This window comes from Nelumbo lutea, chromosome 3 (assembly GCF_056320005.1).
Source record: "Nelumbo lutea isolate HS-2025 chromosome 3, American lotus-T2T, whole genome shotgun sequence".
Classification (NCBI taxonomy): domain Eukaryota; kingdom Viridiplantae; phylum Streptophyta; class Magnoliopsida; order Proteales; family Nelumbonaceae; genus Nelumbo; species Nelumbo lutea.
Window position 1 is genome coordinate 7,091,602 of NC_142686.1, and position 58,026 is coordinate 7,149,627.

The 58,026-nt window shown below is 36.8% G+C and overlaps 5 protein-coding genes and 1 pseudogene across 8 annotated transcripts in view; 2 read left to right on the forward strand and 4 right to left on the reverse strand.

Annotated features, from left to right (window-relative positions):
* Window positions 1–269: 269 nt before the first annotated feature.
* Window positions 270–6,768, reverse strand: LOC148862648 (28 kDa ribonucleoprotein, chloroplastic-like). Its single transcript, XM_088975636.1, has 4 exons — window positions 6,161–6,768; window positions 5,958–6,059; window positions 1,519–1,800; window positions 270–584 (listed from the first exon to the last, which is right to left on the reverse strand). Exons 1-4 carry the CDS (start codon window positions 6,701–6,703, stop codon window positions 519–521), a joined length of 993 nt encoding a protein of 330 aa, XP_088831762.1. The 5' UTR covers window positions 6,704–6,768; the 3' UTR covers window positions 270–518.
* A 1,274-nt stretch (window positions 6,769–8,042) lies between these two features.
* On the reverse strand, window positions 8,043–12,839 carry LOC148862649 (putative galactinol--sucrose galactosyltransferase 2). Its single transcript, XM_088974870.1, has 14 exons — window positions 12,280–12,839; window positions 11,522–11,781; window positions 11,309–11,399; window positions 11,144–11,192; window positions 10,931–11,022; window positions 10,695–10,802; window positions 10,462–10,581; window positions 9,966–10,376; window positions 9,742–9,883; window positions 9,313–9,380; window positions 9,082–9,216; window positions 8,754–8,980; window positions 8,584–8,672; window positions 8,043–8,464 (listed from the first exon to the last, which is right to left on the reverse strand). The coding sequence occupies exons 1-14, from the start codon at window positions 12,573–12,575 to the stop codon at window positions 8,177–8,179; spliced, it is 2,376 nt and encodes a 791-aa protein (XP_088830996.1). The 5' UTR covers window positions 12,576–12,839; the 3' UTR covers window positions 8,043–8,176.
* A 9,669-nt stretch (window positions 12,840–22,508) lies between these two features.
* LOC148862650 (proteasome subunit beta type-7-A-like) lies at window positions 22,509–29,656 on the forward strand. 2 transcript variants are annotated; one of them, XM_088980827.1, is made up of 9 exons: window positions 22,509–22,917; window positions 23,374–23,550; window positions 26,449–26,590; window positions 26,756–26,852; window positions 27,010–27,079; window positions 27,164–27,268; window positions 27,641–27,739; window positions 27,837–27,927; window positions 29,377–29,656. In XM_088980827.1, the coding sequence occupies exons 2-9, from the start codon at window positions 23,407–23,409 to the stop codon at window positions 29,451–29,453; spliced, it is 825 nt and encodes a 274-aa protein (XP_088836953.1). In that variant the 5' UTR covers window positions 22,509–22,917; window positions 23,374–23,406; the 3' UTR covers window positions 29,454–29,656. The 2 variants fall into 2 exon arrangements, with proteins under 2 accessions (XP_088836953.1, XP_088836954.1); XM_088980828.1 differs by having other exon boundaries at window positions 22,539–22,917; window positions 23,389–23,550.
* Window positions 29,657–36,219: 6,563 nt separating this feature from the next.
* On the forward strand, window positions 36,220–45,828 carry LOC148862651 (ras-related protein RABB1b). Of its 2 annotated transcripts, XM_088980830.1 has the most exons (7): window positions 36,475–36,621; window positions 36,719–36,956; window positions 37,123–37,262; window positions 40,825–40,907; window positions 41,067–41,271; window positions 41,423–41,491; window positions 44,617–44,871. In XM_088980830.1, exons 2-7 carry the CDS (start codon window positions 36,911–36,913, stop codon window positions 44,707–44,709), a joined length of 636 nt encoding a protein of 211 aa, XP_088836956.1. In that variant the 5' UTR covers window positions 36,475–36,621; window positions 36,719–36,910; the 3' UTR covers window positions 44,710–44,871. The 2 variants fall into 2 exon arrangements, with proteins under 2 accessions (XP_088836957.1, XP_088836956.1); XM_088980831.1 differs by lacking the exon at window positions 44,617–44,871 and adding an exon at window positions 45,464–45,828 and having other exon boundaries at window positions 36,220–36,956.
* On the reverse strand, window positions 44,471–48,911 carry LOC148862652 (glycosyl hydrolase 5 family protein-like). Its single transcript, XM_088980829.1, has 5 exons — window positions 48,195–48,911; window positions 47,784–48,031; window positions 45,994–46,514; window positions 45,390–45,838; window positions 44,471–44,895 (listed from the first exon to the last, which is right to left on the reverse strand). Exons 1-4 carry the CDS (start codon window positions 48,606–48,608, stop codon window positions 45,417–45,419), a joined length of 1,605 nt encoding a protein of 534 aa, XP_088836955.1. The 5' UTR covers window positions 48,609–48,911; the 3' UTR covers window positions 44,471–44,895; window positions 45,390–45,416.
* Window positions 48,912–52,902: 3,991 nt separating this feature from the next.
* The window catches only part of LOC148862653 (glycosyl hydrolase 5 family protein-like), a 6,315-nt pseudogene continuing 1,191 nt past the window's right edge, over window positions 52,903–58,026 (reverse strand). Inside the window, exons 2-4 of the transcript XR_016110707.1 lie at window positions 57,125–57,372; window positions 53,706–54,210; window positions 52,903–53,611 (exon numbers count right to left, since the gene is read on the reverse strand). The product of XR_016110707.1 is annotated as a glycosyl hydrolase 5 family protein-like (transcript). The remainder of the gene's footprint in view (window positions 53,612–53,705; window positions 54,211–57,124; window positions 57,373–58,026) is intronic.

Sequence of the window (58,026 nt, forward strand, 5' to 3'; positions counted from 1 at the left end):
AGATTTTGTAAAAATGCAAGTTAATGTAATCTTCCTGTACATACAGAATTTTTGAGATGCACAAACTGTAGCAAAGATCAGTCATGCGATTAGGGGTTGCTAAGTGGAATATTTTTCTCTATCAAAATTCAAACACAAAGCTGAATCCATCTGCCATGGCAAGCATGATTTCCACGAAGTTTGTATATCACAATAACAGCATTCGTGGAGTTATACATTTAATTTTATGCATGGCCTGCAACTACAAGCTTCTACATAAATCCTTCAAATATGGGAAACTTGGTAATTGCATTGAATGCTTAGTGATTACAACCAATATTATATCTTTAACAACTCAACAAAATAAAGGGAAAAGGAAACAATAAACAAGTGAAGAGGCACGTCAAAGAAATGATCTCCAAACGAAAAACCTTGCTATCACTAGCTGATAAAATTAAACAAAACCAATTGACTATTGAAAGGTAACCTATCACAGTTACAAGAGAGCCAAAATACTCCTGAATATCCATCTATTTAAATCAGAAGGAACCGCGCCTTGGTCTTTCTTCTGCAACATTCACTCTAATGGCCCTCCCGTCCAAATTCTGCACCAAGAATAACACACAATCAAGTTATATGTTTTATATAAATATCAACCAGAAAGATAGGCCCATTAGTGTGACACAGTTGGTGAAACAATTAAATAATTAATATCTGAGTCTTGGCTACCAGAAAGGAATGGCAAAACAGGATTCATGCAACAGACCCTATATAGTTGGAAGAAGGCTTATAATTAGCAAGAGAAATTATAAGCCTTGATTATATGATGATGATGATGATAAGTCTTGACTACCAAATTCTTTCCTTTCATGTTGCATTCCCATGAATATAATTAGCAAGAGAAATTACTCAATGATATAACAAATGTATCAAATAGATCAAGTTTTGGGACCATAACCTATTTCTATCGCATTCAAAAGGAAGCCAACAACTACTCTGCCAGTGAAGGCAAGGATGATGTTATTAAATCCCAGAATGGCATGGTTGATGTCCAAACCAAAATTTAGTCCACAAATGTTCTCAAAAATGTTCCAATGCATTGAATTCATGGTTGAAACTTAAAGATATACAAAATTAGATGGAAACTTTCATCTATGTCCCACTTGTGTATGCATGATGATGTATAATGCAGGGAAGACCACAGTCACTACAGTGACTAACAAGTTCTACTCAGAAATCTTCAAGGTTGAATCTGAACCCCAGAGAGGACCATCATGACTCAGAAGCCTTCACCCTAGATTTAGTAACTAGGAAAGGTGAAAGGTGTCATGTATAAATCCCAGCACCCTTTTATGGTGCCATGTGTAAGAAAGTGCAATTCTAATAGAATTGATACAGTGGTATCCTTGTGGCTCATTATTCCACTTCAATACTAGATTTATAACTAGGTAAGGTATGGATAAATATTACCCCACCCCAACCCTGGTCTACAACTATCCTAATGGAATCACAGAATTAAAGGAAAGAAATGCATCTTACCTGTCCATCAAGAGCAGCAATGGCATCATCCAACTCAGTTTGTGAGGACATAGTTACAAAGCCAAACCCACGTGAGCGTCCAGTCTCCCTGTCATAAACAACCCTGGCATCCACAACCTTACCATGTTCACTGAATACTTGCTCCAGACGAGCATTATCAACTTGCCATGGCAGATTTCCAACATAGATTCTGAAAGAAGGTTCAAACACTCGAGGGGGACGCTCTGGCCTGGATCCTCTTGGAGCAGCTTTGTTCACAGTCAAAAGCCTGCCATTTAAATCCTGTACCAAATGCACAAAGCAATAGTTAATTACTAAGAACCAATCAATCCACTATGGTTTCTGCACAGACTTTAAGCAAGTAAATGCAACAGAACAGAAACTGGTGTAGCATGATTACAAATGGTTGGCATGCTCAGAAGTGGAACATATCATGAGCACCCTTTTTTAGGAGGCCCTATTTGTACTAAATCCATTATACAATTGTTCAGTGATATTCTGCCATTACTGGTTTAAAAAATCAGCATGGGTGAAGGAGAATATGCAGGATTAAATAAATTAAGACTGCCTATATTTGTTACAAGCACCTATGGGACACCAAGAAGGTTAAGCTGCTTTTCATCAAAGATGTCATTGCTATTGTAATTGTCATGGTATACACTGCAAGTGCACTTTTGTCTTTTTATTGTTAATTGTCCTGCCACCCTAATATAAATAATATTCTGGGCGCCACCAGCCTAGTTTTTTGGCTCTCAAATCTCTCTTTCTCTTTTCTCTTCTCCTCCTCTCTATTCTCTTTTCTCTTTTCTTCATTCTCCCTTGAATTCTTGTTGGATAGTAATTGCAATAATGAGTGCTTCATTCTTCCCAGGTAAGCCAACACAGCAGGCAAGTCTATTATTTCATAGACCAACTTGACCTAGTTCACTAGTTGCAGTTTCGGGTCCAGCATCACAGTAGTCTAAAGAGATATCTATCCCATCAAAGCAATGGTTATCACAATAAAATTACTCAATTTTCCCTAGTTTATCTGAAAGTAGCAATAGCAAAAGCTGTTTCATCCAAAAGCAACTCCACAGAGTTCTACCCCTTTTACTAAGCTTTTTAATATGCAATGCTTCAAGTGCATGCTGGAAGGATTGTGGAAAACATTATCTTACTCCCAAGATTTAAAAAAAAAATGATTCAGAGTAGACAGCTAAATTTATAATGGTAATATTGGATAACTGATGGATTGGTTCACACTAACATAAAACAACACAAGGGGAAGATCCTGGATATCCAAGCCTCTGGCAAATAATTTATCTTTGATTAAGACATTTAAGTACTTGACTGAAATGGCCATCCACATCATAAAAGCAATTTTGGAAGGGATTTTGAGTCCCATATTTGGGCACTAGGAAAATCTGGCTGCTTTTTTTCAATTGGAAAAGGTAACTTCTTTACTGTAAAATTAATATACAATTGTCAACCCCCAAGATAGTTGTTGATCCCAAGTAATTTGAATTACAGAACTGCCCAGAGCAAACTTTCCCTCACTGTCCCTTGTTTGGCTAAGGTATCAGCCAGACCATTAGCTGATCTTCTTATCCACTTGAAGCCTGCATCAAGCTCCCTTGTTATATTGAGAATTTCCCGTATGGGCTGTCAATACAAATATGCTCCTAACTTGCCTGATTGCAGCCAGTCCATTAACAATTTAGAATCTCCTTTTATCTCAACTTGGTGTAACCCCAATTGCTTGGCATATTTTACACCTTGAAGCAGAGCCATCACTTCTGCTCCCAGTGAGTCTCCCACCCTTATTCTCTGAATACTTTCCCTATACCTGAAGGCCCTGGGTTACCTCTAGAGCTCCCATCAAAGTTCAACTTTATTCTTTGTTGTATTGGAGGGGACCACATTTCCTGCACAACAGGTTTTATAGATGTTGTAGCTGCCACCACTACCCAATTCCTAAATATGTCCTCAGCTGGGAAATCTTTAAACAAATCTGGCTTCAATAGACTATGCAGCCTTCTAAAACAGGATTTAGTTTTTAAGACATGAGAGGAGTCACAGAGCCATACCCCAGAGTTTACAAAATCTGTTCATAGGGATTTATTTTCCAGTTCCAATATAAGTGATGACATATCATCATCCTCCCAATCATTTAAATTTTGTAACAGGTCCAGAGACCAGTATACTCAATGGGGACCAACCGACCAAGCACATAACATTCACTTATAAAAGTTTCTTTATTTCTGGAAATGGCAAGGATACAAGAGAAGAGCTCTTTGAGAGAATAGTTGTCACATCATGGGTCACTCCGGAGACCAGTCTAAACCTTTCTGCACTGCACAACCTACAAAACTCTAACCATTTTTTTATTCCCAACCTGTACAGCTGTGTTTCAACATCCATATTTTCAAGCAACTACTTAAATACAAAAAAGAAAAAAAAAAAAAGGCTTGATTCCTGACCAAATTTCCACCACCGCTTCCCTAATAATGACAAGTTGTCATAACCGCCATAAAACCAAGCCACCCTCCTTTTTTTAGAGATTTTTCCCCACTCTACCAAGTTAAACTTAAACTTGTTCTGCCATCCTTTCCATAGACAATTTCTATGGAACTTTTCCAATCTCATAGCCATTTCAGTGGGAATGGGGAGCAAAGATAGAAGGCAAATTGGCAAAGCACTTTCTAACTTTAATATTGCCACCCTTCAATAAATACCTGACATTACATGATGCCAACCCTCTTTCAAAGTATTCTATTATCAGTTCCCATATTGTCCCCTCCTCTCCTAACATCATGGGAGGTTGGGTTCTGTCTTTACTTATTTTAATAAATTGCTGCTTCATTGTTGGCTTGTTGCTGATAAAAAAAATTACAAGGATAGAAATATAAGAGCAGCGTTGCCCCAGTATTTTTAAACTTTAAAGTGACCCTATTTAATGCTCACTTTTAATTATTCCTCTCTAGGATCGCCAAGCAAGACTAAGTTGTATGTACACAATATATACCACAAGATGTCCTGTATATGTAAGCATGATTAAAAAGAGAAAATAAAGATTAGAAATAGATGTATAAGTCAGTCAAACAATGCTAAGAAAACAAAGATTTCTTATAAGTATCACAAGTTTACTATTCATGTCCAAATTTTACGAAACAACTTGAGGTTATCTGTCGTAAATTACAGATATGACAAATAGGACAGTCCCCTCAAGTGTCACATCAGTATCAGTCTCTGCACATTGAGCACAGGTAATGGCACCTATTTTGAAGTGCATATGTAACGTAGGAGAAAACTGAATAAAAGTTAACCTTTTTTCCCAGGTTTGAGTTTGTAAGATTAGGTATAACACATAAGTTTAAGGAAATCCCAGCCCTTTTGCAGCCCTAGGCCCCTAGCTTGGGGGTTGGGATATTTGAGCTATAGCATTGTAAGGGAAACTTTGCGAGTGTGAGCTTGTCTTACATTGCCGATCACAAGCCCAGATAAAGGAGGAGCAGAATGGAGTGTAGAAACAGGATTTCATGTAGCCAACCCCATATAAATGGGACAAGTCTTAGCTGATGGTGATGATGAGTATTGTAAGGGCAAAAATGGATCATGGTGATGATGAGCATTGTACATGAAGCCAATGCAAGTATCTGCACTATAATAATAACAAAGATATGTTACAAAGAAGATGAGATGTTTTTGAGGCTGCCCTCGAATGAACCCCCCCCCCCCCCCGGGCAACTACTCGTCTATGGGATAGGAGTTCTGCAAGGCCTCTTCACCCTTCAAAAACAAGTCATCTACATAGCAGACCGTAGAAGAGATTAAAAAATAGTACAAAACAGAATATCAAGGAGAACATAGAAACATATTGGAATTGCCATATACAAAACAATCAGATGCTGCAAGCAGAGAAGAACATTCATCAAAATGATATAGTAAGGCTGCGTTTGGAAACGATGCAAATAAGTGTGAATGCAAATATGTAGAGTGTAAAATGGTTCATATAAATTGCAAAATTGGGTTAGTTTTGCACTGACAAACTTACCTTCTTACCAAATAGACTTTTAGCTGTAATGGATGCAAACACGAATTCCAATAAAGCATGTGTTTTTTTTTTATCAAAAGCCCACTTGAAAGCAAATTTACTTCTTTTTTATTGATGTACTTTTACATCTTATTGTCAATGCATAAATGTAATCTTGCCAAACATGAACAAAAGTGAACCAGAGTGCAAATTTACCCTGAACTGGGATTTGCACTCTATTTGCATCGTTTCCAAACGCAGCCTAAGGGAAAAGTTCCCTTCACACGCATATCCATGTATAACAACATTTTCACACAAATAAGCACTTCTCTACAAACCAGCTACAACAAAATACTTGGAAAAAGAAGCAGTATGAAGATTTGTTAAATAGATGAATGGATTAAAAGGAATGACAAATACTTACGTAACGGTTGAACATTTCCACGGCTTTCTCCGCTTCTTCCACAGTTCTCATTGTGACGAACCCGAACCCACGACTCTGATCTGTTTCCCGATTGTAAATTACCTATAAATAAAACAAAAGAATAAAGTCGGTACTAAAAAATTCCAATCTTCTAACAATTGCATAAGTGCAGAAACGAAACATCAGTAGTATAAAACAGTTACCTCGGCAACCTCAACAATTCCAGCCTGATCGAAAAGCTGCGCCAACTTCTCACTGTCCAAGTCATAAGGTAAATTGCCAACAAAGAGTTTTGCCTCTTCCGGTGGCTCCGGATAAGAGACAGTCTCTTCGACGAACCCATCCACGCCGCTCTCAGCTCCATCTTCAACACCGCTTTCTTCTGTAGCCGAGTCGTCTGCCTCCCCTTCCCAGTCCGAGAGAAGAGCTTCAGTCTCCTCACCCTCTTGATTCTCCCAATTCAACCCCTCTTCTTCAATTTCGTTCTCTTCCTCTTGCTGAGCCCAGTCGGAAGTCTGAGCGACTAAAGCAATTACGTTTGACGAAGAAAACTTCTTTCTCAAAGATACACATGAAGGAAGTGGAAGAGAAGAAGAGGAACAGGATAGGTGAAGAAATTTAATCGGTTTAGAAGGAAGAGAGAGAAAGTGATGTGAAGCTTTGGGGATGAAGAGGGTCGAGATAGAGGATAGGCATCCGTCCGCCATTGATAGAGGCTTGACGAGAGATGTAGTTACAGAGGCCATGATGGCTGAGAGAGAGAGGGGTTTGGGAGGGAAGAGGATAAGGAGCAGAATGGAGGGGTTTAGAGGGGGTGGAGCAAAAAGGGCGATGGGTTTATTAGGCTTGTGAAGTGGGTGGACCGTGGATGGTCCAAAGCCCGCCAGAAGGAGGAGGCATTGTTTCTGGATAGAGTAATAGACATGTGATTGAATCCTTGTGTGGAGAGGGGGGAAGAGAGATATTTTCTTTTTATGTTGAAAAGTAAAAAAAGAAAAATTGATAAAAGTACTTTTAAAGTTTAAAGTTTTGTGATTTTTTTCTCTTCTCTTACATCTATCCACGGAGAATGTTGTTCTAACACATTGAATCGCGAGATATGAGAAATGGTTATTTTACAATCTTACACTTGTGGTTGAGAATTTTGTTTAATAATTTAATAAATTGATTAAAAAGTAATGAAATGATAAAAGATTTATAAAGTAATAAAAAAATAATAATTAATCAAAGAATTATAAAGAATTTAATTATTAATTAAAAACTAGCTAAAATAATTTAATAATTAAAATTTCTTAATTATTTAATAATTAATAACTAGATATTATTTCTATTAATTAATTAATAATTTTAGTAATTATCATAATTTCTTAATCCAATGTTTAAATAATATTAATGTTTTATTATGAATCATTTGTTTATTATATTATATTTTTAATTATTTAAGTTAATAATATATGATTAATTATTAACAAAGTATTACTTATTTATTAATTTATTGATAATTATTTAGTAGTTAACTATTAATTAATTAATTAATAAGTATTTATTAATTATTATGAAATCACTAATTATTTAATATTAATATTATCAAATATTTAATAATAATTATGAAACCATTAACTATTAAATAATATTATATTAATAAAATGATTATTAGATAGATTATCTTAGACTCATAGTTAATAGTATATACATAATTAGTAAATAATATTATGTTTAATATCAAATAAATGTTAAAGAATTATTAAATAATATTATATATGAACACTAACTATCATAACTATTAATTAATTATGCAATTAATACTATTAATAATTATTATGTACTATAATTAACTGCTGATCAGGATAAGGTAAATGGGAATAAGAAGTAACAAATGGAAATATTTTATAATGCTTTGGATAAATTATTTTAATATGAATGGAATCTGCAAAAGTAGCCTTCGAGGATCTTATGATTTTTCAATTCTAGTATAAATAATAGAGGTGAGACTTATTGTATGAAAATATTCGTCGTTCATTGCAAAATGCTTGCTTGATGGTGTGTGTGACTGATATTTCATGACCCACGATTAATAAAATGTCATGTTTGCAACTGGAACACATTAAGATTTAAGATTGATCCTCGTTTTAATTACAAGGAATGTTGCATCCTGTTGTAATCAAACCATGTTAAGGAACCTCAAATCATAAAAATGATTGCATCTGTCTGTGCATACATCAATACATAATTTCTATTTCTCTCAAATTGCTTTCATTCTGAAGACCAAGCTTTAAGGTCAAGAATGAATTGCTGGCATCATACTTGAATTCCTCCTCCTTTGTATCCACCAAACAACATCTCGGTTTTGAGCTTGAATATGCTCCAAAACGACCACATCCTCTGGCCTTGATCTGTATCGTGCATCGTGAATGATCCTTTATGCATTTTAGTGCTTCAATAGCTCCTCCAGAGTTGTACATGTCCACTAACCCAATTGGTGCAAATTGAACCTTTTCATCATATTCCTGAGAGAATGATTTCTATTAACATTCAACCCATTTGTAAAGACAAAATTCAACGCATGGAATTGAGATGGAACCAGAATAGAAATTGGCATGAAATTAGATGTTAACAACTGTCTCACCCTTATTGGAGATACAGTATAGATTTCACATTGTAGAACATCCAGAGTAACCCCAAAACTTCCTTCTCTTGGTAACCTCAAAAGGTGTCCTGAATTTATGAGATTGTAAAAACTAAGGCATTGTGGTTAATCAAGGAATAGTTGGTTAGGATGTGACAACAGAAACATACCTGAATTGAAGGCATATACTGCACAATCTCCAATCCAATTTTCATCTGCAACCTGTTCTAGAAATTCCACGTTGTTGGGACTGACATGGCCTGAGATTTGTGAAAGCTTAGATTCTGATAGGGGTTCATTGTTAGCTATCTCCTTACATGACCAATTTCCTGCTCCTTGGCAGTTAAAAACACCTATAACTCCAGATAGTTTGTTCAAATTCCATATCTTCAGCAGGCTGCAAGAGTTTATGCATATAATGATTAGGGTAGACGAACAATATTGAATTGATTAACTTGATTTTTGCTAGTTCAAAAGGTGGTATCAAATACAACTTACCTTTTCCCATCCATGACTGGGTCCTCAAATAGGCAATCTCGAGTTGGCCGGCCAGCATATCTAGCTCTCAGAACAGATCCATCTGGTAGCACCAGCTTTTTAAGGATTTTGAAATCATGGGTTCCTGGCTTGTCACTAAACAAAGTATGTAGATTAGTAAAGAACTTTCCACCATGCATCCTTGATGCTTTAGTAGGATAATCAAAGCTGTTGTCATGACTCATGAGTTACCTTACATATACCCCACACCCACCTAACGCTCTTGCTGCACCATGGAACTCAGCTGTGGCATGGTTGCTCTAAAATAAAGAAAGAAATTCTCATAATTTCTGCATTGCTGAGGACTGAATACTGAAATTTTACAAGTAGTTGAACACAAAAAAAGTGCAAACACAGAGGTCCTTACTCCTCACAACATAGCTATATTTTGATTAAATAATGATGAACTGTAGAATAAAACAAATTGCAATGCTCTTTAACTGAACATATAGTATTTTAAGAGTTGAAAACCATTATGATTTGAGATTCTAGTCTCATAGTTTACTCTGTGGAATACCCACCAAAATAATTGATTTGACCAAAGCATTTAAACCTCGCAATATGAGCTTTTGGTGTAAAGAAGAAGAAAGGCAGTGAATTTTTTTATGGAACTAATCTTACATGGAACATGTCCCAGTCGGGAACAACGATCTCTCCTAGAAGAAGACTGTTGAAAGAAACAGAAGCAATATGTAAAGTCTGTAAGGTAGGCTCTCTTGGCATGAAATCTTCTGATGCTCTTGCAACTGCACTTCTCCTTGAACTGCAAGAGGGACACAGTAATTACAAGATGACACTAAACTCTAAAAGCTTATATTGCACCAATAGAAATATAAGGTTGTCACCTGTAAATGCAATCTGAGTTGTGACTCATGCAGCAAATTAAGTTATTGTCTTTAAAGTTCTTATCAATTGATTCTTCAAGGGCATGCTGGTATTGTCTAGTCAATGAGACCCGACCACCATATCCAGTACCTAGTGTTTCTACTAGGTTCTGTACATCCACCTTCACTCCATCTACTCCACTATTAGAAAGGTAACTATGAAGATCATTGTAGAAGTCATATATTTTTGTTGGGTCAATTATTCCAACTCCATATTTCTCCAAGCTGTCCATGGCAATATCTCTGATGTTCCCCACATTACCAGGAGACTGGACTGGATATGCAATCTTGGGATTGTATTTCTTCATTGATTTGGATGTTGGGAGAAGCCCTCCCCAATAACCAACCAAAGCATGCCACACATAAACGAATCTGTAACATCAGGTAAACCTTTAAGATCCAGAAATTTTTGTAAGTCTTTAAAAAGGAAATTTAGAGACTGGATTAGAAGCATTACTTCAGGCCATATCTATCCTTAATGTCTTTGATGAACTCTTGGAAACTCTGACGTGAACTGTCAGAGTCCACATCCTTGAATTTATTGTTCTCCTTGATGTCAACCAATCGGGTAGCAAATCTGGCCAACAGAAGAAGTGAGTGAGAGAAGTATAATTTTAATGCATGTATGAAGACCACAAAGCAAAGGATTCCTGAAAAAGGACAAGCATGGAAAAAAATGGATGAACTTACTGTGTCCCTTCAATGTGAGGTTCACCTTCTCTATGGAATTCATTTATCGTTTCTTGCCACCCATCATCAATGATAAGGAACCTTGGTGGACAACCTCCTTGTGCCAAACTGTAATGTAGGAGGAAAGATTTTAATTCTGAACTTAATAATTTGAACCTTGTTAGAGAATTCTGTAGTGATCACTTTCAATAAAAGTTGAAGTATCAAGGTTGTATTATGCATTATCTTACGAATACCTCTCTAGACCCTCTTTGATTCCCTTTGGGTTGACTGCAGTGTAGAAAGCATCCCAAGTGCACCATCCAAACCAATCTAAGTTTGCAGGAATCTGGCCATAATCACAATATATAAATTCAAATAGAACCCCAGTCACCCCTTTAATAACCACAGATAGAGGAATGTCGAATCGCCTATAAACTGTGGGGTTATGAATTTGGGTTTCTACTTACTTTCTTGTTCTCAATGTGACTGAAGGTACCCTTGTGCTTCTCCAATATCCTACACATTCACAGTAGGAATTTTAAGACTTCAACATCCATCACCTGATGGTGATATAAACTGCATGCAGTGTACTATTGATTAAGCAATTCAATCTTAGTTTGAGTTGAACGCACTTGATAGAATGCTTCAAAAGCTCGAACGGATTATCCCCAGAATTGATGAAAACAGCTTCCAGAGTTTGAGAACATTGAACATCGGGATCCCCTGGAGCAATTAATCATCATTTGAGAATCAAAAACTGTGATATGTTGGAACTCCAGAAACTGAAAATAGGAAAACATTTCTAGATTTGAAACTAGTAAAAATGGAAAAAAAGACCAACTGACCACTTTCAATGCAAAACTGGAGCTGATTATTAGAATTCCCCTGCAAACATGTTCGGAATTGGCCATCCAACACGGGTAGTATTAGTATATAGAAGTTTTCAGCAGTTGGTTTAATAGTTTCGTCATCATGGAGGACAGAATCTTCTCTGGCTTCCAAAAGTAACATCTGAGTTTCGAGGGGAACATCACTCCCAGATTTTCCAACACGTGGTATCATCCACCAGATCTTGAATCTGAAGAGACTTAAAAATCTGTATCCCCTGCAATGCTCATTAGAAAACCAAATCATACCTTCGGAATTTGTATTAGAAAGAAGAGGTGCCTACGTTTTTACCTAACTTAAGAGACATGTGCCGCTATAGAATGGCTAACTGGTTTTGCTGTTTTTCTGTTTGTTCAATAAATTTTCCGTTCTCTTTACAAAATTAGCTCGAGTAACCGTTAAAAGAAATAAAAATCCAAAACACGATTCGAATTGAGTGGACTATATAAAAACATCTCCTCCTGCTCTTTCAATTCATTTCTTCATAACTCATTTTTCTAATATCCCTCCAACTAAAAAAGAAAAAATAATAGATTCATACGAAATAAGTAAGCCCAGCAGAACCCCTTAAACTGTTATGGTCATTTGATTTATTAGACATATAAGAACGACAGAACGCATCTAATTTTATCTTAAGCCAGATACAAATACGCAAATGACAAACCGGAAATCTCTATAGGAAAACATTTATTTATAAAACAAAGGAGGAGCTTACTCGAAAACTCCAAGATTAAAAACGTGGCGAGAACTTGCAGCGTTTGAAGTTGCACCCACGAAAGCTGAACCACAACCCGCCGGAGAAGTGATAATGTTCGGCGGAACTCCATTCAGGACCACCTTACCGCGCACAGTAAGACACCCATCTCTAATGCTCGGTGTGGCTGTGATTGCCATCTTGTCAGTGGTTGTTTTCTTACACCAAAACCTACACAACTGCCTTGATCGGTTGAGACCAGCAAAGAGAGTTGAAGATCTTAAACTGTATGACGACGAACTCCAGATGGACAACATTCTCGACGAGGTAGGTATAAGGGTATTTATATATAATTTTTTGAACTGTATGCCTCTGCCTCTGTTCCGTTATGAAATAGTGAAATTAGACCGTGGCCTCTAGAAATCAGGAAAGAGATTTAACTCAAACTGGTGGCTTATGCATCGACGGACAAAAGTTTCCCTGTTTTGAGATCGACAGTGAATACAAGGCCCTGCACTGGTCAAAGCACAAATTACAATCTACTCTTTTATTTTGATTCAAAGTTTCGTAATCTGGAAAGTTCGGGGGTTGGACCTGCCTGGAGTTTGATAATCTCAAGTGATGACATGCGGCAGACTGACTCGGTGATGACTAGGATTGATGGTCAAGCTTAGCGGTCACGTTGAGTCGTTGACTTTCCTAATACGTTTGCTCAACTATTTGATGGTCAAAAGTGCCATTCACTGTTTGTTAAATTTTCAAAATATGACACTCGAGCGAAACATCTTCCTTGTTTTACAGACGAACTAGGACTCAGAAAGTGGAGGCAATTTCAGTTTTCTGAGTTCTAAGAATTGAACAGCCCATTCATTGATGCCTGGAACGAGTCGCGTCTTTCGTTTAAAGCGGTATCGGGTTCCGTTACAGTGTTCGAAGAAACAAAGAACGGCTTGGCACCTTGTGATCGTCAACGAAGTTGCCACCCGTTTAGGTTTAGCAATTGAGCGCGCTGTAGTGCGATCGTCTGGCGACCTATACCGGAGGTCCGGACTTCAACCAAACAAAGAAAAATTCCGGTTACCCCACCCATCAAGGATTTTAGCGTGCCCAACTCGAATCACAGTGTTAAAAGATTATCTCACAAGAAGATGTACGAATTCCAATTCTGGTTGATGGCGGCAGTTACCGACGACCCACAAGCGCAAAGTGGAAGTTGAGACAGACACTCACTCTGAAGGAGATGTACGAATCGGACTACATTCTTAATAGAGGAGGAGAATATCAACCCAGATGATGAGATATATTATGGCTGAATTGAAGTATCTCATTCGAAGCTAATTTTTGTTAAAGTGGTAATCATGGCAACCAAGATTGTGTGCTGGATCCGCAATGGAAAGATGAGACTGAAATCTTAAATCAAACCCATAACAGGCTAACGGCTTTTATAGAACCCAGTGTCCTTTACTTTACATATATGATGAGAATATGAGATGAGACTGGCTAACAAGAACTTCAGGCTAGATCAGAGAACTCGAATATTTGGCCTTTTTAAGTTAAGGACATTTTTGTCCTTTAACCACAGAAAAAATTCCAACCGATTGGTTTATGACCATTTGATCTGTACATCTTTAAAAATAAAAAAGAGGACATTTCAGATTAAATAAATTTGTTATATGGCACTGCGTTCTATCTGGTTGATAGTTAGACTGATGATCATAACAGTCGATTTTCATCTACCACCATTAAATTAAAAAAAAAACGTGTTATTAATTTATCACGACATGGAACCTTGTCACTCACACCTCACACGTGGAGTCAAAAATAATGCCACCAGATATAAGGATCTCCTGGACTCTCGACGCCTGGGGTGTCAATGGACCGATTTTGGATCCAAATCAAAATTCATTTGGATAGATTGGATAGGTCAAGAAGTCATTGAATTTGGATGGATTGGACGAACCAATATGACATATTGGATTAGACCTGATCCGTTCATGATAAATTTATATTGGATTGAGTCAATATCTGGTCTATTGATAAAAGATAAGAACATAATTGTTAATGGACTAAGTTTGAGTTGAAACCAATCTAAAATTAACAGGAACTTGAACAGATTAAACAAGTCTCTGAATCAGATCCAAAATGGTCCAAAATATTTATTGGACTGAATTAAACCAGATCCATTTGTAATGGACTCACATTGGACTAGACCGAATTAGACCAAATCCAATCCAATTGACACCCCTACTTAGACGGCCGCTTGGTGGGGGGATTCAATGAATAGAACAACTTTTATACCATTAACTTGGGTAATGGTCATTGTAGTATTCAAATTTTCAAAAACTGTGTCAAGTTGGTTCAAAATCAATATTGCCTTTATTGTTGAGAACATCAACCGCAGCTTCTCAAATACCAAGAAGCCGTTTGATGGCTTTCTGGACAAAACCAGCGCAAGGGGAACACGTCATTCCCAAATCTGCATTGAATCGGAGATGTCTAATCTCCTCCGGTTGCACCTGCTTTGGCATATTGTTGTTCTTTCTAACGAAGATAAATATACAATGAAAGGGTTAAGATGTAATTCCAGTTGCACTTGCTTTGGCATATTGTTCTTTCCAAGGAAGATAAATATACAAAGAAAGGGTTAAGACGTAATTCCAGTTGAACTTGCTTTGGCTATGCCCAATCGCAGATGTCTAATCTCTTCCCGTTGGTTACTATCTTCATCATCAAACCAAATCATATGTCAGTATGCCACATAATTATGGCTCGGTTGCTGCTTTGAAATCACTTTTTTTATTGGGAAATTGTCTAAAATTCATCATCAGTTTTTAATATTTTTCTTAAATTCATCACAACTTTTCAAAATGTTTAAAATTCACCATGTTAGTAAGTTTTTAATTTTCAAAACTCACCTTCCCCTAGTGCACTATTAATGCTTCTTAACAGAGGTGTTCATGTCAGCATAAATAACAATTTTCATGACCAAATTACCCTTGAATGGTGAGTTAGAGGAAAAATGGTCTTTTTCAGTTTTCAATTTTCTTTATTTTTTTTTTTGCATTTTGAGTGTTTTGTTATAATTTCTAATGTTTTTTTATAATTTCTGTTTTTTAACATTTTTCTATTTTCTACAATTTATAAATTTTCCTGTATTTGTTGTTATTTATTTACAATTTCTGTGTTTTTATATAATTTTTGGTGTTTTTTCTACAATTTTTATTTTCTAATTTTGTTTTTCAATTTCTATAGTTTCTATAATTTAAAAATATTTTTTTGTTTGCAATTTCTATATTTTTTGTAATTTTTATGTTTTATGTATTTTATATTTGAAATATTTTTTGAACTTTCTCTATTTTTCATGTCTAAATATTAAAATGTTATATATTTTATATATTTTTATGAAGGTTAAAATGATATTATATTAACACCCGTTAGTCTGTTTAACGTCGAGTTAATAGCATGGTAAGTTTTAAACATTTTAAAAAGTTGTAATGAATTTAAGAGAAATGTTGTCTCCTTGTGTCTACAGCGTTCAAGTCTCCAACAACATTCTCGACGATATCCGACCAAGATAAGACCAGATCCATGATCATCGAATAAAGGTGATTATCTTTTTCACATTTTTGGCATCATCGATCTCCTCATGTCGTTGGAAAGACGTGGTAGATAGTCAGCTAAAAGCCATTGTTTCCGGCGGTATAAAGGTAGATGTTTTACAAATCTGCACTTTTCCACTTGTTCCCGTTAAAATGCGTCAAGGTGTTTATGCATTTTTGTGGGTTCAAACCTTCCCGTTAAAACGCATCAAGGTAAGAGTTTTTTTCCCTTAGATATGTTTTTCCAATGAGATATGTTTCTCTTCCCTCAGATTTGTTAAAACAGGTCCCAATTATTCTTTTTACTTTTTTTATTTTTATATGCTTTCTCGTTGGGGGTGAAGAACTCCAGATATTGCGTCTCCCTTGTGTCCTGATGAAAACCCTTCCTACATGCTCCTACTTTTCGATTTTTGCTGAGGTATTTGATTTATAAATATATTATTATTTGTTAATTTTTTTCTTGGCATTCTTCTTTTACTAATAGAAAATTGTTGATCACTAAACGTATATATTACAAAGACGTCTATGTAAAACACCTTACAACTTAGTTTCCCCCTTTCTACTCAAATAAGTCAAGTGTTTAATAGATAGGAAATAATCCCAAAAAAAAGTTTGGTAGATATGATATATGTTAATGAATGAAACCCCAAGCTAAAAGATTTGATTCATAATACAGAAATTCACTCTTTAATAGAGTTCTAAAATCTTACGTACTTAGACAAATATTGATGGTTTGCAATTTGGATGCTCTTAGCCGAAGGGCAGTTTGGACGACAGTCCGCTTTGCTAGCCGGTCAAACTGCAAAAGAAGAAGGCTTAGAGGACCTGGGGTGACTTATCCGGTCTGAGTGTTCCGATGCTTAAGTTAGTACTTTGTGTGCGAGTTGGAAACTTGAATGCTAGAAGGCTAGTGAGCAAATAATCGTGTCTACCTTCTGAGGTTGAAGGTAAGGCCTTTATATAGGCATTGTTTGGCATGGGCTTCACGCACTGCTTTTGAGATCTTCGGGAAGACATGCCTAACCGGTCCAAAGTCCTCGAAGGTAGTCGTGCACGTAGACCAGTCTTTGTGCTTTATTCGGTTTCCTCTGAAACATTCGGTGTGGGAGCCAACTTCCAAGAGACCCAGGAGTGATAGGATGCATGCAGAATTTGTCAGCGAGCATGTCTCACAGGTTGTGACCTAGACCTCAGTCAGGTTAGCAAGCCCTCAAGGGAGGTCGCTCCTCATGTTGAGGTCACTTTCGACCGGTACTGACGAGGTACCACAGGTCGGCCCTGGATGAAGTGCTGCTAACCGCCTTGAGTTATGGATGAGGTCACCAACTAGGTTTCCACCAGGCCTGTGGAGGTAGGTCGCCAGGTCGGTGGAGGTAGATCGCCAGGTGGGCGGAGGCAGGTCACCAACTAGGTTTCCACCATGTCGGTGGAGGTAGGTCACCAGGTGGGCGGAGGCAGGTCACCAGGTCGACAACGGAGGTAGGTCGCCAAGTCGGCAACGACAAGTTGCCAGGTTGGCGGCGGAGGCATGTCTTTGGAGGTAGGTTGCCAGATAGGACTCCATCATTTTGGCTAAGGCAAGTCATCGCCTAAGTGGTGTCAGGGTGTCATCCAACTGTTATGAGATGCCATGTGCCATGATGCTAGTGGAGGGCCAAATCTGCCTTCATTAAATACCATGCCCATCGACTTGAACTAGTGGAAGATGTAGCATGGAAAATTCAATATTTTCAATGTTCATGATTTTTTTAATATCACCATGTCAGCATGTCACATGGCAAAATTCACTTATTACTATGCCATGTCACCTCATAAATAAGGGTTGTGTTGTGGAGTTGGAGAATGCGTGTATTTATCGAAATGGAATGAAACCAAGCATCATGCAAATTTTTCTCATCAAGTAAACACTTGAAAGCATATTATATAGGATAATGGCTCTAGCAAACAAACATGGTGTGCCAAAAATGAGAAAAAAAATATTTTCTCATCCCATCCTTTCTCAACAACCAAACAAACCAACTTCAGGAATTTCCTGACCCTACTCATTCTCCACCCTACTTGTCGAGCTGGATTCGAGCTCTATATCAACTGTGACTAAAACCCATTAGAGTCCCACGAAAAGCAAAAGAAGATAAATCATTCACTCTTTCTATTATATATAAGAGAGTGCCAAAGAATTTAATGAAGAATACCAGGAAGCCGTTTGGTGGCTTTCTTGACAAAAATGCATTCCGGCTCCAATACTTCCATCTTTTCCTGAACAAGAACACCCTTTGGGTGCTTGGGCATCGAAGGGTAATGCAGCGCAAGGTAAAAGACAATGAACATTATCTTAATTTGAATGGTAGTTTTGACATTTTTCAAAAATTTCAAGTTGCATATGTCATCACGTGATCAAATAATTGACGGTTGGTTATCAAAAGGGACTGTAATGACACTTTTTGAAAGTTTAGGTACTGTAGTGACACATTTGAAAGCTCGGGTACTAACTTGACACTACCCCCAAAGTTTAGGGTACTAAAGTGGAAATTTTCCCTTCAATGAATTTTGGTCGCACCAACGTATCAATTTTTTTATGAGTAAAATATAAAAACCTCTCCCAAAGGTTCTCACAACCCATCATAACCTCCAATGAGATTTGACTTATTGCAGTGGAAAAATCTTCAATCTAAAAATCACATGATAATTTCAATCTACCGGTTTAAAATTTCAATCAATGTACTATTGAGAGACTTTTTATCTAAGTGATTTACGATAAAAAAAAAAAAAAAGAATAGTCTACATTGATTTTTACATTGGAAACAAGCGATTGGAAAAGTGCACCGTTGTAGAGTTAACAAACACGTATAAATGTAGTTTTACATCGATTTGCATTTACACTACAATCAAACCTCTTTCTAGTCTTGTAGTTTTATAAAAGCTTGCAGATACCTCTCTTTCATCATTGTTTTAGTAATGAAGTATCTTTTAATATAATTCAAAATGATAAGTTTGTTATTCTAAAGTCTAAACTTCATTTGACCTATGTATTTATAGAATAAAATTACCGTTATTATTTTTAATCTAATTCAGGTATTTTCTTAAATCATAAGAGAAAAAAAGTTCTTTTGGAGTTATTTTAGTAATTTTTTACTGAATTGATAGATATAAAGGTAAAATGGATGCTTTCAAAAAATGAATGCATTACACTAAGGTTATTATACATTCAGAACTAATAATAAAAGGAAGATAACTACAAGTTTCTTCAATATTACAGGGGAGGTTTTTGTGAAATGCAACGTTAGGAGAGGTTTTATGATTGTCAACAACCTTAGAGAAGGTTTTTATATTTTACGAGTTTTACATTAGACGACAAAGAGAGTTTCAACTGATGACGTGGAATAATAACTAAATCTGTTATTTGCTCCACTTTACCAGCTCATCTATTTTCTTATCAATTGTTGATTGATGATTTTATTATGCACATAATTTTAGTCACTCCTGGGTCCTGACTCATCCAAGGACCAAGGGAAATCCTCTTCGTGCAAGGGGAAATTATTAACAGATGAATACACAAAGTACTCTTTGGTTTTCAAAAAATAAAGTACCCCGGTGATATCGACCTAATGTGAACCTTTAATAATTTTTATGTGATATAATTTGGCCGACCAATCATAATGAAATGCGTGGCCAATCTAAACCTTCTAAAGACACCTCGACGTCATTTAGGAATAGGTCAGATTGAGCCAGGTCAGCCTAAATCGGCATGTTGCCCTTTCAGCTAGGCAAAGCATGTCACTTTGGGAGAACAAGCTGAGGACTTCAGGTCCCGGCTTGATCTCCCCAATCTGGCCAACCAACGGACTGAGTAGCCAGCTGACCTCTGGGGTACCGACCTACGTGGTGGGCTGTTCATATCCGGTTAGCACACCTATCAGTTTCAAAATCAACGTTGACATGTTGCCCACCGAATAGGGATAACCCCAATACTTGAAGGATTCAGAGAGATTGAATGAGGATCGTCATTGGGGCTGGTGTGCTCTAAGGATAATGGGCCAATAAGGCCTACCGCTCCTATATATCTTGGACATGGCTCTTGGACCCTAAGGCATATAAATAGGCATATTCATACATTCACAAGGTATGCACGATTAAGTGCAATCAAGCCTCTTGCTCACACTCCCCTTTTCTGCTTTCTACTTTCTAAACAATTTTCATAAGTTTGATTAACTTAAGCATTGGAGTACTCGACCCAGGTCCAAACCCTAGGTAATTTGATCTTTTGCTCTTCCAGATTCATCTATCAACCTTGTCCATCAATCATCCGAGCTATCCTCTGGTAGGGAAGTCATGTGATTCGTGCTTCATCATCACCTAAGCATTATGATGGTGCTTGGTTCTATTGTTGTTTATTAAAAAAAATGGAGTCAGCTCATTGCCACATAGGTGTTTTTTTAGGGTTCAACTATGATACCGGAAATACATTATACTCGGAAAACTTATAGCCAATCAATCACAGGGGTGCTCTAATTGGTCAAATCTCTTTAAAAGCCAAAAATTGGGGGAATCTTCATTTTAATGTTTTCCCTAACACCAAGGCGTTTATTTATAATATATTCAGCTTATGTGGATCCTAATGGTGTCTAGTGGCACCTAGCTGTAAAACAAGAACAAAAAACGTTTATACACCACTTTTCTCATTTTTCAAGATAAATCATGTACAAAACATCTATTAAATAAACTGTCAATTTTTGCCCTTTGATAAAATCAAATAAATAACTCTAGTGCCATGAGCTCAAACTCTTACATTGGCTTTTGCATCTAAAGTGATGTTCTAACTTTTAACGATTCCATGGCATAGAGACAAAAACAAGGGTGAGATGTGGGTATGATTTTTTACCACCAAGGCTCAGTTTGGAAAGAGTACAAGTATGTAGAGTGAAAAAACATATATTTTGTATTATTTTGTATGCATTTACAATGTACATATTTGTATTTGTACTCTTTTCGAATTGCATCCAAAGAAAAAAAATGTTATTGAGCTGCAATGGAATACATGCATCCACTTTTTTTACCCTGCTTAAGTGCATAACTACATATGGAGTTTGATGCATTAAATAGCTCAACCTTAGAATAATGCAAGTGTAAATAAAAATTATTTGCACTATACATAATTGTATTTGCACTCTCTTCTCAAACTTAACCTAAAAATAAAGATTATTAAAAATAAGTCGAACGTTATGGAGATAAGAAATTCATCATCAAAGCCAAGCCTTTCGTTAAGGATTGGCGTAGTTTGAAAACAAATCATGATTAGAAAAAAGTTTCAAAGAAAATGACTAAAGCCGGAAAACATGAAGAACAATTCTTCCGTGAATAGTTAAGGAAAAAATCAACAAAACCTCCGTAGCTTTGGTCCAACTGCTCTTTATATAGATTTCTTTACACTCTTATGCCTTGTATAAGAAAGTTTCATAATCCAATTGAACTCTCCTTGTTAGAATTATACTAAATCTCATCAAGAAAGAAGGTCCTAATTAAAGACAAATTTAAAATCCTGTTATTATGCTAACCTGATAAATGTGAACCAATATAGATTAGACACAAAAATCCTAAATGAAGCTATCTTGGTAAATGCGAATTGAGGTGAGTCATTGAAATCCACCTAATAAATGTTTACTTGGTTGGGGTGAATCTTGTGCTGCATTAATGGGCATGTGACAATAGTTTTTCAACTTACAGAAGAATGGGAAAAAAAGGGATCATATTAATACATAAATTGCAAAGAAGGTGTCATATACTCCCATTTGCAGCAAATGCCTCCTGAACTTTCATCTTGCAACAAATATAATTGTGTTAATTTCGAAAAGGATTTTCATTTAGTTGTGTTCTTTTAATTCCCAAACTTTTCTTATTTATTTTAATGATTTATGATTTTATTAATTTTTTAAATATAATATTGAAGTCCTCTTAGTTATTCTAATAGATATGAATTTTAGTTAGATTTAATATTTAGATAAAATGGCAGAGCTTTCTTTATGATAGATATAAATTTAATGTTTCCTTTGACTTGTATTGATTTATTGGAGAAAGGAGTGGATAACTTTTATATTTTAAGATAAGGAGATACATTATGAAACAAGAATTTAAACTTTTTTTTTTTTTTTTTTACATAGTGTCTTTGTAATTTACCTTTTTTCTTTTTCCAACTTACTATTGTTTTGGCCTTTTGGGTATTGCTAGGAACTTTGCTTATAGGGGTGCAACTTGGGCAAGCCCAACTTGAGCTCCAACAAACTCAGTCAACAAATTTACATGAGTTAAATTTGGATTTTAGGGCATCGGGCTCGTCTTTGGCCCAAAAATTTGGACTTATTTACGTATATATATATATATTTAATAAACCATATATAAATGCATATATATACGTTTACATGCATCCATATTTTTGTATATTAAACTTTAACGTAGGCTGATTGACCAATCCGAACCCAACCTAAATACATTTCGGATTGGGCTCGGATTAGACAGTTCGGACTTAACCTCAACCTCCACCCTTGTACCCAATATTAGGGTTGAGCCTGCATTGTTCGGCCCAGTCCGCCGGCTTGCACCACTGCGCGCTCGCTTTCACGTTTATTAGTTGTTTTAAAATTCAGATTGGCTAATGATAAAGTTACACGCCAGGGTCATTGTCTCGTTGATTCCACAGCCCGCTAAACAGCTAAACCTTGCTCTTTTTTTATAAAATACGCACGGTAGGAATAGCATATATACTCTCACAGTAGGATGTTAACACTGTGATGCGTGATGATGGGTCCTGATCATGTTTTGAAAGTGTTAATCTACGGTTCTGATTTCGAGATAAGAGTTCAAGGTCTGTAATAGTAGGTACACGAGCAGGTCTATTTTAAAGGAAAGTTGAAAAACCGGAAGAAAAATCGCAAAATAAGTGTAGAACCCTCCCTTTCTTCTGCTCCAAGTCTGTAACTATTGTCCTCGCTCTGTGCTCTAAGCATCTTGAGCTGAGTCTGGTTGAACTATTTCTCGGGCAATCTATTTGCGTCTCCAATTTCTTGTAAGTTTCGGCTTGGTTGATTATTATAGGGTTTTGAGGGGAAAAAGAAAGGATTGTCGATATTTAGTTTAATCGATCCTGTAATTGAAAGCTTAAAACCTAGGGCTTCGTCAATGCAGACGCTATAATGGGTTCTTTCAATTTCGTATAAATTGTACCATTATTTCTGTAATTTTATTCTCCGCTAATTCATTTTCTTTTCTCTTAACCATGCAAGTCACGATGTATATGTTCTTTCAATTTTCCCAAATCTAGAATCTGGATTTCTCGCTCCTGTTCTCCTTTGTGGTTAATAACCATGTTTAGTTTAAGGTTACTTATTTTGATGTAGTTGTCTTAATTTCTTTAATCACATATTCTCGTCTCGTCGCCTTTCACACTCTATTTTTATGTGCATTTTACTGAGGGTCTGACACTAAACCATGTTATGATCACTTATACATGGTTGTTGTTAAGCGCTTTGTTTTGCAGGTTCATCGGAAATCAGATATGTCTAAAGCAGTTGTTGATCTTCCTCCCAAGGGTGGGTTTAGTTTTGATCTCTGCAGAAGAAATGAGATGCTCATTTCAAAGGGTGTTCACCCACCATCTTTTCGGAAGACTGGAACTACCATTGTTGGTCTAGTTTTCAAGGTATGTGATTTACAATACCGTTTGTCTAAAGAGTGCCATTTATTGCTCATTCTTTCCGTCTGAAGGTTTCCTTGGCATTGTAACGAATGCTGCATTCTAAAATTGAAATTTACCATAGATGATACTTTATAATTAATAATTTACAATTAGAACAATGCTTTAAGCTAGTAGGCTGTTTAGCGTTTTATGTTTCTATTAAAGAAGGAAATACAACAGGATTAGATAATCTAATGCCTGTCTTCCCTGTATAAAACAGGTTCAGATTCGGATGGCAGATTCAATTAGATATTGACAAGTGCAGCTGTGCTTATTGAATTTTAACTAATATTCCTTCCATCCAAGAGTAATTATAACAGGACATGTAGAGGGATAAGATGCAATTTGCAATATGTAAAATTCAAACCAATGGGAATTTGGTCTAAGAAGGTTCTTTAAAGAACTTGGTATAGTGCTTTATGGTGTGCATGTTTCTGAGTGTATATTCGACTTCAGTATTGGGGATTGTGCATGAAGTGGTCATTGCCTCATTGGGTAAGGTGGAGTGTTATAGGGTAGCTAGATCTTTGCTTGGGTTGTAGAACCTATTGATGCCCAGATACAGATAGCAACATGAACACATATACAGGAGATGGTGACATAGCTCTCCATTTCCTAAAATCCCAGATGAGATATGGTCCATATGGACATAAATATGTATATTTCCATATAATGTAGATATATCATGCTTCTCTGTCTAGTTTTTGAAGCTAAGTATCATTTCTCAAGACTTATGTCCTTCCAAATTCTATTAAATTTCTAATGTATACAGTTTCTTATGGTATAATTTTCTAAATCATACCATTTTACATACCTTAAAAGCATTAATTCTATAGAGTTCACCTAGAATTGTCTATGCAGTTTCTAGTCTCATATGCATTGTTCCAACACTGGTATGCTAGGCATATACAGGAAATCTAGGCATCAAAGTGTAAATACAGGTATCTAGGTTACAGTTTTTGGAAGGAATGTTAGCATCCTGGACGAACAGCTATTTATCCAATAGGAAGGTCATTTATTTATTGGGAGAATGACCGGTCAGCCCAGGGTCAGAATTTGTAGGCTCAAAGTACTGCCAGGGTAGGCGCCAGCTCGGAATTGATGCCAATTCACGGGCGGGCGTTGGTGCATAGAGTGTGGGTCGTTGATCTTTTGAATGTTTATAGCTCTGCAGTGGAAATCAGAAATTTGTAGGGTCAAAGTATTTGGCTCATGTTATCCACCTTTGCCACCTACTGCTTACATCTTTGTTTTATTGGTAAATTGAAATTTAAGCTGCTTTGGAAGTGCATGGATTAATTTGTAGATACCACATAGAAAGGCACCTTCTTTCGGAATATGAGAATTCCTGATGGATGAAAAATAATACTTGATTGGAGGTGGGAATGTGTCTTAGACTGGGTTTTGGGAGGAATATGCTGTCCTCTGGTAGATCTGGCATGGTTAAGAACGTAAATACGCAATCATGGCTAATTGCTTTAAAAGAAAGTATGCGAAGTTGTGATCTAGCCCCACTTTCTGCAAATCCTTTGGTTGGCAAACAGAGATAAAAAAATACTTATGAAGGGACCATTATTTTCATTGAAATTTGGAGAGTTTTATATCAAACATTTTAAAAAAGTTGATCATCATGGGTTCCACTTAATTTGTCTCCCAGTTTTTCTTGTTTTCTAATTAGGTTTTAAGCTTCCTTTGGTTGCCAAGAAAATAAGAGAGTGAAAAAATTACTGAAATTTTTTAGGAAAATAGAAAGTGCACTTTGCACATAAAAAACAACAACAATACAAAGTGCATTTGGTTGCACTGGATGTGTTTTCTAGCGGCAGAAGGTGTCCTCTATATTTGTCCCTCCTTGAGAAGTTGCTATGGTGTTTCAGGCAGGGGAATGATAGGCTATGGAAGAGGGCTTCGAAAGTAAATATTGATGCAGCAATCTAAGGTTGCAATGATGGGTAATTGAAAGGCAGCTAAGGGCCTTTAGTTGGAACTGTGTAGTGAAGAAATTTCCAAGAATTTTACAAGCACATTGCACTTCAGGTGGGAGTAGAAGGATCACATCAGTCAATAGAAGGATGTATTGCATGGTCCAACAGACCTATACCGAGATTTTTTAGGTTTGTCTCATGGAAACAAATGGAGAGAAAGTAGCAACTAGCAAGTGATCGCTGAGAATCTAGCTTGGCACTGTGTGAGTAGCAATCTCCTTGGAGGGCTCTTCAATAATTAGGAGTAGACTAGTTGGTGCTACTGCTACTGCTAGAATGAATGGAATAGTTCATTTCCTCCATGTTTTAAGGAGATTAAAGATATGATCAGAACAACCAATAGGGGCCTTGTCGATTGAATCCTTTTTTATTTGCTCCTGCAAGGTGGAATAGATGTTACCTTCTCTTTTTTTTTTGGAAATATGTGGTTTTGACATTTTGTTTCTTCGCTTTTCCATCAGTTATTACATTATTTGTAAAGGGGAAGACAAGGATACGTATTTGAACACTAAAATCTAAATATTAAAGTATATACATACGTACATATAGTGCCCAACTTCTATTTCTGATGCCTCTTATCTCCCTCCAGTTAACATAGATTGTCATTAGAACAACAATGCAAATTTTTTCTGTGATTTTTTTCAATAAAGAAAGTTTTTTCCAGCATGAGTGTTATTGGCATCAAAATTGATAATTCTTGATCTTCTTGGTATAAATACAAGAAGGATTGTTCATGCATCTTTTATTTTATCATAATCCTCATCTTCATCATCTGAGCCTTAATCATATTTGATGTCTTCTTATTTCATTAGATATAGGTTCTAATTCTTGGATCACAGGGTTTTCTTTGGGTTTATTAATTTGAAATTATCGTCAGGATGGTGTCATTCTTGGAGCAGATACAAGAGCCACCGAAGGGCCCATAGTTTGTGACAAGAACTGTGAGAAAATCCATTACATTGCACCTAATATTTATTGTTGTGGAGCAGGGACTGCTGCTGATACTGAAGCAGTAACAGGTATTTTTCAAGATTTATTATGGTTTGCATCATAACATGCATTTGGTTTTACAATAGTTACACTGCCGTGGAACAATATCCTTTCATATCTTATTGTCATGTGGGTTTTTTTTTTTATCAGTATATTGTCATGTGGATTCTTCATTTATATTTGTCTTTTGTTAGACATGGTTAGCTCCCAGCTGCAGCTACATCGTTATCATACTGGTCGAGAATCAAGGGTTATTACAGCTCTTACCCTTCTAAAGTCTCATCTTTTCAGGTAAATATTTGTCACTTGAGTACTGATAAGATAAAAAAACTAAATTAAGCAACGAATAAAAAAAAAGAAAAATCCGGCATGCTGTCATAGCAATATTTGAGTTTTACGTAGTGGAAGCATATCCTACTTGTGTCTAACTGCTTCATCTTTTGTCTAGTTACCAAGGATATGTCAGTGCTGCTTTGGTACTTGGTGGAGTTGACATCACTGGACCACATTTGCACACAGTAAGTTTAGGCATCCAAAACACCCCATCTTTTCTGGTTCTAACAATGTGTTGACCTTTATAACAAGAATGCCTTGTGATGCAGATATACCCTCATGGCTCAACTGACACTCTGCCATTTGCTACAATGGGTTCGGGTTCTTTGGCTGCAATGGCTGTCTTTGAGTCAAAGTACAGAGAAGGCCTGACTGTAAGTCGGTCTGCTATTAGTTCAATTAAATAGTTGTAATGCACTTGTGATGTATAATCCTATTTATAAACAATCCAGCATGGAGGACTTACATGCCCTCAACAATTCAATCTCGAATTTTCAACATGAACCTTCCGGAATTTTGGTGGATATTGGATCCACATCGTAAGTGATAGCATGGTGGTGGTTTGCTATAGAATGTTCATCTTTGTTTTTTCTATCAAATAGATTGAACAACTAGTACTTTCCTTGTGATCTTTAGCAGGGAAAAGAAGTTGCTTTTCATTTTAATGCTGGATCCCAAGGTTCTAGAGAATTAATGACACTAGTTCATGATTCTGGAAATTTAGGTTTTTGGGTGTTTCTTTGCAGAGAGAAGAGGGAATAGAGCTTGTATGTGAGGCTATATGCTCTGGTATTTTCAATGACTTGGGCAGTGGAAGCAATGTTGATGTCTGCGTAATAACCAAGGTTTGTTTATCCTCATTGTACCCCACATTTGGAAAGTAGTTCTTGACTTGTTATCTTATTTAGCTATATAGTTCTTTTGTTAATGCTGGTAATGCAGGGGCACAAAGAGTACCTGAGGAACCACCAGATGCCAAACCCTAGGACCTATGTCAGTTCTAAAGGCTACACTTTCCCCAAGGGTCTGACTGGTTAGTAATTACCTTCACTGATATATCACGTGGAATTGCTTATTTATTTGTCAAGCATAAGTGGTAATGTTTGAAGTTCAAATTAAAATGTCTATATTAGTTTATTCACTTGTTTTTATTTTTACACCCAACTTGGTTCGATTTTGAAAAAAAAAAAAAAAACTGCTGGAAATCTTGTGTCATGTCTAGGGGTGTGTTGCATGAAGTAAATAAATAATTTGTTCTTGCAGTCAACTAATACATCATCTGAAAAGTCATGACAGTATGATATGTGATCTTCCAATAACTATAAACTAGCTGATTCTGACTGATCAGTTGATTTTGGTTGGTCGTAAAATTCGTCAATCGAGAAGGGGTGTGGTCTAAGCAAATGTTTTCAACTTGTCATTGACCTGGATGATTACAACATTTGACCTGTCACCTGGGGAGAAAACTGGTTGGCAAACTGTTGAGCTGGATGTCCTAGCACAAGTGAGTAAACTGAAAACCTATAGCCCTAGGGTTTACTGTTGACTCACTTGTGCCACCATCAACATCTTGCAGCCCTCTACAGCTGAAACTGGATCTTAGATTGTTCAATGGGCAAAGGTTCATACCTTGATGTAAATTTTATGAGTCCGGAGTCCCCCAACATGTCCCCATTACATAAGAACTGAAAACATAGCTGTAGTTCCCTATTTCACATTCTGGAGAGAGGGATAGATGTCAATGACAACTAGTAAATCAGATCTAGGTTTACTGTTGACTTGCTTGTTACTTGTGCCACCATTAACATCCTAACAGCCCTCTCCAGCTGAAACCAGTTGCAATTCAATCACTTAAAACTCCAAACTCTTGTCTCAGGAATTCTTATTTCTCTTTGGTTCTGGCCAGTGATTTCTTCTTCCCTGCTTCGGCAATCACTCCAAACTCCAAGGTCTTTTCATGTATGGAAGACTGAAAACCAGTCTTTTTCCGTTTGGTAATCAAAAGCTGGTAAGACCAAAAGATGTATGCATGGAAAGGCCCAAAAAGACCAAAAACACCAATTTCGGGAGGCTTCAAATGAAGTATTTTTTTGGTCTTTCAAGTTTCAACGTGATAAATAGCTTCTAAATGCGTTTTTAAATGCCTGGTAGACCTAATCACTTGTCAAACGATCTTTGTCTTTAAAAACAATACCCCCAAAGCTGAATAATTAAATATGTTTTTCGGCCATCTTGGCTGCTGGAAAATCTTTCTAAAAAGACTTCACCCAAGAGTTTTATGTGGACGTGCTTGGATTTACGACAATCTACATAATCGTGTGATTTATGACAAGTGTGCGTAACATGTCTATCAGACTATCAATTTCTTGTTCCCTTTTGGTGTTGATATCGTTAAATCCCATCTTCCTCCGTATTATTACAATATGTTATTGAATGCCAAGCTAACATGCTCTATTTCTGTTGACCTTTTTTGTGGTGACAGAGGTTTTGACAACAAAGATTACTCCGTTGAAGGAGAAAGTGGAAGTTATCGAAGGAAATGATGCAATGGAAGAGTGAAATGGCCCAACCACGACCCGTATTTCATAGTGGAAGTTTGTTTTTACCTTTCTCAGTTTGTTTTCAGAGCCTATCTATAAAGATTGCAATGGTAACAATGTACTTAAGAACTCAAATTAAACCAACGTTAAGTACTGTATTTTCGTTACTTTTCGATTTCATCACCCTTCTCGGTCAATACTAGCGTAGAATTTTAACACCCAGATCCATTTCCTTTCTATTTTGGGTTTTGTTTTTTTAGAATTTATATTGCATTTTCATATAAACATTTATTGCTAAAGTAGTTTCATAATTCTATGGATTCGTGATTGAACTGAAAAATAAGAACGTAATGTGAGTATGTGACAATAATTATTCTTTTCTAAACTACTATTTTAATCATTATTTTCAATTTTTACGGGAACATCTTGAATCTGGGGTTGTCTTTGATTGGGTCTGGCCGTCTGGGGCCCCATACGGCCATACCCTTTCACCTTTATAGTGAGTGAGTCAATCGGGACTCACCGTTAGATGGGGCTCAAGCCCCAAGCCCCAAGGAAAACATTGGGCATGTAAGGCCAGCATAATAAGATGATTTTAAGGTTATGCTGGTAATGCACTGTTTATGTTGTTTTTTTTTTTTTTGACGAATTTCCTTTTATTACAATAGTCTAGTTCATTTGGCAGTTAAGTTAATTTATTCGGGACCTTTGGGTAAATGCATTTAATTGGGTCGTATTACCCGAGAAAAAAATATTATCCCGTTAAGTACATAAATTCATGTTGTTTTGCTAGATGAGAAGTGAGAGAATTTCTTGAAGAATCTTTAATTTATTTTTCATGGTGAGAGCATTTTACTTCTACATAGTCTGGCCAATGCCCTCTTTCCATGGCCATTTTAGTCTTATTTACCTAATCCCCAGGTGAGTAAATATTTTTCAGGTAAATTGCTAAAAATTTATTTAGGAGAAATTTTATTTTCATGGGAATTGCACTTTACCCATAAAAAAACATGGGAAAATTGATCAATTTTAATATTGGCCATGGGATGGCTAGTAAGAACTATTGAGGAAGAGAAGACAAGATAGGTTGTCTTTTCTATGGATAGAGTTAAGGCTTTAGGGCCAGATGGTTTTACAATGTCATTTTACCAAGATTGTTGTGACATTCAAAGAAAATTTAATAGGGGTTATTAGAGAATTTGAGGATAAATATATGGTGAGTCCTGTATTCAATGCTACATTCTTAGCTCTTGTTCCCCAAAAGATTGGTGCTAAACATCCTAAGGATTTTAGGCCAATCAATTTGGTGACTATCATTTGTAAGATATTGACAAATGAAAGTATGGAGGAAATGAGGAAATCAAATAGTTAAGGGTTTGTGTGTAAATTGGATGTAGAAAAAGGTTTATGATTTAGTGGATTGGAGTTTTTTATTGGTGTTAAGAAGGTAAGGATTTGAAGACAAATGGTGTCATTGGATAAGTAGTTGCCTAACTTCCTGTCATTACTCTTAGTGAATGGAGTGATCAAGGACCTCTTCTTAGCCAGTAGAGGCTTAAGACAATGTGACCCACTCTCCCTTCCTCTTCACACTTGTTGATGCGTTTAGTAGATTGATCTCAAGAAACAAATGAACGGGAGCTAATTAGGGGTTGGGGATTAGGAAGGAGAAGTGTTATGGTGATCAACCTTCAGTTTGCATATGATATTATTATTTTTTGCGAGAGAGTGATTTAAGAAAGGTGGACAATCTTAAGAATCTAATAAGGTCTTTGAGATTGCTTCCAATATTAGGATAAACCTTGAAAAAAGTTGTGTTGTTGGAATAAATTTGGAGGATAGGGAGGTAGAGTCCATTGCATCTCGCTTAGGTTGTGCCACCTCATATTGGCCTTTGACTTACTTAGGGCTTTCCTTAGGTGCAAATCTTAAAAAGAGTATAGCTTATGGTCCCTATTGTGGAGAAATTTGGGAAATATTTGGCAGCCTAAAAAAAGAACTACATCTCTATGGGGGTAGAGTGACTTTGATTAGGGAACACTTGTCAACCTTCCAACCTACTTCCTTTCGGTCTTTAGGATTCCCCCAAAGGAGGCTAAGGAATTGGAAAAGGTAACATGGGATTTCTTATGGTAACCAGGAGAGGTGAAGAAAGATCATCTAATTAGATGGGAGATGGTTAATAAAAGTAGGGAATAAAGAGGTTTGGGGTTAGGAAATATAGTTTAAAAGAATGAAGCTTTATTAAAGAAGTGACTATGGAGATGGCCTCTGGATAGGGAGAGATTATGGCATGAGGTGGTGTTAAGCATTCATGGTTGCTCAAAGAATGGTTGGGATGTCAAAATATCTTGTCGGGTTACTCTCAAAACTCCTTGGAAGATGATACATGGTATTCTCCATTGCTTCCGCAAGTTTATCAGGTATGAAACTTGCTCTAGTACTTCTATTCGGTTCTAGGAGGATGTTTGGGTGGGTAGCCAACCCCTCAAGGATCTTTTTCCCTCTCTCTATTCTCTCTATCTCTTTACAAAAATGGCCTATTTCAAAGTTTTTTCTGTAGTCCGGTACTTCCCTTGTCTTTAAATTGGAACTTTGGTTTTCGTAGGGGATTAAGGGATGCTGAATTGACTAGTATTTCTAAGTTGCTTCAAAATCTGATCAAAGAGTTTGGACCCCTCTTCCAAAAGGGACCTTGTGCTTTCTTTCTAAAATCCCTCATTGCTAACCCTAACCCCTTGGTCATCCTAGTTAAAGAAGTCCGGGTAAGACCTATTCCCCCCAAAATTGTTGTTTTTTGCTGGGAAGTATTCCATGAGAAAATCAACACTTTAGAAAACTTGCAAAAGAAGAGACATTATCTTTGCCTTTCCCCTAATTATTGCTTCATATGTAAGGCCCAAAATGAGAACTATTACCATCTACTGATCTCATGCTCCTTTGTTGCAACCTTATGGAGTTGGAGCTTTAGTTTATTTGGATTTAGATGGAACTTGCCGTCTGATGTAAGCATGTTGTTTAATCCATCTATTTTTGGGTGACGCACAGAAAGAGGTAAAATCATGTGGAAATGCATCAAGGCAGTTATATTATGGACTTTTTGGGAGGAAATGAATGCTAGGACTTTCCTTGAGAAGGAAAGAAGTTTTTCTGAAGTGAAGGAATGTATCTTAACTAGAGTAATCCTTTGGTTGAAGATATTGGCCTTATTTGCTGAATTCTCCTTCGATGATCTTTGGAGGAATTGGCTAGAAGTAACTAATACCTCTACTAAGAAGAATGGAAGGGTGGTAGAGTGGAAACCTCCTCCAGAAGGTGTCATTAAACTGAACTTCGATAGGAGCAGCCAAGGTAACCTTAGGCCTTCGGGTGTAGGGGTGTGGAGACTCTACAAGAGTTGAGTTGCTAGTTGCTAGTTGCTATTTAGGGGATCCAACTCTTGCTAACCAACTTGGTAGTAGGATGGTTGTTAAACCCATCTACTACTATTTGAGGCTATAGAGACCTCTTCAAAAAAGTGAAGTGGCTAACCAACAATATGAGAGTTGATGTTAAATGGGTAAGCTGGTTAACAAATACTATGACTGATTCCTTGGCCAAGCAAGGGGTATTCAAGAAAAGTCTTCTTTTGCTAGTTTGTAACTTGTTTTAGTAAGTCTGGAAATGAGGTTGCATCTCATGCCTCTCCTTGGGATGCTTGTACTCCTTTTCTTCGGTGCTTAAAATTCATTCATTTATAAAAGGAAAGTACAAAACCTTGTATTCTGTATTATTTTGTATGTATTTGCATTGTACATGTTTATATTTGTACTCTTTCCAAATTGAGCCTTAAAATCAAAATGGTTAGTCTTTGGTTATCCTTGCTCAAATAATCTACTAGTTAGCACTTAGGACCCTTCCAATGCCAATGGTGATGGGGAAGTTTGGTGTTTGAAAAAAACAGCTTGGGCTGGTATTTGAAGCCTCATGTGTATGACGCATTAGCATGGTTGTGGGTTAAAAAGAACTATATATAAAAGTGTAAATGCAATGTGAAACTTTTTTGGACTAAAATTACCCTCTAATTCTTTGTTTGAGAAAGGGTATAAAAGTTATTTTATTACATCTTTAATGTCGGTTTTAATGGCTATTAAAATACCGTGTATTTAGCCCACATCTAGTAGGCTTTTAAGTGATACTTGAAACTTTACAACTCGATCTAATTATCATGTATTTGGATAATGTGTTTATGTAATCATATTTGGATTTTCAATCCACATATGGTTAATAATAAAAACAAATATATATATATATATATATATATATATATATATATATATATATATATATATATATATATATATATATATATATATATATATATATATATAAACAAAAAATAAAAATACATAAAATTTATAGAAAAAATTGGATATATTATTACTATAATTATCATCATTTAGAAATACCACATACAAAGCACATGCATATTTACTATTTTTTTATTTTCAAGAGTTGGGCAATGATATTGTAAAAGACATGATACATGCAAAAACTTGTAATCATTCAATGAGTATATTATGGTAGTGGACTAGTGGTAAACAATTAGGTGGTACATATCAAAATTCATGTTGCGATGGGTCTCTTGAAAGCAAAAACTAGAGGTGTAAAATTTTTGCATGTGTATATAATTTTATTTTATTATTTCATATATAAATAATTATATACATCAAAATTCATATAAAATAAAATTTTAAGGCTTTTTCAAATTTCTATCAATATCTTATTAATTTTTTTTTAATTTTCTTAAAATATCGTATTGGCCCGAAGCCCAGCCTTGGCCACGGCCCGCTGGGCCCAGATCTTGGGCTGTGCTGGCCTTCTCTCTTTGGGAATTCGTGCCAAGCAGGCATGGTTCGCTACAGTATGGGTGATCCAACCTGGCTCACATTACACCTCTATTAAAAGTTTTGATTATCTTCCGTACGTGTACGTTAAATTCGTGGGGGTGTTGATTTTGTTTGATCAAAACTCTTACTCTATCATCATAACAGATTACAAACCGGGTCCTAATCCAACTCAAACCTATATGGCTTCAAAAAAAATTTGAGACTTCAGCTCCAGGGAAGCGCCCCATGTAGCATCAACATATTTGATGGTGGGTCTTATGCACGAATCGTGGGACTACAGGTATTAGTTCCGGGTAACCCACGACCGCGGCCTGCCCCACCTGTCCAATAACAAAAGATCATAAAATTCCGATTTTATTGCATTCTGAAAAGACGGTGGAGAAAAGTTTGAAGAAACTTCACAAATAAAGTCTCAAATAGGAGGGAAAACTTTGGGGCCAACTAGGGTGTGCATGAAAAATCGAATCAAATCCAGAAAACTAAATCGTAAAATGTGGTTAATCTCTAAAAAAACGGCCATTTATATATTATATATATTATATATATATTTTTAATATATGTCACATATTTTCTATATATTATATATAAATATAAATTCATTATATACATAAATATATACTTATATTATATTTATAATAATTTATGTATAAATATATTATATATCATTTATTATTTATAATATAATATTATACATATTTATATAATACATATAAATATAAAAAACTGAAAAATCGAATAACCAAACTAGTCAAAAATCAAAACTGGCAGACCGGTTAACCGATGGTATCAGTTCGATTTCGATTTAGGGAAATGGAAAAACCGATACCATCGGTTTAGTTTGCAAAAATTGCCCATGGTTCAATTAACCAAACCATGGACACCCCTAGGACCAACAACCTCTCTGAAGAATATTCATGGAAATGCCACGTTAGCATGAGAATGGGTAAAATAGTAATTATACCTATTTTCTTTTGACACATGGCGTGATGTTATAACTAAATCATATGGTTAAAATCATCCGATTAGGGTGACTTACATTTTTTTTTGAATAACAGATGTTTTTTCTTTAAATTGGGAGGATCCCAATTTTTTTTTTTTTTTTGATAGAAAGAGAATCCTGATTTTTGATACATGGATTAACAATGGTCAAGGGCCCAGGAACCGAACGGTGGTCCCATACAATAATACGAGGAGGAGGAGGAGGGAGAGGGAGAGGGAGAGGGAGAGAGAGGGAAAAAGGGAAAAAATGAGTTTTAAAAGAATTTATATATTATACATGATTAAATACGGATGCTAATGGTAAAGATAAAAGTATTCATTATCAGAAGCAGTAGGAATAGTATTAGAAAATAGTAAAATGTTGAGGTGTAAATCAGGCTATATCGCCCGTGACTAGGCCCGATGATTCATGGGTCGTTATAGCCTGGCATGATTGTATGGGCTAATGAATTGTGTCGGGTTTGGGATTTCAGGTTAACAGGCTAGGCCGGTACAGTCTGCACTGTCGTATTATACCGCTTTGCCAATGAACTAGTATGGCCTGACCCGTGGCACAACCCATATATATATATTATAGCCTGACACAACCGGTTTGGGGTTTTAGGTTAAAGGGCTAGGCCGGTATGGCCTGTCGTATCGTTCCACTCGTGGCCCATGGACTGGATGTCGAGGATTAGCTTGGTGTGGTGTTAGAAGCTTCTCGTGGGCTTGCTCGGATTCACGAGGAATACAGTGTGGGTTGAAGATACCGCACAGGAATGTGAAGTCATCGAACAGGTCGAAAATACCGTTGAGTCGGTTGGCATGGAGCTATCGATTCTGTTTACAAGAATTTTATAAAATTTATTTTTTATTTTTAAATATTGTTAACAGTCATAAAATTTCAATCGGTTGTAGGTAATGGCCGATTGAGCAGAGATTGACATGTCAAACATCGAATCCGGACTGCACAAGGGAAGAAAGCATTCGGGACGGCCCACGGGCCCGTTTTACACCAACAAGGACTGCACAAGGGAACATCTCCCGTGTACTTATTGGTTATTATTGACGGGAGATGTTCCCAATGCATGGTGGATGTACCCGTGAGGCGCACATTTGTGAGGAACTGATACCGTCACATTGATATACTTCCACAATTTTTGACATATGAAAAAAGAAATTTCGGAGAAATTTCGACATGTTTCGAGGCTTTCGGTGAAGGAAAGGTGCACAAGCCGCAGGGCGTCGGCTTCGTATCACTTATCCCTTTTTTTTATGTATTGGATTCATTCGCAACTGTGCCTTTTACGTGGCGTGCCGGTAATGATTTACACAGGTTCCACTTCTACATTTCTACTCCTCTCCTGAGTGGTGAATGGTGATTACTGATTGGTCTCTCTGCGTCTGCGTCTGTTAGCTGGCTGCTTGCGCTTTTTCCGCTCCCTGATCAAGTAAAGTCATCAAGACGAACATTATCTTGACTCCATCCGGGAACGGGAGTCTGTACTCTGCGGACGTCTTGTCCTTTGGCTCTCTGCTTCGCAATCGCACACTTTGTATCAACACTTTGATTTCAAGTCTTATAGGTTAGGTTTCGTTCGTCGTCGGCATGTCTTACGACTACCTTTTCAAGTATATAATTATTGGAGACACAGGTAACGTAGAAATGCTTGCTTGCTTTGTTAGTTTAATTTTCTTCGGCCTTCCTTCTTGTTATTTTGCTTTTTTTTTGGGTTTTCCCTCCTTTCTCCTTTCTGGTTCCAAGAACAAAGACTTGTTCCCCAAGTAGAAGCGCTAATTCTGCTTCCTTTGTGTTTTTAGGTGTGGGGAAATCCTGTATACTCTTGCAATTCACTGACAAGAGGTTCCAGCCTGTGCATGATCTCACTATAGGTGTTGAGTTCGGTGCTCGGATGGTCACAATCGACGGCAGGCCCATTAAGCTCCAGATCTGGGACACGGTTTGTACATGTTCTTTCTCTCCTTTCCATGACTTCTATTATTGGTTAGCTTTGAGTTCATGAATCAAAAACCTCTCTTAAAACATTAAAAAAAGGGTACATAGCAGAGTTCAGAAATATTGTGACGGACTTTTATATTATGTTATATACGAAAACAGCAAATCCAGTATTTGGACTTGCTTGATTAATGGTACCTAACCTAACAGTTTTTCGGTTAGTGCCTAGGAGGAAATAACTTGATAGGGTCAAAACAAATAAGCAGAAAACAAAGATAGAAAACCTAGAAAAAGGATTATAAAAAAATAGAACTCAAACTCAAAGAGCACATGTTTTAAACATTTGTTTGCGGGGAAAAAGAATTTTAGAGTAGAGAACTAAATTAGGTTTTTTTGGTAGAACTAAACTAAATTGCATTTGAGATAGAAGACCATCATTAAGTCCTATGGAAAATATAATTAAGATTGCAACGAAATAAGCATAATTAAATGAAAACAAAAGGTGATCACTGGAATCGAGATTCAAGTAATGAGATAAAGAACCCTAGAATCAATAGAGAAATGATGAACATTTAATAGACTGATTGGAAGGGCAGATGTGAAGGCTGGCACCTCTCGTTGTGCAAGAATCAGAACTATATGTTTTTCTTTAATCAAAATTGCAATATGGTTGTGCTACTGAGAAAGTAAGCTTTCCTTTTTTTAGGCGTTGTCACCCTATAGGGCGAGAACCAAACAGAAAGAAAAGACAAGGGTAAAAAAGCTCAATCCAAACTTTTGTTCTTTTCTTTTTGGAACGCTATTAAGGATATTTATTGACTTCTTTTCCTTAAGTTTCCTAACCTCATACTCATATATAGAGAAATTTCAAAATTATAGACTCTTTCATTGCAACTTTTGCTAAGATTTGTTTTCCTAGCAAAACAAATTCCAAAATTAACATGACAGTTCTTTTTCCCAAAATAAAAGACAATTAAGGCTATGCTTGTTTTTAGAGGAAGATATTGAGAAAGAAGATAATTTTCAGGATTTTACAATTTCTCTGGTACTTGATTTAAAATTTTGAATTCGTAGAAAATGTTACTGAGAATTAGGGAAAACATGGAAAACAACTTCCTGAATTTTCAATGGCAAGTTTTCCCCCTTAAAATACAGAATGAAGACTTGGTGTTCCTACTACTCTATTGAAACACTTTGATGGTTTGATACAAAGACCTCTTTTTGGAAACCTTAGAGGTCTTTGGGGTTCCTGTCTTATCTGAGAATGCACCTTCCATATTGCATAGGACCAGAAAATAAATGCAAGGTGCCAACCAGCTGGTTGGTAAGCTCTCCTGCTGGTTGTAGTGGAGACTTGGGATCAAATCCTGCCTGCACCTGGGGTGGGGTGGGTGGGTATGGGTTGGGGTATGGGCTAGTGTAGCCCTTCAAAAGATATCAAAAAAAGAACTGGTAGAATGATAAGAAAATAGAGATCTTGTGAAAAACAAAGTACTTCATTTTTTTCAATTTTGGGAATTTCGATGTTATGAAAATTCTTGAGGCTTCTATCAGATTTCAAAAATTTGTTACAATTTCAGTTTGAATTCAGGTTAAGACCTGCTTCAAATTTGAAATGCATACCCTGGTCATGTTGGTAGACATGCTAGTCAAGCGACCTTAGTGTTTTAAAAGCACAAGGTGAGTGCAAACTTTAAAAAAATGCAAAAAAAAAGCAAAAAATGTAAAAATAGTATTAATTAAAAATGTTAAAATAGTATTAATTAAAAATGCAAACTTTAATTTTAAACTGAATGATTTGAAAAGCCTATTAGCTCAAATTAAAATACATAAACATAACAATATATTTAAAGTGAAAATGCAAAAATAAAATTAAACATAACATATAAAACATGTTCAAGCACTTAACAATTCAAGCATGTCAAACTTTCAGTCTCTTTATTTCTTTCCCAATACATGATTTTAAACATCTTTTATACCTTCTTTGAGCTGCCTTTGTGCCAAGTGAAAGTTGTGATCACCAAGCCCCTTGAGGCAAACCCAAACAAGTCCATGTTAAGGTCTTAAATTCTTAATCCTTGTAAAAAAAAAGGTTTTATAATTTTAATTATAGTTCCTTTTCTTAAAAAAATGTCTTGTATTAAGAAGAATGAACTACATAAGCAAAAAGGGGGTTCTCAGAGCTTCAGTGGGTGAGTGAAGGGAGTGAGATTTTTTAAAAGATAAGGAACTATAATTAAAATTATAGGATTATGTTTTGGTAAGGATTAAGCATTTAAAACCCTAACATCTACTTGTTTGGGCTTGCCTCAAGGGGTCTTGGCCGGGGGTTGGGGGTGGAGCCCTGAGCCAGCCACCATCCTTCTAAAAGCGCAAAATTTAACCAAGGCACACACTCCTGAGCTAAGGTGCAAAGTGCACTAGGTGCACACCTTTTCAAAGGGTCTTCTCCTGGGCCTAGTCAAGGTGCAGACCTAAATGCACCTAACCTGTAAGCCTAGGTGTGCCTTTTAAACCATTGTGTGATGTAGCCAGTAGATGGTGCACTATCAAGGTACCATTGAGTGGTTGTTGTATTCTTTCATCTCGACATCTCCTGAACTGGATAGAATAAATTGATGTTTCTGGAAGCATTTGTTATCCTGAAGTGAATGGGATTTGCAGTTCTTATTGTTGCATGGGCATGAATAAGAGGAATTGGAATCAGATACATGTCTGGGACTTGACTTGGCAAGTTTTCTTTTTTTCTTTTCAAAAAGGTTCTACTAATAAATAAACTATTAATGCAGTCTCTATATTTTGAATTCTGGAATCATGTACCTGTAGAAAAATGTCTAAAAGTTTACCTTTGTATTTTATTTAAGGTTCTATACGGTATCATTAGGTGCATTATCTGTTCAATTACATCAAATAAGGAAGGAGAACAACGAAAGTGTCACACAGAAGTGTTCATTATGAATTTGGGGAATGTAGGGGACCAAAATAGACACTAGTTTAGGGAGTCCATGCAACATTGGCTTCTATTTCTTCAGCTTTAATTTGCTATTCTAGTTTGCAGGGAATAATACCTTCTGTTCAGTGATTCTCTGAACATTTAATGATGTGATTACTATCCCTTATACTCAATAATCATTTAGAGAACCAAGCTAGTGTTTTTGCATATATTTTTTAACTAGTAATTATCCTTTTAAGAATGATCAAATAAATAAGAAAACCCTAATTTTTTATAATTAGAGTAAGTTTCTTGGCACACATGGATTTGAGATTGGAGCTAGCAGATGTCTGATTTGCAGACATGAGGGACATGTAAAATGACACTGCAAGAAGTTGATTATTGCCAATAGATTTGCCAAAATTTGAGAGTAAAGTCTGGTACATTGTGTTTGATTTTCTTGATTTATTTAATGTATTTAATATTCTTGATCGATGAACTAATGGATGTATCAATCTGCTATTTTGTTGTAAAGTAATTTTTCTTCTGCAAATATTGAATATCAGATGGCTTGTTAGGTCTTCAATCGATATATATGAACAATCTAATTCAAGAAACTTGGGCCCTCTTGCAGGCTGGTCAGGAATCTTTCAGATCTATCACTAGGTCTTACTACAGAGGAGCAGCTGGAGCACTTCTAGTTTATGACATAACCAGGTATAAGGTTTTATTGTCTTGCTTGTGTTTATTATTAATATTTTTTTACTTTATTTTTTTCGGGGGGTGGGGGAGGCTATATTATTTTCCTTTCTAAGTAAGTTGGTGATCAGATTATTCTGAATCTTTTATCTGAAGTGCTCTCGGATCCTTGTCCAGGAGAGAGACTTTTAATCATCTAGCGAGCTGGCTTGAGGATGCCCGGCAGCATGCTAACCCTAACATGACAATTATGCTCATTGGAAACAAATCTGATCTTTCTCATCGAAGGGCTGTTAGCAAAGAGGAAGGTGAGCAATTTGCCAAGGAGAATGGACTTATATTCATGGAGGCATCTGCAAGAACGGCACAAAATGTTGAGGAGGTTGTATCTAGACCACATTTGATCCATTTTATATTTTGTTCTGATTTCGTTCAAGTATGCTTTATGACACCACATCTGGCTTCTTCTTCTTCTTCTTCTTCTTCTTTCAAATTCTCATATATTAACAAATTTTAGAAAAAAACAATTCCAGGCCTTCATCAACACTGCTGCAAAGATCCTTCAGAAGATTCAGGAAGGTGTTTTCGATGTATCGAATGAGGTAAAGTACTCCCTTGCTTCACTGCATTTTGTTGAGATTTTGTAATTTGTGAGCTTATCTTTTATTGGCGGATATCCCTGAAATATGTGTATCACGTGTAAAGATCATAAATTAACCCCTTCATACCTGTCTCCACTTCTCCAAACACATACAAACATATACTCCTGGTGTCTTGTTGATCTACCTGGAAGCCTTGTGTGTTGGAGCTTAAAGTCATCCAATTATGTCATACAAGGAGAAATTCCACTATCTTGTGATAGTGGACTTTTTAGAACATTGGGGACAAAGGATGCTGGAGTACAAGTGAGGCAGGATTAGGGGTGCAAATGGATCGGATTGTGGTCCAATCTGATCCTATCCAATTTGGTTGAATTTGGATCACCCCTGTTCGGATCTTCGGATCGGATCAAATAATATAATCCAATCAGAAATTGGACCGGATTCGGATCACCCCTATCCAATCTGAGTAGATCCGATCCGATATATGTTATATATTTATAAATATAAATATATAATACATATATATGGTATTTATTTATTTATAAATATATTTTTTATATTATATTTTATAAAATTGTTATATTATTATTTTTTATAAAATCATGTATATATATGATGAAAATAATTAAAAAATACTTATACTTTTTGTTTTTGCTTTATTTTATTTTTCTTTTAACAATTTATTAGTTTGTAAAGGAAACAAGTCGGATTGGATCAGATCTGAAAATCTGACATACCGATAGGATTCAAATTCAAATCGAGTCCTATCAGATCCGATCGGATTCGAATATACCCTGATTTGAATCCAATCCGATTTGTTTGCATCCCTAGGCAGGATGTTTGTTCCTCGACTTTGTTACAAGGGACAGACAAGGTGGAAAAAGGGGCAGGGAATTTGGAAATGTTAAAATCATAAAACATTCTCCCAATCTTCATGGGCACTGTAACTATAGGGAGGCTGCTGGAGCATTAAAATGGCCTTTAGAGGGTGAGTTTCAGATAGAGGTAGGTCTTTAATTGTTCTATCTGTACATGGATGTCAGAGGGGTGGAAGCCTAGAAGAGCTTAATGGAAAATTGCTTGGTAGGATGGTTCAGAGAACCAACACCATGGCTGCAGGAGGCATGGTTCAAAGTATTGATATGCATCGTGCCTATGGCTTACCGGTCGCCCTTCCAGGGGTTCTATCGGGTCAGCCACCGGTTCAGAGGGTAGCCGGGCCTTAAATCGAACCCTCTGAACCGGTTTTGAAAAATAAATAAATAAAACTTAAAAAATGTACCAACACCTTGGCAGGAGGACCAAAGTTGGATGTCTCAGAAATAGAGTACCTTATTTCAAGTGGCAGTGTGGTCAATAGAAGATAACCTCTTTATTTCCTCTTTTATCTTTGAAAAAGGAGGCTAATAGGGTGTTAATGAAAGGAAAATGGATGTTTGGCAAGTTGAAGTTGTGTCTGGACTGTTGGGTTTTGAGCACATAATGCTGAGTGGCGAAGGATGAACTGCCTAAATCTTAATGGATAAGGGCATTGGGTCTTCCCTAACACCTATGGAACCTAGAAGTGCTAAAGGCTATTGGTATCTGTGGTGGTTTCATTAAAATTGACAATTCCAAAGGTGTGAAGCTAGCTGGAGATTGGGTGAGGAAATGAGGACATTGGTAACTGGATACTGCATGGATACTTACAGATAAGGGTGTCAATGGACTGGTTTTGGATTGGACCCCATCCAGTCCAAAATATTTTTTAGATTGGATTGGACCTGGTCCATCCATAATAAATTTATATTGGATTTGGTTGGATTAAACCAATATCTGGTCCATTGATACAAGATAAAAACATAGGTGTCAATGGACCGGGTTTGGGCTGAAACCAATCTAAATTAAAACGAATTTGAACAAATTTGGACGACCCAGACGTTGAATTGGACCAGTCCAAAATGGTTCAAAATATTCATTGGATTGGATTGGACCTGGTCCATTTGTAAATTGTAATGGACTCACATTGGACTGGATTGGATTGGACCAAATCCAGTCCAATTGACACCCCTATTTACAGATGTGCTTTATAGCATTAACACTTCTAAAATATGTAAAATGGTATGTCTTAACAATTTATATTATAAAAAGATCTGCACATGTTAGAAATTTAATTAAACTTGGCAAGACATAATAAAATCTTGGAATTTTAGGGGCTAGGGAGCCCCAAAGAGAAAAAAGGAAATGATGAAATCGGTGTTGCAAAGGTGGAGGATTAAACATAATAATTCTTCAAGAGACTAAAGGAGATGCAGAATATCAATTAATAGATGAGATTTGGAATATTAGAAGTGGTGGGCGGGCAGTTTAACCATTAATTGATTCTTCTAGAGTTATTCTTATTCTATGAGACAAGCCACCGTTCGAAGTATAGGGTTTTAATGTGGGATTACTCTCATTTTATATTCTTTGAAAAAATGTAGATGACTGGGAAATTTGGATGTTCACAAGGGTATATTGGGCCCTACATATGGTTTCTTGTGTAGAATTGTGCGGCCATCCAGCAAAATTGGGGAGCTCCATGGTGCTATGTGATTTCAACATTGTTCTCTGTGCATGTAGCAGGAAGGGGATGGGAGCAATATGCTTGAGTTCAGGGTTTTCTTGATAGAATGACTCTAATATACCTTTCCTTGATAGAATGGCTCTAATGCTCCTTTGTCTTGCTGGACATATTCCTCATTGATTGAGATGGGAGGTAATGTACTCAAATGTTATACAAGAAAATCTTTGATGGCCTATCTTGGATCATTTGCCCATAGTGTTGTGAGCAGGTATAACAACCAGGAAGCCTGGACCTTTTTGCTTTGAAGTATCTATAGGTCTATGCAATATGTCCGATATATGGGGCGTATTGTATTCGTTTCAAAGGCCACCGAAATGCAAAATATTGAGAGTTAGGGGATATTAACGGTTTGGGTTTTGAGCTGTCAATATCCATCCTAATAAACCTATTTTCAAATAAAACCTTTTGATGGATACATCAGACTAACTACTTATCAAGAAAACAAAATTCCACTATCTTCATCCAAGCATTTCTTTGGCAAACAAGCTTATCGTTTTCATGGTCTTTGGTCTGGTTGCAGTCTTCTGGGATCAAGGTTGGGTATGGGCGTCCTCAAGGTCCAACAGGAGCACGAGATGGAACAGTTGCTCAGAGGGGGGGATGCTGCAGCTGATAAAAATTTATTCGCCATTGAGCATTTTTTATCTACCTACCAAACTTCACCGCTGGCATGTTAATTCCTGGGAACATGAAATGTACATTTGTAACTCTACTTGAATTTTTTTCCCAGAAAAAAAAGCAAGAACTCTACTTGAGTTTTCAGTGTTCTTTTCAACGTAATTCTCGTTCATGCAACTCCCTGTTAAGCAAGAATAAGGCTGCGTTAGTTTCTCCTATGGTGGACATAAAACCAATATAAATGCACCAGCTATTATTTCTGATTCTTCTACAGCCAAAACATTATTTTTTCCCCTTATATTTTTATTGGCATAAGGTTTTATATTTTTATATGTACAGTGTAAATACAAGGTTTAGGAATATCTTATACAAGGTTTTATTTGTGCTTGCACTGTACCTATTTTGGGAAGAGCGCAAACGCAAATATGTGCACTCTTCTCAAACCAAGCCTAGATAACAAAGCCTTCGTGAAAGGGGCAAAAATATATATAAAAATTTTCGGCATTAATGTTGGAACAAATGGAGCCATACACTAAAATTTCTGAAAGTTTTCATTTTGACGACTCTGCCATTTAGATTGAATTTCAATTTTCATAGTGAAAGAATCATTAAAAGATAACAACGTATAACTACTATCCACATAATCTAAACCTAGACTTAATTGAGTGGATGCACCTTATTGCAGTAATACTTTGATCTTTCCTACAAGCTTCTTGTGCTGTTAATTATTTTGAACCATTGGCTTCCAGGGTCACATGTAGGATCTCCCAACAAGCATTGGCATGGATTAGTGATGATTTTATTCTTAGAATCAATATCCAAACAAACAGCACTACCACCAGCTAGCTTAGATGCAAGGTGCATTTTGGAGTCTGTTATTGGCATCCATATCGAACCCGGACTATTGCAGTCTTGAAGATTCGCTCGTTTGCCCAACCTATCAGCATGTAAACATAATCCTGTTCCTTTCACTTTTATAGTCATTTCGGGTGTATAAATCCACAATGCAGGTTCGTCACAAGAGCCTAGCTTCAATTGCTTCTTTTGTGAAGCTCTCTGGACGCAAAGACCAGTCAATGGATGGTACAGTATTTGGTATGGAGTGACTTCATCAAGGCCTGGCCCTGCATTTGACAACAAATTTAATAGAAAAAAGGTAAAATCAGAAAAACAAAAATCAGGTTCTACTGTGGGAGATGTGAAAATAAGACCCAATAGAAGATTGTCCCTTTCCTACTTCATGTTCAACGCATTGTGTTGATTTGTGATTTGTATGTACCTCGAAACGCAGATCGAATTGATGAAAGCCTTCGAAGGAAGGTTGAATTCCGAGGCCCAGACCAATCCCAATTCATAACTCCATAAACCTCATCGAGGCCCAAGACCCCTTCTCTCAGATAATAACTTCCCATAAGAGTCCACAAGGCCCAGTCGAAATCCAATTCAGCTGCTACTCCAAAAATGCAACTTGAGTACCTGTTGTCCTTCACGTTAGTGCCCCTAAGATCTATCCCAAACTCACTGACGAACAATGGATATCCTTGATCCAGCACAAACAGTATTTTGTTCTTCAATGCATTAACTACTCCTCCACAGACCTGGTTCGGATTGCCAGTCGCCCAAGCATTTCCATCTGAGAATGAATACCAGTGAAGTTCAAATACTAGTTTTCGAGTGAATGATAGATTCACTGGTTGATTGTGGAGGAAATGCAAGTCTTTGTCGAAATCAAGACCAGAAAGTATAGTGAGAACGTTGGGATTGGCTTTGTGCACCGCTTCAGCTCCAAGTTGCATGTACCTAATGCCATGATCATGAAAATGGAAGGCAAATTAGTATAAACACATACATAACCATAAACATGTTTTTTGTTTTGAAAAACAATCTGTTTTCAAACCAAATGGCTTTGATTTGTCTCTAGAACATGCAACAAGAAAAACAATTTAGGCTTGTTTGCACTAGTATAAATGTATAGGAATGAAAATGAAAAGAATGCAAATTCTCATTTAATTTTGTTTTGGGTTTTACTGCTTCGGTCTTATTTTACTTCATCTGTACTGAAATCCAGTGTTTATTGAACTACTGTTGACCCGAACAGTCAGACCGTTTGGACTGGAAATCGCCCAGGCAACCAGTTCCGTTTCACCTTTAACCTGGTCAGTCCTTGGCCCAAAACCATTGATTTGGACAGCGACCTGTTTGACTGTCAGTCCAGGCAACTAGTTCCGTTTTACTGTCAAACCTGTTTGACTGCTCAACAGTTTTGGTCATTCTTATTGAATCATTTTTCCTTTTTAAGTTTGAATGAGCTATCCGTTCGAATCAGATGGTTGAACTGTCAAACCAGGAAACAGGTGGCCAGAACAATTCTGGTTCCAGGTCGGTTTTTAAAACCTTGCTGAAATCAAACAAAATAAGGTAAGATTTGAAATAAAAATTAAACAAGAATTTACACCCAAATAATTTGTACTACCATAGTTTTGCATCAGTATAAATTTATTTGCCCTGCAACCGAACGCAGCCTTAAGTTGTAAGCCCTCTTAATCGATCCAACAAGTTATTCTTCTGATGCAATTGCGTGGGCGTACAGCAAGCTCGTGCCTTGGCTAGACTCAGAGGCCCAAATCCAACCGACAAACTGATGAACCGGATTGATAGTTAATTGAACTGGTCAACTAGTTAATTGATCGCTTTGATTCAATTGCGATTACCGATTTTTCAAAACCAATAACCCTGGTTCAGTTTCCTAAATAAGTCTACGGTTCAATTAACCGAACGCGGTTTGGACAGGGCTAGTGTTTTTGTTCAAGGACAAACTGGTCTATTCACATTGCGTGTATTGGATTAGCATTGCAGAAAAGGTAGATAGTTCTTTTGTCCCAATTCAAATTCGAATCTCATTCGATTAAAGCTTTTCAAATTGGATGAGTTTTTAATTGCATTTGTTGCTGTCAATGTTCATTAATGGGGTTTTTGTCTTCATTATGAGAAAACCCTTTTATTTATTTTTGGTTGGTGGGGGGTGGGGGTGGGGGGGGGTCATTAGAACTGAAATGAGAAGATACGTACTTGTACCAGATGCTTACGTCCTGGTTGGGCCCTCGGAGCTCATTCCTTAAGCTCATGCCGATCACATTGGAAGTGCCATTGAACAAGGTGGCCATTCGGGTCAGTCCCTCGATCCAGAGATTCGGGTCAAAGTAGATGTCACCAAAATATCCATTGCCGTCTGTGTTGGAACAACACCACCCGGGCTTGCTTATGTGATTATCTAGTATCACCATCACGCCATTCTCTCCAAGATTGGATACCACTGTCTGAGTGAGTGAGAGTGACATCATTTATTTTTTGTAAGTGTAACAACCATTTCAACTACGTACTCATCCAAACCAAATTAACTCTTTGAAACGAGTTGCTATTAATAGGCTTTTGGATCAGACAAAACAACAATTAATGAATATATAGAGAAGAAGGGATCACCTGGAAAGCTTGGAGAATGGTGAGATTGAGCATGGATGGATTGTTGACTCTTATAGCGCCGATGGATTCTAAGAGGCCAAGGCTCTCAAACGACTGTTGGACCGTCATCGAGGATAAGGTGTCGTTGGTTGCCATCCAGAGTGGCCATGTAAACCGAACACAGTTGAACCCCATTGCTACGATCTGCTTTGAAATCACGTCTAATGGTTGCTTGTTGAGCCCCTCCGCCAGCAATGGTTGCAGGTGTGACGCCCAGTTCACGCATCCCAACTTTACTCGTTTCCCGGTTTCATCGACGATCCAACGGGAATCGGTGTAAAGAGGCAGGGCCTCCGTCGCAATTGCAGGCTGCACAGCATTGGGCGAGAGAACATGAAAACAAGCAACTAGTAAGAATAGGATCTTCTTCATCATGTTGAAATCAACTAGTAAGAATAGGATCTTCAACTGCTGAGCTCTACCCTTGTGCCCTGTTATAGAGATAGTGTTATGGGAATTGAATTGGAATGGTTAAACAAAAATAAGAAAGTTGGGACGAGATCGATGGGGCGCCTAACTGGCTTTCTTTTTATAAGTACGAGACCATTAAGCCCAATTTATGACCATAAATTGGAGTAGTTGGTTATTTATAGAAGCAAGTAGCTTCTCTTATAGCTTTGGTCATGGTCATGGTGTGGCGCCCTCCAGCCCTCCACCTTGGATGCCAGTGCATTCACCGGAGGCTATATATATATATATATATATATATATCCTGTCTAGAGTCTTAGATCATTTGATTGACACTTGCAAAGTTCTGATCAGATTGATGATTCAACGTATTGAGACTGCGAGTATGTTGCAGCAAGTGTTTTCTCATCTTTTAGGCCTTGTAGAGTGAGAGTTTATCTGTTTATGTGTGTATGGAAAGTGAGAAACTGCTCGTCTTTGTATCTTTACTATTTTACCTCGAGGATTATTTACTCTGCCATGTGGTTACTGTTTTCTTCTTTACCTTGTACGTTTTTTTAGTATCTCTGTATTTGTTTCTTGGTTGCCATTTGAACTTGGTGTTTCACCAGCAGGGGTTTAAGTTAACACTATACATTTGGATTCATTTTGCGAGTTCGCTTTTTTTATTTTTATTTTTTGTTTGTGCGAAGCTATCATTCAAGAGCATTCTGGCCTGACTGTGTTTTCTAGGACTTTTTTATACTTTTTTGGGACTGTGTTTCCTGGAACTTGCAAGTTGCGACACAATTGCGAGTTCCACGAGATCGGATTCAGCTTTTTGAGTACTGAATCCAAGTTTCAGTTTCACACCTCGGAACTCGCATAATGTATATTAAATTATCAATTGCAATTAAGTTAAAGTAACCCCTTCTTTCGAAAAAATAAATAATTAATTATCTTAAATTTATGTTTGGTTTAAAGGAAAGGGTAGGGAAAGAAAATGAAAGGTAGGAAAACCCATATAAGTATTTTTTTCCTTTTAACCAAACACAACCTAAGGGTAATTTTTTTTTTGAGAGAAACCTAAGGGTTAATTTCAGAAGCCCCTTAATCATCGATGGTATGTCACTTTACTATCTAAACTATGAAAGGTTTCAAAGGCCCCCTTGAACTTTTGCATGTTAAGGGTGTTCAGATATGTGCCCTACAAGGGAGCGCCCCACAATACATCCCTGCCGTGCATTGGGAATATTTCCATTAATAGCACTAAAATTGATGATGTCATCATCTGAAGATGTTCTCAATGCATGGCAGGGATGTGTTGTGGTACACTGTGGGGCACATATGTGAACTCTTTAATGTCTAAAGGAAAATGATGACATTGGCTATGTTTGATTCTCTGAGCGTTTATTAAAAATATGTTGTTACATTAGCGCCAAATAGACATTGGTGTTTATTGTAAATGAAACTTCTCTTTAGTTTGAATGTTTCTCAAATAAACACTAAAAAAATATAAATACTTGAATTTATGTACATAAAACATTTGAAGAAACATCAAATCCTTGTTTCCTCCAATGCCCCAACATTTATTAAAATAAAATGCTTATAAAACATACTTTTGAGAAAACGTAAAATCCTACATCAACAAATACCACCTACATAGGGATTCTCCAAATGCCTTGAAATGGGTGAAACAGATTCCTCTAACCAAACAACATCAACATGACACGAAGTAGACATATTCTGGGGTCCATAAAAATTGGTTTATTCTAGGTTAGAAAGCATAAAAATTTTCAAATCCTAAAAGCAAGATACATTTCAATTTTTTAATACTTTGCGTTCCACGCAACTTCTGAACGTGAGTTTTTACAATTAGGATATCCAAGATTCTTCTTCATTTTGACAACATGACCGAAGCACCCTTATTCTATAACATGCAAATTTTGGAATTGATTTGATTTCTACAATCTAGCTAATTCAACTTATAGTTGCCCTTGTCGAATTATTTCTCATTAAGGGTTTGTTTGATTCACAGTTAGAATTAGAATCGAAATTAGAAACAAAATCTCTTAGAATTAGAATTGGAATGATTTATTCTCATAATTTGTTTGGCTCTTATAGAAATCGGAATCAGAATTTGAATAAAATAGAATGGGATTTCATTCCTAAGGGAGGGGGAGGGATTGACCTTTCCCTCAAATGGGGGAATGACATTCCAACAGGAATGAGAATGAGGTTTGGATTCCATCCAACCAAACAGTTAGAATTGGAATGACCCATTCAGATTCTGTGTCCAGATCCCTATTCGGAAGAACCAAACGGGCCCTAATTTTTAATCGAGTGTACACCTTATTACAAAGTTTAATGTTCTGTATTACTGGCTTCTTGTGCTATTAATGGTTTTGAACCATTTCCTTGCGGGGTCACAAGTACTATCTCCGCTCAAACATTGGCATGAATTGGTGGTGATTCTATTGCTAGAATCAATATCCAAACAGACTGAGGTTCCATTTGCGAGATTAGATGAAATGTGCATTTTAGAGGCTGATATCTGCTCCCATCTAGAACCAGGCCCACTGCAGTCCGTTCCAATCTTAATGGTGTGTAAATCCAGGCTTCAGACTGAGCATCAAAGCCTTCTCTGGTGTGTAAATCCAGGCTTCAGACTGAGCACAGGGACCTAACTTTAATGGTTATGTCAGAGTGAAGCTTTATGTACGCAAATCCCAGTCAATGGATGATACAGGATGGATGTTGTATGGCCTAACTTCAGACAAACGTGGTCCTGCATCATATATTAATAGCAATAGACGTTTTAACATCTCATCACAGTAGGACTCTGTTGCACCCATGACCATGAATTCAAAGAAAAGGGAAAAACAGCAGAGATGGTTGGTGAGTCAGGTCAGAAAATAGAATGGAAAAAGAACTGACAGCGCTGTCTGAACCTCTGAGGAGTGAGTCTGTGAGTGTGAGGGCCCTAACAGAAAAGTATAGATACCTCGGAAAGGAAAGGAGATTGGAAGGCAGTAAGCCTTTGCAGGAAGGTTGAATTCCGGGGGCCGGCCCAATCCGAATCCAGAACCCCATAGCTTTCATTGAAGTCCAAATTATTCCCATGTCTCAAATAATAACTACCCATCAAAGCCCACAGAGCCTAATCAAGATCCAATTCAGCTGCAACACTGAAAAAGCAATTGGAGTACCTATTGTCATTCCTTTGATAATTAATCCCAAACTCACTGACAAATAATGGGTACCCTTCGACCTTGATCTAACACAAACATTGCATTTTTGTTCAATGAATTCACGATCCTTGCACCAGACATCGTTGGGATTAACATGCGGGTTTGCCCTGTGAATTGCCTCGGCTCCTGCTTGCATGTACCTATTATTAATGTAAGTATTGAAGAGGAACAAAGTGTTAAAAGTGCAATTAATTCAACACCAATGGCAATGACCCTAGAAAAGAGGGTTGAAGGTTGGAAAGAATGTATAACAAGAATTCTTGGAATTCTTACAGATTCTTGATTGGTGCTGAGCTAACCAGAGCACAAAATCGTATCTCTTTGGTTAATTTAAGACCCAAAGTATTTGGGGATAACCGACCACTCAGTCAAGTTATTGACATTGAATATGTAAATTTGCAACATGATGAGCCATGGAGCTGGGATATCTCCCCAAGAGAATTGGGATCTATTCCTCATAGAGCACCACATCCCACCGTGTATTAACAAATGCCGCATTTGTACCTTACAACCACAAAACAATGGATATGCCGCATAAGAGTGGCAACAAGCCGAGTTTTTTACAAGCTGTTCGAGCTCGGCTCATGAAAAGTTCGGTTTAGCTTGATTTCAACTGAGTTCGAGCCTATTAGAACTCGATTCGTAAGGCTCGCAAGCCGGATCATATATATATATAATAAAAAAATTATAATTCTTATTTTTTAAAATATCAATAAAAATATTTTTATATATAATTTTTTTATTTTTATAAAATATTTTTTCTTAAAATCGAACTCAAACTTATAAATTTTTTATTCAAGCCGAGCTCGAACTCAATATTCTGGCTCAAACTGAACTTGAATTCAAGTTCAAACCTTATAAAACAGTCTCAAACCAAACTCGAACCTCTTACTATTTGACTCGACTTGGCCCGAATCCACTCTTAAATTGCCGCATCAGAACAATATTCTAGAAAAGGCCAATAAAACATGGGTATTAATTGCTTGAAAGGCAAGCTAAGCACAGAAACACATAAAGCCATCTGCCCCATATCCTCAAATTAATACCACCAGTATATTAGTAAAGGTAAGATGTCGTCATATAAGGTAAGGTAACAATTAACAGAGGTAATCTAATATACAAATATAATATATATTAATTAATCAATCAAACATCATATGTTGTCAAGGTTCGTAATTGGCTCAGTAAATGTAAATGGCTACAGACTGCTTCTTCCGCCACCCTTTGCTAAACTCTTTAATTGAAGTTGATTGTGTTTCACAATGGAACTCTTTCGATTCACGGTGGTCAATGAGAAATTTGTAGCCGTTGCACTTCTTGTGCTATTAACGATAATGAACCATTGGCCAGAAGGGTCACACGTATGATCTTTGGTTAAGCATTTGCATCGGCTAGTGATGATGGTGTTAGTGTTAGAGTCGACGTCGATGCATATGGTGCTATCATTAGTAAGATTAGATGAAATGTGCATCTTCGAGTCTGATATCACATCCCATCTCGAACTCGAGTCATTGCAGATGACCCCAAATTTGATTGCCTCTCCCAATTCATCAGCTTGTAAGCACAAGTTTGTGTCCTTGAGAGATAAAGTTTTCTCGGGTGTATAGCTCCAGGCTTCAGATTCAGTACAAGAACCTAGCTTTAATGACTCCATCATTAGAGATTTCCTTACCACACAAAGGCCAGTTGATGGGTGGAATATTACTTTGTGTGGCCTCACCTCTGAAGAAAGACCTGGACCTGCATTAATTTTACATTCAAATAAATTATAATTATATATACCTTTCTAATAACGATGTATAAAAACAAAACAGCTGATCAAACATATATATACCTTGAAAGGGAGATTGGAGCGCAGAGATCTGTTGAATGATGATTGAATTACGAGTGTTATTCCAGTCCCAACTCAGCACCCCATAAGTCTCATCCATCCCGACCACCCCCTGTCTCAGGTAGTAACTCCCAACCAGTGTCCACAGCGCCCAATCCCAATCCCAAGAAAGCAATTCAAGAACCTATTGTCATTTACGTTGGTGCCTCTCTGATCCACACCAAACTCACTGATAAACAGTGGCCAGCCTTGGTCCAATAAAAAACCTCCTTTCCTCATCAAGTTATTCACAACAGTTGCACAAACTTGGTTTGGATTGCCCGTCTCCCACGCCTTGCCGTCAGAGAATGCATACCAATGAAGCTCGAACACTAATTTCCCAGAAAATGTTAAGTTAAATGGTTGCTTGGCCAGGAAACTGAAATCCTTGTCGTAATTTAGGCCGGACAGTATAATGAGAACGTCGAGGTTGGCTGAGTGCACCGCTTCGCCTCCTTGTTGCATGTATCTGACCATGAATCATGATTAGGTGTATCCATCTCCAATGTTACACAGTGAAACAGGTGTTGATTGAAATGAAAAGTATGATGATTATGATTTCTCAAAGCGTAACTGACAATCCAGAGACACCCCCTCAAACAAATGCAGAAAATTTGATGAAACCTCACGTCAGATCAGCTGGTAATTTTAGTTGTAGGGAAATTTACAGTTCAGTGTTCAGTCCAGCTCAGGGCTTTTATTAGTTTCTTTTTGGGTTTTATTTACCTAACACCTCTCTCCATCTATGTATGATTCAGTACCCCCTGAATTTGATATCACATGAAATTCATAATAATACTACCTGTGACCATTCCAACTGCAGGGCGCTGATGTGAATTACTTGAATTTTGATTCATAATACTACCTGTCAATTCCAACTGTATAAATTGTATATGGGGGGATTGAACAATAAATAAAAGGTTAAGTAATCTGCATTGCGGATTGAACAATAAATAAAAGGTTAACTACTCTGCAATCCAATGCAGAATGACAGCCCTTCATAGATTATTAGTAGCCCCCTATAAATCACATCCTGCACGTGAATTTAGCATCAATTCATAGTCGGTGGGGCTTCAAAATTCTGACCTGGACTGATTAATCATTCTTCCTAAATCGGTGTTACATGCGATCATAGTTTCTCACCAGAGATTACATGCAATCCCAATGAACCCGGATTTGCTCCTTACATAGTGCACCTCACAATGCTCTTAGCTGTTAGGGCTGTAAGTCAGGCTAGGTTAGGTCGGGTTGAAACCAACCCTAGCCCAACCCTAAGTTCTAAACCCCCAACCTTAACCCTAACCCAACCCAACCTATCCAACCCTAACTAAATTCTTCCCATCCTTTAAAATCTCGTATAACTTCTTAATCTCAGATTTTAACTCAACTTTCACTACATATATTAATCCTATGTTTTATTAGTATTTGTTTGATGATTTTTATTGGTTCTTTAAGTATAAAATAATAAAAAAAAAAGAGTGTTTGAAATGGTTATAGTTTATTATGAGTTCTAGCTTATACTAGATCTTTTATGGGCAATAAGGTATGGGTGGCAAACAACAAAGAGGAGATAAAGAATAAAATATTCAAAAAACATAAAAAATGTTATTAAGGTTTTGGTATTTCCAATTAAGATTAAGTGAAGTGATTATCTTAAAAGAAATAAATGATAGTATGTTGTAGGGGCTATACAAGTATCTTTTATATAAACAAATCAATGTATGATATCATATATATATAACACATATTTATATATGCTATGTACTATAGAGTCGGGTTCGGGTTGAGTCGGATTGCCCGAAGAGTCAACCCTAACCCAACCCTATGTAAAATCGGGTTTATAAATTTCAACCCTAACCCTAACTTGAGCATCAACCCAACTTTTTGGGGTTGGGTTTAGGCCAACCTGGCCCAAATTGCAGCCTTATCAGCTGTGCATGGAAACCTCTCTCATACTTGGACGTTATCATTCATAGAAATGAATTCGGATTTATTCTTTACAAGGGCCCTCTCAGCCATGCATTGGAAACATCTTCCAATGAATCATAATTTATAACTACAGAGATGTTCTCAATGCACTGCTCCAAGTGTTGTGAGATTGGTGTGAGTCGCCCTTTATGAAAAGCAAATCTGAACTAAATGTTCTCAATTCAATGAAAACGAATTTGATCCTTGCAAAACCTTCCTCACAATCCATTGCAGCGATGCATTGAGAATAAAGATACCAGTACGGAAACGTTTCCAATACACAGTTGCAAAAGGATGTAAGAACTGCATTAGGACAGAGAATTGAATAGAGAGAATGAGTTCAGATATTCCCAATACACGGCGGGGATGTGCTGTGGAACGTTATAGGAGGCAGATGTGAATTCGGCGAAAACACCAAAATTTTAACTGAATTAATTAAATGTGACGTCTTGGATTTATTTTGGTTTATTCTACATTCATTGTGTATCACATGCCACCATGGTTGCAGCATTATCTCCTCTTAATTACCTACCTCTACTTTAGCTACACTAATAAATCTGGGATGGTGATAGTGCAGCCATGAAAATTTTGCTCCTCCCTGAAAGTATGTATTAAATTCACCATCTCATGGTGGATGATTGGTGAAAATATGTAAATTCAAGATGGAGTCAAATAAAACCTCACCATAAAACCTCAATACCGCAAGTACTCATTTGGGGAGGGGGAGGAAACTTTTATGATGCTAGCTGCTTTGCAGAGCAACAGTACATCATTCATCATCGGCTTTGGAATGGAGCCGAGTGGATCCCAAATCTCAGCTATACCGAGCCATTGGTACCATACGATGCAATTAAGGCCCCGTTTGGTTCGTAGAAATAAGGGTCCGGAATTGAAATTGGAATCGGAATCGAAATTCGAATGGTCTATTCCGATTCTAACTGTTTGGCTGGGTAAAATCAGAATCCCATTTTCATTTTTGTTAGAATGGCATTCCTCCATTAGAGGAAATGGTCATTCCCTATGCCTCCCTTAAGAATGAAATCTCATTTCTGTTGATTCTAATTTTTATCTTCATTCCTATTGAGTCAAATAAATTATGGGAATAGACCATTCCAATTTAGACTCCAACAAAATTCGATTCGATTTGGATTCCAATTCAGACTCAAACGAACCCTAAAATTGTCGATAAAGCTTATATAGGAGTAGGACCCTCAAGATCTATATTTTTATTTCACTGAATTAACCCGCTAATCCCATGTATATAAGAAAGAAAATATGCAGGATCGATGCACTATGCAGCAATGCAGTGTTGAGGGTTGGTTGAGGTAATTAATATATATATACCTGTACCAATCCTTGACACTATGCAGCAATGCAGTGTTGAGGGTTGGTTGAGGTAATTAATATATATATACCTGTACCAATCCTTGACGTTCTGCTTGTTGCCTCTGAGTTCATTCCTTAAACTCATACCAACGACATTGGGTGTAGCATTAAACATGGTGGCCATCGAGGTTAATCCCTTAATCCAAACGCCTGGATCAAAGTATTTGTCGCTAAAGAAACCATTGCCGTCAAAGCTGCTGCAACACCAACCCGGCTTGCTTATGTGGTTGTCTAATATCACCATCAAATTGTTCTCCCCAAGGTTTGATACCACCGCCTGATCACGTTTACAGTACTATTCATTTTAACCATCATTCAAACATAAATAAATATTAACAACCTCATTGTTCGTTCTACCCATTAACATAATTAGCTAGCTTTTTTAACATATATATAAACTATTGTTTATGAAGTGAACTTGTTTTGGCTACATATTAATTGTTAGCCAAAGCCAAGGATTAAAACATCAAAATGCTTGATACATTGCTGTGTATTCACTTAATTATTTATTTTATATTTTTTAGAGCTTGGTTTGTTTTAAGGGTCATTTATTAAAATATTCCCTATAGTTTATAATTAATATATCTAATTAATAAATCTTCTATTAGATGAAAGTGAAAAATGACAGTTTTAACATTAACATCCATTCAAATAAATTTATCTAAAGAATTTAAAAACAAAATTGTCATTTTTGACCATAGTAAAACACAAACAATCATTCTATTTTTCTCTAATCGGTCAACTTTGTTTTTTATACATACAAAAAAAAAGTATTAAGAGTACTTTTCGAATAAACAATCATGGATTCATACCCTTGAACATTTTCCACATAGTTTAGGAGTACTTTTGAAAAAAACAACCATGGGTTCATGCCCTTAAACATTTGCCACTCGGTTTAGGTGAACATGTTACTATTTTCATATGGCAAAAC

Coding starts and splice junctions, on each gene's coding strand:
- LOC148862650 (XM_088980827.1), top strand. CDS start 23,407: ATGTCTAAAGCAGTTGTTGATCTTCCTCCCAAGGGTGGGTTTAGTTTT. Junction 26,853..27,009: donor CTAAAGTCTCATCTTTTCAG/GTAAATATTTGT, acceptor TCTTTTGTCTAG/TTACCAAGGATATGTCAGTG. Junction 27,269..27,640: donor AGTACAGAGAAGGCCTGACT/GTAAGTCGGTCT, acceptor GTTTCTTTGCAG/AGAGAAGAGGGAATAGAGCT.
- LOC148862649 (XM_088974870.1), bottom strand. CDS start 12,575: ATGTTGTCCATCTGGAGTTCGTCGTCATACAGTTTAAGATCTTCAACT. Junction 8,981..9,081: donor CCAGTCATGGATGGGAAAAG/GTAAGTTGTATT, acceptor AAACTCTTGCAG/CCTGCTGAAGATATGGAATT. Junction 8,673..8,753: donor AGTATATGCCTTCAATTCAG/GTATGTTTCTGT, acceptor TCATAAATTCAG/GACACCTTTTGAGGTTACCA.
- LOC148862651 (XM_088980830.1), top strand. CDS start 36,911: ATGTCTTACGACTACCTTTTCAAGTATATAATTATTGGAGACACAG. Junction 36,957..37,122: donor TATAATTATTGGAGACACAG/GTAACGTAGAAA, acceptor TTGTGTTTTTAG/GTGTGGGGAAATCCTGTATA. Junction 37,263..40,824: donor AGCTCCAGATCTGGGACACG/GTTTGTACATGT, acceptor GCCCTCTTGCAG/GCTGGTCAGGAATCTTTCAG.
- LOC148862652 (XM_088980829.1), bottom strand. CDS start 48,608: ATGATGAAGAAGATCCTATTCTTACTAGTTGCTTGTTTTCATGTTCTC. Junction 48,032..48,194: donor CCATTCTCCAAGCTTTCCAG/GTGATCCCTTCT, acceptor TCACTCACTCAG/ACAGTGGTATCCAATCTTGG. Junction 46,515..47,783: donor GACGTAAGCATCTGGTACAA/GTACGTATCTTC, acceptor TCATGGCATTAG/GTACATGCAACTTGGAGCTG.
- LOC148862648 (XM_088975636.1), bottom strand. CDS start 6,703: ATGGCCTCTGTAACTACATCTCTCGTCAAGCCTCTATCAATGGCGGAC. Junction 6,060..6,160: donor GAATTGTTGAGGTTGCCGAG/GTAACTGTTTTA, acceptor TTTTATTTATAG/GTAATTTACAATCGGGAAAC. Junction 1,801..5,957: donor TGGAAATGTTCAACCGTTAC/GTAAGTATTTGT, acceptor CATTTGGTACAG/GATTTAAATGGCAGGCTTTT.